The sequence below is a fragment of the Arachis hypogaea genome, chromosome 11, assembly GCF_003086295.3.
Source record: "Arachis hypogaea cultivar Tifrunner chromosome 11, arahy.Tifrunner.gnm2.J5K5, whole genome shotgun sequence".
Classification (NCBI taxonomy): Eukaryota; Viridiplantae; Streptophyta; class Magnoliopsida; order Fabales; family Fabaceae; genus Arachis; species Arachis hypogaea.
The window spans coordinates 64,040,028-64,112,116 of NC_092046.1; the positions used below are offsets into that span (position 1 = coordinate 64,040,028).

The 72,089-nt window shown below is 35.3% G+C and overlaps 2 protein-coding genes and 1 non-coding gene across 3 annotated transcripts; 2 read left to right on the forward strand and 1 right to left on the reverse strand.

Moving 5' to 3' along the window:
* The first annotated feature begins 38,041 nt into the window (after positions 1 to 38,041).
* On the forward strand, positions 38,042 to 38,671 carry LOC112721426 (uncharacterized). Its single transcript, XM_025772491.1, has one exon. The coding sequence runs from the start codon at positions 38,042 to 38,044 to the stop codon at positions 38,669 to 38,671; it is 630 nt and encodes a 209-aa protein (XP_025628276.1).
* Positions 38,672 to 40,421: 1,750 nt separating this feature from the next.
* LOC112721427 (uncharacterized) lies at positions 40,422 to 42,430 on the forward strand. Its single transcript, XM_025772492.1, has 6 exons — positions 40,422 to 40,524; positions 40,622 to 40,752; positions 40,858 to 41,089; positions 41,984 to 41,996; positions 42,189 to 42,240; positions 42,350 to 42,430. Exons 1-6 carry the CDS (start codon positions 40,422 to 40,424, stop codon positions 42,428 to 42,430), a joined length of 612 nt encoding a protein of 203 aa, XP_025628277.1.
* A 7,459-nt stretch (positions 42,431 to 49,889) lies between these two features.
* On the reverse strand, positions 49,890 to 49,997 carry LOC112725227 (small nucleolar RNA R71). The gene has a single exon (XR_003164349.1). It is a non-coding gene; the product is annotated as a small nucleolar RNA R71 (small nucleolar RNA).
* Positions 49,998 to 72,089: the final 22,092 nt, after the last annotated feature.

The following is a 72,089-nucleotide window of genomic DNA, read 5'->3' on the forward strand; positions in this document are numbered from 1 at the left end:
GAACTTAAACTTCTCACCTAACTTATGACCTCTTATACAATATTTAAGCTACCCTAACTACCCATTCTTTCACTTTTAACATACTCATGCATTTTCTTTTCATTTCTCAACACTTGTGCATTGATCTTTATTGAACTTTACTTTGGGGCATTTTGTCCCCTTTTTATTTCTTTCTCTTTTTTTTTTCTTTTCTTGCTTTTCTATTTTTTTTCTTTTCTTTTGTTTTTCTCATCATTTTTTTCCGTTTTATATTTTTTTCAATGCATAAGGTCTACACATTTAATCAATACATGAGCATGTACCCAATTCCCAACATTTACAACGAAAATACAAAAATACCCTTTTTCTCAACCAATGTCCCAAAATTTCCCACACTTGAATGTTACACACACTAGCCTAAGCTAATCAAAGATCCAAATTAAGGACTTTTATTATTTTCCGCTTTAAGGCTTGTAATGTGCTAAATTAAGAACAAAGTGGGTTAAACGTAGGCTCAAATTTGGCTAACAAAGGAAGATATGAGGTAAGGCTATTTGGGTAAGTGAGTTAATTGAAATGATGGCCTCAATCATATAAATGCATGAATACAAGAAATAATGGACATATAGAATTAAACAAATCAAAGATCACAATCGTAGGAGGAGAACAATTGCACACAAGAAGGGAAAATAAGTGGTTATAAGATATAACCACACCATTAGGCTCAAAACTCGGTTGCTTGTGTTCTTATCTCAAATTCTAATTCCATGTTCCAAAATACATCCTCCAAACAAGCTAAGCATCAAAAGATTTTCAAATTTCAAAATTGGTAGGGTCGCCCTAAAAATTCTAGTTTTCTAGGGGAGAAGTCATTGCTCTAACCAAGTGGATTTATTAAGAGATACTAATATGCAAAAGATGCCAAAAATGAAAGACCTAGTATGCAATCTACTCTAGTTAAGAAAAGAGGTTCAAGAAATTTATTCGGGTGTTACCTATGAAGACCGGTTGGCCGACCGACCTCCCCACACTTAGAAGTTGGCACGGTCCTCTATGCCTTGAGTGAGACGTAATGGGTGATCGACTTCCGAGTGTCCATCCACTTCTTCATCGTCGCTTTCTTCATTATCGGTGCCGGTGGACATGGAAATTTCCGGTTCTTCCATAGGTGGTGCTAGACAACTTAGAAGCTTCTTGACAAAAGCGTAACGGCATTGGTTACGCCGCTCATAACGGTCAAGCTTCTTGTGGAGTTCCTCTATGCGTTGCATGGATGACTTTGGTGGTGCGGATGAGGTAGAGGGGATGCTCATGGGGACGGATAAGTGTGGCTCTTCGGTGTCCGCCGGAGGGTAAAGGTATCTCCCGTTTGGAACAACATCTCCATCCGCCGAGATCATGGCCCTTCTATCCTTGGTCTCTCGGGAAACATCGGCTGCTGCGACTAGGTCGGTCACTAGAGCGGGAAAGGGTAGATTTCTCTTAGCATGGATGTGGCCCATGGATTGGCAAATGAGACGGGGAATGTGCACCGGTCTCTCGGTGAGGACACACCAAACCAACAAGGCTAACTCGGCAGTGATAGATGAGCCATGGGTGCTTGAGAGCCCATAGTGGGCTAGAATTCGGGCCCATGCTTGAGCCTCCCTGGTGAAAAAATGTGCGTCAATGCCCTTGGGCCGAGGCCTCATCCTTCCTCGAATCCAGAATGATTTGGGTATGGCAATGACCTTAAGGATAGCATCCCAATCAAATGCATATTCGCACCGTGCCGACAAAATCTCTTGATAAGCATCAACCCCTTCCGCTAACGGTCCGGTCTTAAGCACATGTTGAATGGCCTCCTCTGTGACGGGAACTTGCCTTCGACGCACCAAGTCGTGTCCTAAGGGACTAACGTTTCGATGGTTTCATATAATGATTATACACAATGCTGAAATGAGCTCGAGTTTATTTGAAGGGATACCAAGGCCAAAAGAAAAAGCGAATAATTCGAATGGTATTCGCTAGAAATCAAGAGGATACATTGTGATGCGGTCAAACGAGATGGTAAAAAATAAGAAAATACACCCGGAAGAGAATTAGAGTGCCCCTCAAGAAAAGAATTCCAAATTAAGGATCTTTGGTGGGAATAGTAAGGAATATTAAATCAAAATATGTCTTTGTTGATTTTTAAGAAAATCACAAGTTTGTGAATGAAGGCGGTTTATCTCAACAGTAATCTCCCTCACACTTGAGTTAGGTCGAAACGGGTTTAGGCTCATGTTAAGGAGTACGAGTTTCGTGCAATAATACATGCAAACAAAGGTTTGGATTATGAAATGTTCAAACTAACTATCAAAAAGGATCACAGAATAAAGTACTTCAATGCGGATTACAAAAGGAAGACAGATCGGGTCACATGCATTTATTGATAATCCCTCTCGTATTAGGTCTCCTATTGCCATCTTTCTCCTGCAGCATATAATTGGTGCTTCACATGGGAAAATGCTTGGTCCTAAGCCTAATGTTCAATCTGATATTCCTAGTTCTAAATCCTTACCCCCATCATAAGCTACCAAATAGAGTCGAGTTACAACATCCTACAACGTAATTAAAACTCAGTTATCAATTTTATCGTTACCTCAAATTGGAGATCCTTACCCCCGTCGTTGAAACCGGCCTGCACCCTGGTTCTTTCTGTAGGGACAACGTATAGAGATATGCCCTGGCAATCCATGCACGACATTTCCGAATGGTATCTTCCACATCTCGGGCATCTTAACTCCTCCTGTTGAGCCCACGCCTGCTTACCTCCCCCTCTCGCCTGGTGATACTGGTCATGATTAGTCTCTCCGATATGTCCTTGACCTTGGGATTGTTGAAGGGCATGTCTACCCCTCTTGAAGTTCTGGCCTCTTGGTGGAAAATACTCCCACAACCTCTACTACTAGTACCGCCACGAACATCTTTCAACAAAGTCATCTTCTTGGGATAATCTTCAACAGTTCTTGCCTTGTTTACCAATTTAGAGAATCTCCGAATCTCTAATGGAGGCACAGCAGTCATATGTTTTCCCTCAGACCTCCTTGGTACCTTATGCACTTCCAACCCTCATAGGACTCAGGGGCTCGTTGACATAACCTTGAGAACCTACAGAGCTTCTCGAACTTCCTCGTACACTCAGCCACAGATATTGGACCTTGCTTCAGCTGCATAAACTCTAACTCTCTATCCTTACTCACTGACTCAGGAAAATATTTCTTGTAGAAAGTAGTCCGAAACAGCCCCTACGAAATATCCATATTCTGTAGCTGCAGACATCGACATTCTCCTTACCACCAATGCTGAGCTTCTCCCACTAATTGATATGTCGTAAACTCCACGAACTAATTATCTGGGACATGCTAAGTTTACATTGCACGCTCCACAGCTTTAGACCAGTTGCCTGCTTTGGAAGGATTTGTTATTTCTTTGAAAATTGGGGGATTAACTTTCAAGAAAGCGGCTAGTGCCATTGGGACACCACCCGAATTGATTTTGGTCCCTTTTCCATTCCCATTTCCAGCTGGTCATACTATCCTTTCCATAGCTTGAGTCGTGGCAGTAGCATTCGCTTGCATAGAGTTAGCCAAGTTAGTCATCGCCGCCATAAACTCGGCATGGTCGTTAGTGGGTTGGTTATCGTCATTGTTTCTCCGTGTACGTGACTGACCTCATCCGCGAGTTGTCATTCAGGATCCTGTCTACACTAAACAATTGATATCAAGGTGATCAATCTCAATATCTCAAGCTTGTTGCTTCAATTATCCCAAAAAGACACTCTCAAACAAGCATGCTATACATATCAAGCAGATAACATAAATAGTACGAAAGAAAAAATAACTCATAGTATGCAATGAAGCACAATCGGTCCATCCCTCAGGCTCACGAAGATGAACCACTCTGATACCACTAAATGTAACACCCTATCCCCCAAAGCCTTACCTCTTGCCATAAAGTGAAGTATAACAAAGTGCTACGACAGTTCTAAAACTCATATGATAGTATATATAGAAGGAAATAGTAACACGAGAAGCCCGATGAAGAAATATAACTCAAAACGTAGAAAATAGAAATACAAAAGCACGAAGCTTTACACACAATAACTAAAAGCTTAAAAGATACGATACACGAGATAAAGATATGAGACCACAAAGTATATATATCATAGCCAAAAGTATAATAGCCATAGCCGGCGGAGTTTAGGCCAACTAGTTAATACATATATAACAGAATTTTTCAAATAAAACGGCATCATCCTAACCCTCAAAATAAGCCTCTAAGGCAACAAAGTACAATAAAAAAAGTGAGAGTATCTACATCAAAATAATCCAAAATACAAAATAAGATAACAAGAGATCTTCCACTCTGTCACCATCCCGCAACTCACTAAGGTAGGTTACGACCTGCGTATGAAAAATAACAAAAACATATTGTATGAGAATCAGAGGTTCTCAGTATGCTAACAATGCCCAATATATAAGATATAAGGTATCGGGTCACCAAAGACAATCCTAGAACTTTACATCAAGCATAAGATTCAACTTAGAAACAAATTAATAAAATCCTCAAAAGGTTCTCTATCTTAGGGATTGTCTATTCTAAAATTTACACCGCTGTCCCGCAGCCTTCGCCAGCCTATCCTCCATGCGATTCTATCGCCACCGCCAATCGAGCCTCCTAAATCTCAGTAGAAAGCACAAGTAATTATAAACAAGTAATACACAGGTAATATTCATATATAGCAAGTAAATCAGGAAGCAAGTAAGCATGTTATATATTTAGGTAAAGGATACAAGTAGGCAAACCAAGTAAACATATAAAAGATGCACATGATGAATGCCTGTCCTATTGGCACATCCCCATGGGAATGTCGCCTTTTGGTCACGAATAAAAATGGGTACCCCTAGGAATATAGTGCCCGGCTCACTCTCCCAGGGATATAGTGCCCAGCTCAATCTTGTGACTCGAAAGGATACGAGCAGGATACTCTGTCACAGACCTCACATCTCAACGTAAGCGGGACTAACTACCGCCCTTACGCCGGCGCCGCGACCTGGACAAGCGGGATTTAACCGATAGTGACTCATCAATATCAGTATAAATAGTATATAATGCACCTCAGTGATCACTGCTCAAAGCCCAAGTTCATTATTACTCATCTCATCATAACCAATAATTTCCATTTCAAGTCTCTAACTCATCATCAGTTCTTAGTATCTTGTCATCTCAACACTCTGCCAAACCACTCAAGTCATTCCAACCACATGACTTTCCAAGTCTAAGTCTCCGTCTTCTAAACTCACTAACAAAAAATACCGATTTAAATCAACTAACTCATCTTCACTAATCTTAGAGTCTAATTACTAGCTAAGAGCCTTAAATAGAAGTTAAAGAAGTTTAGAAAGTTAGAGAACCATAAAAATGAAGAAAAACAAGTTTTTAGCAAAACAGGGGGTCTCACGTACACAAGACCCCTGTCCGCGTACGCATGTTGGTAAAAATGGGTGGTCGCATACGCAACACCTCCCCTGCCTACGCGAGAGTCCCAACCCGAAGGGAATACCCGCGTCGCGTGTTAAAATTTCACGTACACTGATAAACCCCAATTTTGTGGTTTATATTGTGTAGAATTTGGGGGTTTTTGTCAATATTTTTTACACTTATCCACAAGAATTGCAAGGTTTTGTGTTCCCTTCCTAATATTGCTCCATGATGGAAAACATGCTTTTTTTGCCTTAAAATTGCTATATTTTGATCCTCTTTTATTACCATTCGATGCCGTGACATGTTTGTTGAGTGATTTCAGAATTTATAGGGCAAGAATGGCTTAGAAGAGAGAAAGAAAGCATGCACAAGAGGAAGGAACATGAAGATTTGGATTTTGGGAACTTCAGCATGGGCGCGCACGCGCACCTCGCGCGCACGCGTGGATGAGGACAGCTGGAAGCGGCGCGCAAAGATGGATGCATCCGTGCAGATTAGGAAAATCCACACCGGCGCACAAGCGTACATGGCGCACGCGCATGGATCACAAAATCAATCGGCGCGCACGCACGCATGGCGCGCACGCGCGACAAGCTGCACGTGACCTCATTAAAGGAAATCGTGCCTGGCGATTTTTGAGGCTCAAGAGGCCCAAATTCAAGCTGGTTCTGCATGGAAAAGACCCAAGGATGCTAGGGAAAAAATGGGGATCAATCATTTTACACTTAGACACAATTTTTAGCTAGTTTTTAGTTTTTGTTCTTCTAGGGAGAGAAACCCTTGTTCCTCTCTAGATCTAATTTGAATTGATCTTTCCTTGTTGAATTCTGAATTGGATCTTGTTAATTACTAGTTTTGATTGCTTAATTTGAATTCCTTAGCATAATTTTGTTTAGATCTTGTGTTAGATTTATGTTTTCTTGTCAATTGTTATTTTATACCCATTTCATGAATCTTGTGAATCTTGAATTTCTAATGTTACATTGATGATTTTCATGGTTAATTGTGTTGTTTGAGTGATTGTATGTTGACAATTATTAGTGGGTACTTACTAATTTCAATTTAATTGCACTTTGAATATGTCTTTTAGTAATGCTTACCATGTGTTTGATGAAATGTTTCGCTTAATTATGGAGTAGTTTTCTCTACTCTTGGCATAAGCTAGGGGAGTTGAGTGACCTTGAGTCATTGGGTCTCATTGGATTGGTGATTTGAGAACCCTTGGTGATCAACTTGATACCCATTGACACTAACCCACTACTAATCTAATTAGTAGATAGGTTGGGACTTATGGGTTGATGTGATCAAACCTATTCAACGTACTTCAAGCCTAGAAGTAGGAAATACGTACTTAAGGCTTTTGAGAAGTAGACTTAATGGGTTGGTACCTCATAATGATCAATATTCGGTATGTAGACAAGGATGGTAATCTCAATTCCCATGCTTAGCCAAGAGTTGCTTTTATCATTCATATTTGAAAACCCAAAAATTCTAATTGCTTTGTCTCAGTTATAGTTATTTGTTTAGTTTTAGAGTAGAATTATATTGGATGTTATCTTATTAGTTTGGAATTGCTCACTTCTTGCTTTAGTTATTTGAATTAGTTTCTGCATTTCAATATTACTTGCTTATTAAGATTCCTAGTTTAATTTCTTGCTCATGACTTGCAACTCCAGAATTCTAACTAATGTTGATGTACATGTTTTCTCATTCCTTGTGAGACGACCCGAGGTTTGAATACTTCGGTTACTTTATTGGGGTTGAACTTGTGACAACCAATTCTTTCTAAATCTGATTCGCGGATTATTTGTCGGTCGAGGACTATACTTGCAACGCGAAAAATCTTGTGAAATTCCTTGTCGACAGTATCCGTGACATCATACACATGCCTCAAAATCACATTCTCGCATACGCATGCTAGGGTCCGCGTACGCGTGCCTTAACAGACTTAGAAAATTTTAAAAGCTCCAGAATTTTAGATTTTTGCACCGAATTTTAAACACGCATAACTTTTTTGTTTTAAAATATTTTCCATCCGTTCTTCAAATATTTTAAAACTCTCAGATCCAACTTTCATTTAAATCATATTTCATCCAAAATGGGGGTTTGGAGGCCATGTTATGTATCACCAAAGTTTATCAAAAATAAGGTTTTACAAAATTCAGTAAAGTTCTCTAGTTTTCAAAACTTTAAAACCAAACCAATTCAAAACATTCACAAAACAGCTCAGCTATCCATAATAAACACTTCTAAACCACTTATCAACCATATAGCTATCAAACCATCCAATCCTCACAAATTTCCTTAAGATATAATCAATATAATCATCATAAAACATCATCACTACAAATCAAATCCATAACAATCCTTATTCCTCAATTCAATCATCAACAAAACTCACCACCACCACCATTTGTTATCAACTTCAACCACAATAAACAATAACCATTATCATCATCAACATTCATCATCAAACATCAACAATCATTATTATAATTCATCAAAATCATCACAATCATCAAAATCATCATACATCATTAACAATTCAAACTTATCCTAATGTCCACTAGCCTAAGTTTCACGAAATATTACATATTACATAGAGAAAACCGAAACCATACCTCATCCGATTTCCACACAACTCAAAACACCCAAAACTTGATTCCAACAAGCTTTCACAAAGTTTCAACTACCAACACTAATCTAAGAGCCAACACCACTTCCAATAATTACCAAATATCAAGCTATACACATATAATATACAAAAATTAATACCTAGTGCTCTCAATATACCAAACCATAAAGGTTTTGAGAATTCTCACCTTACCCAATGGTATTAGAGGTACAAACCAACAATAATCTATTATTAGATGGAACCTAATCAACCAAAATCACAAAAACCTATTCAACACTAAATCTAAAATTTTGAAATTACTTAGGGCAGAGAAAGGGGGTTTGAAACGTGAATTTTTACCAGCAATACTTAGGTAGAAATAACGGGCTCGACAAGAGCTTTACGTGGCCTCAAACAGAACGCGAATCGGAGCACCGTAACTCAAGTTATGATCAATTGAAGAGAAGAGTGAATAGTATTTTTTTTCCTTCCTCTCTCTTAATTCCCAGCTGCTAGGTTTAGTGAAATGTGGAGTTATGAGCTGAATTGGCCTCACTTATGGTCTTATATATGTTGGGCTTGAGCCCAACTTGGGTCCGGTCTAATCCATTGAATTAAGACTCCTAAATTTTTGACCTATTCTAAGCGACTTAATTGATTATTTGATTTATTTTAAATGAAAATTTAGCTTCCAGTTCTTACAAAACAAAGTGAAAAAAAATACATTATTGTAACCACAAATATATTTTCTAAAATAGTTTCCTTAGTGTCTAGGAAGATTTTGAGCAATTCCTGAGGAGCATTTACTCGGGGAAGAGAGACTTTTCCCCCATTATAGCACATTCGAATATTTCATGGTGAAATAAACATGCGCTACAGTAATGACATGTCCTTGTGATTGGTAGCAAAGTTCGAAGTATTGTTGCATCCTTTTAAAAATTTTGACTACAATTGTGGAATGCTCGAACATTTTGTCTAATTCCTATACTTGTATTAAATTTATATATATTTGGTTACATTCATAATGGAAAACAGAAAATGATAAATTTTGTAACGACTAAAAAGATAGTACTTTGTTGATTATAAAAACAAAGAATGACTTGCATTATAGTGATCATAAAAAGGAGATAAGTAACTATCAAATATTTAAATAAAGTTTGAAAATATATTTTTTTAACTTTGTTACACTTTATAATATTGTGATGTTGTTTGACTTTTTTTTTTCAGATTTTGTTATAGTATTTAACAACCTTAATTATAGAATATTTTATTTTATTCTTTATAATGATTCTTTTATTCGTTAAATAAATGTTTTATTCCTTTAATTATAAGAAAATTATTTATTGTGTATTAAAATAGTTTTATTCTTTTTTCTAATATTTAAAATCTTTTATTCACAAATGTTATAACTAAGTTAAAACCACATACAATCTATAACATCATTAGATTATTTTAAATATTTATTATTTTATTGTGACATTATATGTTTTTATTTATATCTTAACATTATGTCTGTTATGGACTATTTTTTTTTAGATGAAATAGTCAATATAATATAGTTTGAGTCTAAAATATATAAAAGTCATTTTAAGAATACTATCTTTGTATATCATAATTTTTTTGTATAAAGTTCTCAGTTTCATCTATCATTTTATATAATTTTTTATTTAATTATCTTATATAAGTTATGACAATTTTTGCTTTTGCCCGAATTTTTTAGTTTTTATGTTTTGTTTCATAATTTTAAATGTTTAGAACTTTAGATATTATTGATCGAAGTAATAAGGTGCATGGCGATAATATTGGTTCGTATTTTATTTATTCTCTTACTTCGAATAATTTTTATTTTGTATGCTTTCACTAGATTTATCATTTTAATTTTTACTATTCATTTTATTACCTGAAATATATTTTATTTAATTTTTTATTTTGTCATTTTTTTGTGAATTATACCAAAATGATTCTTTAAATATAAAGTATTTTAAATTAACTATATTTTTATTTTCGTTAAAGTTTACATATTTTTTATTTTAATTTTGTAAATAAATATTTTAAGTATCATTTTGGTTTTTATAAATTTTTTTTTTGTATATAGATTTTAAATGTTTTTTGTTAGGCACTGCCACTCTTTTTTATATTGGTTCTTGCAATTATTTTAAATAAATATATTTTTTTAGATCAATTATGTTCACACATAATGTCTATTATGAATACATTAATATGTTAACAGATAAAATAGTAATTTTTTTTAAATTTATTTATCTATTAAAAATGCATCACGATACCAAACTTAAAGAAAAAAGTAGAATATTGATCAGTTGTATTATCTTTACGTCTACTGCTTTAATCAGATCTATTTCCATCAATTTCTGGTGGTATTTAAAAAGAACACATTAAAAATTTATTTTGAGTTATTAAAAAAAAAAATAGTAATCAGAGTATACTAAGAATACATACTATGCTAGCAGAATAATATAATAATAATTTAAATGGTAAGGATTCTTTAACGTTTTTGTATTAAAAGGTTTCTTATCATAATTTAGCACATTGAAAGAATATGTAATATTTTATATTTGAACAGTTATAAATAATTATAAAATTATTGTGTACAAAAAAAATTAATTAAAAATTTTATAAAAAATAATTAATTTTATTTTATATTCTGCTTATATGGTATTATAATTAATTTTATTTTTAAAATATTTAAATTATTAGCATTACTAAGACAATATTTTCAAAAATATCATTGTTTTTATTTTGTATGACATTTAAATTACATATACATTATAGGTACTAAGAGATTATTAAAAGGGTAGCATGTTAATAATAATCTAAATGTAGTAAATTAATTAATATAACTTTTGATCATAATTAACAACATTATAGAATTGTTCAATGTGTTAATTTTATACATTATCAGTAATAACTGAAAGTTTACTTTATAGGAAATAAAACATACAAAATTAAATTGATTGAAAGTAATAAAATACGTAAAATATCTATTAATATTGTAATTATTTAAACTCTGAGTAACTAAAAAATAGATAGTGGCACGTAATAAATATCAATACATGATGGTTATTCTGAGTTCTTGTAAAAAGATGCCATTTGAAAAATGATTTAAGTATAATCGTATAAATTTGTTAAGTGAAAAAATTATTTATAATTTATAATATTATATATATTTATTAAAAGTATTTGAACATTTTTTGTGTATTAAACAAAACGTTAAAAAAATTTTACAATATTAAAAAAAATATATAAAATTTAAAATTCTAGAATGTTACTTGGACAACAGTTATTATAAGTATTTGAATAATAAAATCATATTATTGGAATGAAAATGATGTATTTTAAATTCTTTAAAGATTAAATAATTATTTTTTAGTGTATAATTATTCTTTAAAGATAAATAATTCATAAATATTAAAAATAGTAAATTAATTGGTTTAAATTTATGTGGTGAAAAATTGGCACTTCTAATATATAACATTGTAAGAGGAAAAGTAAAAAAAAAAAAAAAAGCCAGAATTATCAACTAAATTTTATTGTTACAAAATGAGGAAATTTTAATAACAAATATATTATTAAACATATATCTAATATAATTTTTTTTTATAATGACACCGTGAGAAAATTTTATATTTTTATAATATTATATTCGAAAATCATTAAATTACTCCATAATTGACATTATAAGTGTTTAAAGTATATTAAGATAATATAATAATATCTATAATAATATTATTTAGAACAATAATTGAAGGTTTATTGAATTAAAATTTAAGAAAAAATAGATTATTAATTGAATAAATATACAGTATTCCTACCCATATTATCACTATTCGGTCTGTTACTTAGACCAGCTCTGCTGTTATCATGAGTATAATATTTAGAAAATTTATTATTTGCATACAAATAATGTATTTTGAAAACTTAAGAGTACATTCAGTAGATAAATTATAGATAAATGGTACTAAGAGTTAGGGGTGGCAAAGCAGGCCAGCCCGCCCCAACCCGCTCGCTCCGCCTAGGTCCGTCCCAAAAATGGGGCGGACCGACCCGCTCTGCCAACTAAGATGTGTTCAAAATGCTAGCCCGCCCCACTTTATGGCGGATTAGCGGGTCGGCGGACTAACCCACTTGACTCTTTTTTTTTTTTTGAAAAATAAAATTCATTAAAATTATCCAAAAAATAATAATTAAAAAATCAATACAAATAAAAAATAGTCAAATTATAATATAATTTTTTTCACTATATTTTTTTTTATTTTTAACTTCAATAAAATTGTTCAAAATAATATTTGTCAATAGAATCATCTTTATTTTAAAAAATATGTCACGTAATTTGAACAAATATACGAAATTATAAAATAAAATAAACAAAGTTAATAACTAAAAGAAGAATAAAAATAAAAACAAAAAAAGTGTTTGAAAATTCTATAATTATTAATTTTATAACCGTAATCACTCTTTTATTTAATAAAAAAAAGAAAAATAAAAATTTTCGGCCCAGCGGACCGGCCCGCCCGCCCCGCCAAAATCCGTCAATTTGGCGGTGCGGGTTTGGCGGATTTTTTTAATTTGGCGGACTCCAAATCCTAGTCCAACCAGCGTTTTTTAGCGGGTTTAGCGGGTGGCCCAACGGGTTCAATCCGTTTTGCTACCCTTACTAAGAGTACATTAGTATAGATATTTTGTAGAAATAATTCAAATTAAATAATAAACTAACAACATAAATTTATTAATTGGAAGTATAACTTAGTGACACAGAGTATTGATGAGCCGCGATTATGGATATATTTGTTATATCTTTTAATTGGGTTGTGATATTAGTTGGACCACTTGATGTATCAATTTATTTTTCTCGTCTAATACTCTCTCGGTAACGGGTACGCCTTCTGGCCAGGTGTTGCTGACTCTGTTCTTCGCTCATGTTTTGTCTTCGTCACTTAGCATAGTCTTGCCAAGTCTGTCTATGACTTTCACGTGAATCTTTTATTGATATGTTGTCACTGTGATTAACCAAAACAACCATATAAGCATAGTTTTACACTTTTATTTAAGGACAGAAAGAAAATTATATTACATTTTATATTTTTACGTTACATTTAAGTGAAGTGAGAATGAATGCAAGAGAAGATGGATAAAAAAAGAAGAAAATTTTTCTATTATGTAGTAACAGTAATATGAGATGAGAGATAATAAAAAAAAAAAAAAGAGATAACTATAGAAGTTCCGTGAATGTGAATGTCTGAGATAACAGAGAACGTGAATGTGTGTGATAAGAGAGAAGATAAAGTAGTAAAAATTTTTTAAGGTGAAATAACTGACATATAATAGGATAAATTATTAAAAAGAACAAAATTAAAAAAGAATTTTGGACAATAAAATAGACTTTATTATTATTATTATTATTATTATTATTATTATTATTAAAGTAAATTCAAAGGAACAATATAATAGAAAAACAACTTGAATTTATCCACGCGGTCAGGTAAATGAAAACATGACACAAATTAAGAAGAGGTGGATGGCGTTTTGTAAAGATGGATTATTTTTTTGAATATGACATATCTAAAATTATTTAATTATATACAAAATTTGTTTGCTTATATCTAAAATTATACAAATAAAATTTAAAATTTAAAAATTAAATTAAATTTTTTCATATCTTATTCAATAAAAACACATTTAATATATCTAATCTTATTTTTAGTTAAATTTTTTTATTATTTATTTGAACATTAGCATTTATTCATTTTTTTTTATTGTTTAATATTTTGACTAATTTTTTAAATTAGTTAATTCTATAACACATCTAAAATAATACAATCGCACACCAAATACTTTTTGAGCACATCCAAAAATCATATAAATAAAATTTAAAATTCAAGAATATGTCATATCTCATTTTATTATAGTTTAATTACTTTATTAGTTTCTATAATTTTACCAAATTTTCAATTAGGTCTCTATACTTTTTTTTTAATTAGTTCCTACACTATTTTTAATTTTATAATTAGGTTCTTTCTAGTTAAAAAATATTAGAGTTAACTGAATATTTTTTCGCAAATTGAAGGTATTCTTAACTGGCTAAAAACCTAACAAGATCTTTGATCACATATATTTTGAAAGAAATATTATGTTAATTTTAATGTTTTAGACATGAAAAAGACCTAATTACAAAATTAAAAATAGTGTAGGGACTCAATTGAAAAAAAAATAGAGACTTAATTGAAAATTTGGTAAAACTATAAGAATCAATAAATTAGTTAAACCTTTTATCATTAGTTGATATTTTTTATTACTTGTTTGAACATGAGCATTTATTCATTCTAATTTATTTAATTTTTTGATTGTTTGGTACTTCCATATCTTATTTATTTATATATACTAGCGGCTTAACAGGCACTGCTCAGCCACTTTTTCTATTAGATTTAAAGTTGATTTATGTAATAACTTTTTAAATTTTAAATTCGAATAATATAAAAATAATAATATAGAGTAGTCAATGATAATATGAAAATGATAAATTAAAATAAATATATATTACCTATCTATAAAAAAATGACAATATGAAAATAATTAGAATTAAAATAAACATACATCACCTATCTATAAATAACATAATCCATAAAATAAGTATCACAATAGTATTTTATCTTCTTCTATCTAACTCAAAGTAAAAAAAATAAATATAAAAACACAATTGTTTACAAAAGATGAACTATATTCAAAAGTCATATATATTTATTTTTGTTTAGATACTTTTTTTAGTAGTAAGCCAAAATACAGATCTGTATTTAATTTGAAGAATCTTTCATATGCCTACAAATAGTGCAAAGAAGAAAAATAATTATGTCTTTTTTTTAAAATTATAGATCAAACTATAAGTAAAAACGTTAATATAAACCTAAAGTAATTTCTGAATTTGTATCGAGTAAAAATTTTACGCAATTCCTCATACATCTCTTTATCAATAAATTCTTAAGCATTGAAGAACTTCAAAATTTAGAAATTAATAAATATATCATATGCCAATACTAATTTCATTATATTTGAATGACAATTTAACAAAAAAAATAATGAAACCTGTAAAATTGAAATTTCTTATTTGTCGTTGAATTTTCTACACATTCACAACAAAAGAAGCTATTAGACTCTCCGTAGAGTATTCAAATATTTTTTATCCGATATTACCTCTATTTTGTGCAATTTCTTAATTTAAGGATAGGTACCTGCAATGTTATTCTTGACTAACATGAGTTAGTTTTGCTTTTGTGAGTTTGTTTTTGGAAAAAAAAAGTTTAATTTACTATCATTGGTATAAAATTATTTTTTGTAACTTTATTAACATGGAAAACATAATATCCGTTGCAATCTCAAAGCAGCCATTTAACATTTTAGGTATAAACTTTTTCTCTTTATATAATAGAAGAAGATAGAAAGGGATAGATAATAGGCAATATCTATAACATTCTGATTACGGTGATTGCATTACCTTGTATTTTTTTGGAGCAGTATTTCTTTTTTTTTCTTATCTTCTAGAATTGAGTCTTGTCCGTTTTAACTGTACCTCTCCAACAAATAGAATAAATTTCAAGAGAATGAACCTGTTAGATAATATATGATTATGATTACTAACATAAAAATAGAAGTATGTATATTTAATGCAATTTTTACAGTAATTAATTAAAAAAATTATTTTATTGTCTATTGGTTCGATTGATGCAATTGATTGCTCATCTTTTCATGCACTCCAGAGACTTTAAAATCCTTCTTCCTGTAATTGATATTTGTTAATATATTTATAGTATATTTCAGTTAATGATAATTAGTACGTACCTATTGAGTAAAACAGATGTTCAAGTTCCTTGTCTTTATCTCCTGGCATATATTGATGAGCTCCTTTGAAATCAATTAATCTATTAAAAAAATATAAGTCATTAGTCGTCAATAAATTGAATTTTTCACACAAAAATATATATATCAATGAAAAAATTTTAATAATTAAAATTATATGAAGACTGAATTATACCAAGAAGTAACTACACACATTTACTAAGAACATAAATTACATGTGGTGAAAGTAATAAAATTTCTTTGAAAACCACATTTTTGGTAAATTCTCTATTTGTTCCATCTATTTTTTTTTCTTTGACTAAAATTTTTGTAGTTGACTGAGAAACACTTCGAGACAGAGTAACATATAATTGCACATGGCTAAATATATATTTAGGGAGATAGATCCCTACTTTAGGAATGGTCTGTCTTTGTGATTTATTTATTGTTATTACAAAACTCAACCTTATAGGAAATTGCTTCCTAATAAGTATAAAGGGCAATCCTGAATTCTCTGTTATTTTGTGTTTTATCCGAGGCAAGTAAGCTCTTTTTTCACAGTGATGGCCGGTTAAAATTTCTACATCCAACATATTTTAAAAAGTTTCACGACATAGTAACCTTGTACCTTTACATAAGCTGGCCTTAGGATCTATGTTTCTCAATAACATCAAAGGTGCACCTTTTTTTACCTTCAACACATAAGGTGGCTACCCGCCTGTAAAAATTGAGTTAAGGTATTCTTGTTAATATAAATTATTACCATCTCCTTCTACCTCATCAAATGATACTAAATTTCGTTCTTCTCCTAAAAATTGGTTGATAATTATATCATTAAGCTGTTGTACATCATAATTTTTGGCGTCAATATTGCCCTTTTCTACCATGTAAGAAGCGTCCCACCCATGAGATTGTAAATTTGAAAATGTTTCTTCTATTAAATTGTGTAATGATGTTTCACTTTCCCACAGAATTGTCATATTTTCTTGTATTCATACAAAGTCTTCACGTATGGTGGTGCAGAATATACAATCCACAAACTAACCGGCAAGTGCACCGTGTCATACCAAGTAATACCTCAGGTGAGTGAGGGTCGATCCCACGAGGATTGATGGATCAAGCAACAATGATTGAGTGATTTGCTTAGTCAGGCAAGCAGAAAAGATTGTTTGAGAGTTTAATAGCATTAAATAGTAAATTCAGAGAATTAGAAAGCAAGTAATAAATGGGTTGTGAAATATATATGAGAAAACAGTTAAGGCTTCAGAGATGTTTATCTTCCGAATTAACTTTTCTTACCAACTATTTCAATCATGCAAGATTCAATTCATGGCAAACTATATATGACTAAACCCTAATTCCTTAGCTCAATATGCTCAAGAGAGAGGATTCTGTTTACTGTATAAGTCAACACTGGATTACTAGTCAACACTACCTTCATTCTTGGGGAGAAACCTTCAGTGGGAATCTTTTTGTTTCTCTATCCTTTGGGTACTTTCTTCTTGGGAACTTCCTCCTTGGTGGATGATTCATTCCCAAACCAAACTTAGGTTTGATGTCAGGGAAAATTTTGTTTATTTTCACTAAAGGAGGTTTGAGTTGCAGATCCTGTTGTGCATCATCAGGGGGTTTTTAAAAGTTTGGATCAATAAACTCAGTCTGCATGCACTTCTCCTCTTCACCTGATGAATGCATATTTTTTAAGACATGAAAGACCAGTTACTCATCATGCATTGTAAGTACCAATTTACCCAGTTCTACATCAATTAGAGCTCTTTCCGTGGTTAGGGATGGTCTTCCTAGGATTATAGAGGCATTTTCATCCTCTCCCATGTCAAGAATCACAAAATCTGCTGGAGGAAGAACTTACCCACCTTGACCAAGATGTTCTCCAATATTCCATGTGCATGCTTTAAAGATTTATCTGTCATTTGTAATGCTATCCTTGTTGGTTGTTCCTCTTTGATTTGTAGCTTCTTCATCACAGACAAGAGCATTAAATTGATGCTTGCTCCCAGATCACATAAGACTTTCTCAAAGGTTGTGTTTCCAATGGTACATGGTATTTGAAAGCTCCCTGGATCAGTCATTTTTCTTGGCAAATTACTCTGGATTATGTCATTACATTCCTTGGTCAAGACTACTGTCTCATCTCCCTTTAAAGGCTTCTTCTTTGATAACAACTCCTTCATGAATTTAACATAGAGAGCCATTTGCTCCAAAACTTCAGCAAAAGGAATATTAATTTGTAACTTTCTAAAAACTTTTAAGAACTTTGAAAACTGCTTATCCTTGGTCTCCTTTTGAAGTCTCAGAGGATATGGCATCTTACGCTTATACTCAGGAGCCTTAGGTAATGTCGGATGTGTGTCAAGAGTGACTGGAAAAGGATTGTCTGCACGCCTCGGAGGGGCATGTTCCTCCTCCTCCTTTTTCTCCTCCGGAGCTTCTTTTTCAACCAGCTCCTCAGTAACTTGTGCTTCCATACTTGCCACTTGTTCCCTTATCAAGGAGATAGCCTTACACTCCTCTCTTGGTTTTGGAGTTGTGTTACTAGAAAGGGAATTGGTGGACTCTGATCAATTTTAGCAACTTTTATGACTATTTGACCCATCTGAACCTCCAAGTTCCTAAGTGAAGCTCTAGTTTCCTGTATAAAACTTGCAACTAGCGATTCCAAGTCAGTGGTCTTCTGAGGCTGAGAAGTTTCTTGCTGAGGTTGTTGTGGATGAGATTACTGAAACTAGTGGTTATTGAAATTATTCTGATTAAAACTGCCCTGAGAATTATTAAAATTTTGTGGCCTCTGAGGTTTCTCTCTCCACCCAAAGTTTGGGTGATTTCTCCACCCTTGATTAAAGGTCTTGGCATATGGATCATAGTTGGAGTTTCTAGGAGCATTCCCCATAAAGTTGGCCTATTCAGGATAAAATTGAGTATATTCATAATTCTCACATTGAGTGAAGCCACCATTCATGTCATATGGAGCCTCTTGAGGGGCATTCTGAGCATTAACAGCTGAAACTTGCATCCCACTCAAATGTTGAGTGATGAGATTCATTTGTTGAGACAAAAGCTTCTTTTGAGCAAGAAGAGCATTTACGACTTCTAATTCCATGACTCCTTTCTTCACAGAGGACCTCTCAGAAGAATATAAATATTGGTTGTTAGAAACCATCTCAATCAACTCCAAGGCCTCTTCAGTGGTTTTCTTCATATGAAGGGATCCTCCTGCAGAGTTATCCAAGGAGATCTTAGCAGATTGAGAAATCCCATCATAGAAGATCTATAACTAACTCTAATCCAGAAAAGTGCCTGGAGGACACTTTCTGAGCATAGCTTTATATCTCTCCCAAGCCTCATGGAGAGATTCACCTTCTTGTTGTCTAAAGGTTTGGACATCTATCCTCAGCTTAGTTAGCTTCTGAGGAGGGAAAAACTTGGTTAGAAACTTATCAACCAATTTTTCCTATGTGTCCAAGCTTTTCTTGGGTTGCGTGTCAAGCCACTGCTTGGCTTTGTTCTTCACAGCAAATGGGAAGAGCAACAACCGGTAAACTTCAGGCTGGACTCTATTGGTCTTCACTATATCACAAATTTGCAGGAAATTGGCGATAAACAAGTTAGGATCTTCCTGCAGGAGTCCATGAAATTGATAGTTTTGCTGCACCAGAGTGATGAATTGAGGCTTTAACTCAAAGTTGTTGGCTCTTATAGCAGGTACAACAATACTATTCCCATAGAAATTGGGCTTAGGAGCAGTGTAGGATCCAAACCTAGGTTATGCATTGCCATTTGGAGGATTATTGTTAGGGGGATCCATGGTGAGCTCTTCAATCTCTTCATCAAAATTCTCCTTGAGATTTTCAGCAATTTTATAGGCTCTTGCCTATTACAGATGCCGTCTCAAGGTCCTCTCAGGTTCAGGATCAAAATCTATAAAAGGTTCCATGTTCTTGTTCTTGCTCATAAACAGAAAACAAGAAAAGTAGAAATCTCTACGTCAGAGTGCAAAGAATTTCCAGTGAGGCAACCTGAGTACAAGAAATAATATAAAGCAAACTAAATAAATAAAACAAAAAAAAATTCAAAAATTATAAGCAAAATTGGAACAGAATTTTGAAATTTTTAAGACATATAAACAAGAAAATTAAAATAAAATAACTATGGGACACCAAACTTAATTTCAGAAATGAAGTAAAAATAATTGAAGTAAAATTCGAAAATTAAAGCCAAAAATTAAATAAAATTAAAGCTAAAACGCCTAATCTAAGCAATCAAATTAAACAACTAGTAGTTGTCAATCCCCGGCAACGGCGCCAAAAACTTGGTGCAGAATTTACAATCCACAAACTAACTGACAAGTGCACCAGGTCGTACCAAGTAATACCTCAAGTGAGTGAGGGTTGATTCCACGAAGATTGATGGATCAAGCAACAATGATTGAGTGATTTGTGTAGTCAGGCAAGCAGAAAAGAGTGTTTCAGAGTTCAATAGCATTAAACAGTAAATTCAGAGAATTAGAAAGCAAGTAGTAAACGGGTTGTGAAATATATATGAGAAAACAGTTAAGGTTTTAGAGATGTTTATCTTTCGGAGTAACTTTTCTTACCAACTATTTTAATCATGAAAGATTCAATTCATGGCAAACTATATATGACTAAACCCTAATTTCTTAGTAATTTATTCTCCTCTATCCTAGTTAACCGCCAATTCTTTGGTCATTTATTTCAATTAGAGGTTTAAGTCCAATTCTAGTTTATTAGCCACAAAAATCCTAATTACCCAAAGCTAACAGGATTATATATCACATATCCCAATTAGTTCATATAATTAGCAATTTAGAAGGAATTTACTTTCAAGTTGTATTCAGTTGAGAGACCTCTTCCAAAGGTCACAAGAACGCATCTAGAATAAGGGTCATACTTCTGTTCCACCCAGATTCATAAAATTAAGTACGAAAGTAATCCTTAAAACTAAATCAATATATTAATTAAAATAGAAAATCAATAATTTCAATCTATAGAAATAAACAGAGCTCCTAACCTTAACAATGGAGGTTTAGTTACTCATGGAGAAAATAAACCCTAGCAAAGAGAAAGTGCGAAAGTGCGAAAGAGAGAAGTCTAAAGAGAAGAGAGCCCCAAGGGCTAATTTTTTTTCTTTTATATCTAATCCTAATTAATATAAAATATATTTTCTAAAACTAAATAATATATTTTCTTATTTGTAAATAAAATAAAGTTTCAATCAAAATAAAATAAAATCTTTGTTGCTGGCTCAAAGATGTGTGGGGACCATTGTATTCCTTAAGGCTGGCGCCTAACTTGGCTCAGCCAAGTTAGGCGCCACTATACCCATATGCTTTGGCGTGCTTGTGCTTCACCTGGCGCCTAACTTGCATAATCCCAAGTTAGGCGCCACCATGCCCGTATGGAATTTGCATGCTTGTCTTCATCCAGCGCCTAACTTGGATAATCCCAAGTTAGGTGTCACCAAGGCCATGCTTCCAGGAGAAAAAGGGTATACTATTATATATCATTGGAAAGCTGTTGAAGTTAGCTTTCCAATGCCACTAGAACGGCATCAATTAGACCTCTATAGCTCGAGTTATGTCCGTTGGAGTGCAAGGATGTCAGGGTTGACAGCATCATCCACTTTCTTCCTTTTCTTCTACACAAACCCTGTCAAATCCATCCAAATGCTATCTGAAATAAACCAAATTGCACACAACTCAAAGTAACATTCATAGTGGCTCAAAAATACTCATATCTTGATTAAACTTACAAATTCAAATACAAATTCACTAGGAAAAGATAGAAAAGATGCTCACGCATCATATGGTAGGCTCAATTCCATCACCAATGCGCATAAGATACTTAGCAAAAACATGATCATTAGAAGTTTGCATATTTTGTCACAAATGAAGAATTTGAGTGGAAGCCCAGCTGAAATCATTTGTGACTTACTACCTTTCGGTACGACAGGTAGTACTTGGCAGAAATCTCCTCCTATCACCATCACTTTACCTCCAAATGGAATATCATTTGCTAATATGTCTCTCAAAGTACGGTCTAATGATTGCACCAATTCTTTATTTGCCATCGGTGCTTCATCCCAAATTATTGCCATTGTTTGTCTAATCAGCTTTGCAAGATCTGATTGTTTGCTTATGTTGCAAAGGGAGGATGGTTCTGCATTAATTGGGATATTAAACCTAGAATGAGTTGTTCGACCCCCAGGCAATAATGTTACAACTATTCTTGATGATGCAGTTACTAAGATAACATGACCTTTATTTCTCAATTATGCAATTATAGCTCTGTAAAGAAATATTTTGCTTGCTCCTTTCGGCCCATCAACAAAGAACACTCGACTTTCTCTTCGATCAATTGTATTCATAATGCACTTGAAAGCTTTAGATTGGTCATTGTTCAATCTTCAGGTCTTTCCGGGGTACTTTGATGGACAGTTCTTGTTGGATAACTCTTCGTAAAGCACATGGTAATCGTAAAACAGAAGCCTCAACCAAATATGCACAGATGCTATTTCACTCTTTAACAATCTTCAGTGTTGAGTAGATTGCTTGAAGGACGAATATTGGACCCCATTCACTGTTAGCAAGTCATCCCAACTGGTTGGTCTTCTAACATTCGATAACATAATACGCAAATAGAAATTTTCTCCTTCTGAAGGTGATACAGTATAAATTCGACCGATGGGTCTCCTGTGTGTCTTGTGCCGATGCCATTCCTTTTCCTTGTTGTGCCAAGTATAATACTCTAGAATTTTCTTATACAAAAGATACCTAGATTGTTGGTCCTCCTCTCAATTTAGGGCAAAGAATTCAGTTAGCATTATTCTAGAGAAATAATCATTGTTAAGTATTTTAGGAATGGTTTGGTGATCATAGAAGCTCACTTGATGTTGATTTGGCAAATAAATTTGTAACCTTTCCATAGATGGATACATTCGGTAATGGTTAAATTTAAATATTCTCCAACATGTTTTTGGAGCAGCAATTCATCTTGCATCAACAAACTGTTGGACCTCGTCAATATGAGAAACTTTGTAAACTTCCATTGCAACTCGGTTTGGACCCTTGTAACAATACTTGTAGAGATATTTTATACTCTTGATGCTACTATATATCTCAACATTAATATGGCAATCATATTTAGTAGTGGCCAAGGGTTGTACGGAACTACCCATCTATTGTCAACTGTGACATTTTGGTTAATCGGTACTGGAGTGTCAAATCGTCGCTTATATTGCAGATACAAGTTGTCACCTCTTCATGTCCCTACTGCGAACTCTTTTGGGTAGTTGCGTTTACATTGGCCAATTTTCATGTAGGGTGAAGATTGATCAAGTGTTCTGGAAGGACCATGGATTATATATTTTAGTACTGCATCATGTAGGTGTGGTTCTACTTCTTTAGATGGTATCTCTGCACGTACTAAACTATCATAATGCTCCGGGTCAATTAACTTGTCATTATTTTCTAAGATTAGCAACATATATACATGTGGCAATCCTCTTTTTTGAAACTCAGTGACATAAATATAACTCTTCAGCTTTTCCAAGACACCCTTAGTAATTACATCCTTTCAATTGTTCAAATTTGGCTCAAAAGATTCTAGTTGTTAGATCTGGACGATCCTGTGGAGTTTGAACTGGGTTGAGTTCTGAAGTTATTTCAACGCAAGATGGATTGCATGTCATTGTGAGAAAAATATCTGGCTTGCCTTCTTTAAGAACAATAGCCATTCCATCTTCGTATCGTTGGGTCATGTCTCGACGACTACCAATGAATGACGATGGTAATATCATTCTTTTTCTTCCAACATTTTCTAAAGACAAATATAGAGAGAAATATTGTTAGTTTCAATAATTATTTTGGATAATTCTTAATGATTTATGAAGTAGCCATTAGATCCAACAATATTTATTTGCATTGGTTTTTCCTGTGTGCAAGGCATCTTGTAAGCCTTAGTATAGTTCAGCCCATAATTTCTTCTGTCTAGTTCGAACCCATCTTAACTTTTCCGTTTCAATTTTTACATAGTTATCTATAACATTTTGTTATAGAAGTCTCCCTACTTGCAATATAGTGGAATGATCATCGGGGGCGGATCTACAAATTTGTAAGATTTTGGAAGAAAAAGTTAGATACATTGAACAATTTTTTGGCAGAATTTTCAGAAGTCTATACTGCGTAGGAAATGGGATTTGTACCTGGAGCATATAGCTATAATATGTTTGACATGATACTTTGTCCCCACTTTGACTTTGAGTATTGATATCCCATCCATATGTTCCAAATGGAAAAAGAAGAGGATATTGTAGTGGATCGTAATAGCCAACGAATTCCTGAATACTTCTCAAGCTACCAGGATAAGTTTGCACCTTAATATCTCGTCCATGAATCATTATTTCAACATCATCACCAACAATTATAGCTACTTCCTGTGAGGCAGTTGGAAGACTATATTGTGGCTAATTAGCAGGTCGCTCTCTAATGACCAAACTACGCTCATGTACATCAGACCGTTGTGCAAGCTGATGAAACACATGGAAAAAAGGATTATACCAGTGTAGCAATTGTTGTAACTTGAGAACCAATATTTTATGTAGTTGTGTGATCTCCAGCATCCTATTCTGCAACTCCTGCTCAATATCATATATGTATAGTTGCAAAAAACGTGGTCGTGTGCCCTGATCTGGATAAAATCCTCCTATACTGTGATATATTGAGCCTTGAGCACGAAATATATATATACCACGACCTGTTATAGCCAGTTGTTCGTCTATGTGCACACCACATGAAGTGAAGCAAAATACATTATTGTAACCACGAATAAGTTTTCTAAAATGGATTCCTTCTGTAGAGGTGTCTAGAAAGTTTTCGAGCAATTCCTGATGAGTATTTACTCAGGGAAGAGAGACTTTTCCCCCCATTACAGCACATTTCAAATGTTTCATGGTAAAATAGACTTGGCTACAATAATGACATGTCCTTGGAATTGGTAGCAGAGTTCGAAGTATTGTTGCATCCTCTTGAAAATTTTGAACACAATTGTGGAATGCTCAAATTGTCTAATTTCTGTACTCAAACTAAATTTATATATATTTGGTTACATTCATAATGGAAAACAGAAAATGATAAATTTTGTAATGACTAAAAAAATAGTACTTTGTTGATTATAAAAACAATGAATGACTTCCATTATAGTGATCATAAAAAAGAGATAAGTAACTATCAAATATTTAAATGATGTTTGAATTTTTTTTAATTTTGTTACACTTTATAATATTGTGATCTTGTTTGACTTTATTTTTTTCAGATTTTGTTATTCAGAAGTATTTAACAACCTTAATTATAAAATATTTTATTTTATTCTTTATAAAGAATTTTTTATTCGTTAAATAAATCATTTTATTCTTTTAATTATAAGAAAATATTATTTATTGTGTATTAAAATAGTTTTATTCTTTTTTCTAATAAAACTTTTTTGTTTAAAATTTTTTATTCATAACTGTTATAACCAAGTTAAAACCACATATGATCTATAACAACATTAGATTATTTTAAATGTTTATTATTTTATTTTGACATTGTATGTTTTTGTTTATATGTTAACATTGTGTTTGTTATGTACTATTTTGTTTAGATGAAATAGTCAATACAATATAGTTTGAGTTTGAAATACATAAAAATTATTTTAAGAATGCTATCTTTGTATATCATAATTTTTTTTATAAAGTTCTCAGTTTCATCTATTGTTTTAGAGTATTTTTTTATTTAATTATCTTATATATGTTATGACAATTTTTGCTTTCGCCTGAATTTTTTAGTTTGTATATTTTGTTTCATGTTTTTAAATGTTTAAATATTAATGGTCGAAGTAATACAATGCATGACGATAATATTGGTTCGTATTTTATTTATTCTCTTACTTCGAATAATTTTTATTTTGTATGCTTTTGCCTAGATTTATCATTTTAATTTTTACTATTCATTTTCGACGACTTTTTGTCGATAAAATGAAAAAAGATGATTAAGAAAAAAATATTAAAATCGATGACAATGTCGTCTATTATTTTGACAATCTTTTAATACCTTACTACTATCGTCACATTACCGACGAAATAGGGGTTGAAAATTTTTTTCTTTAAAATCGACGGACTGATTGTCTATTTTAATAATTAAAATATCGATAGTTTTTGTCGTCGATAAATTTAGACGATAGAGATCTCTTTTTAAAATTGAATGAACGGTATAGATTTATTATATAAAATAGACGGATATGATGTTGATTTTTATTTTAACTGAAATCGACCAAATAGCCGTCGATTTTTATTAAGAAAAAACTACTCCGGCGTTTGCTTCCCGCGTCCCTGCTCGTTTCACTCATTTTCCCAAAATTTAACCCTAAATCTTCAGAGAATCAGAGCCTAGAGTGATGCTTTTTCTTCTCCTCCAAGACTCGAGAATAGAGACCAGAACGGAGTCACGGTCACGGAGAGAGGCAGAGAGCAGAGCTTCGTCTTCTCCGACTCCTAAGAAAACCCGTCGTCCTCTGCCTGAGAGTAGAGCTTCTCCTTCTCCTCTGCCGAGCCCGCCATTGATGGTGCGGGTTCAGCTCAAGATTTTTCAATTCTGCATTTGGGATTCACATTTCAATCTCAATTTGAATTTAGATCTGAAATCCAAAAATAAGAAGAAGACGAATTTTCAGTTGACAACTTAAAATGGTTTTCATTGTGGTAATTGGTTTTGATTTGAGGAAGTTGAATTGTATGGTTGATTACAATTGGTGCAAGTGTTGTTCTAGTTTCAATTTTGAGAATTGAAGATTCTGTTCTGTATTTAGAATTGCAAATTTGTAATTTTTTTTGTTCCATTTTAGTCCAGCTTTGCAGTTTTAGGATGTGATTCTATTCATTTTTGGAGAACTTATAACTAGAGTTTGCATAGTTGTAAGTGACAGATTGGCAGATGGATCTGATAAAAATTCTAGAGATATCTACATGATAATATGAGACATTGAAATTTTTTTGTTAGATCTCACTTCTATTTTATAGCATGTTTATAATGCACTTACTGAGGATATAGTTTACTAATTGATGTTTTAGACTCACTTTGATTTGTTATTTGAAGACGGCTTTGATGCAAGCTTGTAGATATGGTCATTGGGAAGTCGTTCAGACCCTTCTGCTCTTCAGATGCAATGTGAGTCTGGCTATATTTCCCTCTCTTTCTCGATCACTCGGTTATATCATAACTGTTTTCTCCACTACTTAGCATTTAATTCTTCTGGAAACCATAGATCATAGGGATGGTTATTGGAAGTTGAAACTAAGTACTGCTAAGTGGACATGAATTCCTGGTTATTGGAAGTTGAAACTAAGTGCTGATAAGTGGACATAGTTTACTAATTGCATTTTTCCTATAAAATAAATATGGAATGATAATATTAGAATGTGTCTTTTGCATGACTTTAGTCTAGAGTGCTCGTGTGAGGAAATGTAACACCCGAACTTTCGACACGTCATGACCAATGTCAATTGTTTAGGTGTTACTTGTCGTAAATGACCTACTTGGCTCTAGACTTGGATTTTAATATAAGCCTTTACCGGTCTAATCATGAATAAACTATTTATAATCAAACTTAGTTGTCAAATATAGCACCGAACTTGACTATAATCAAACTCAATAAATATTTATAATCAAACTCAGTAGTCATTTATAATCACATAAACATAAGTTAAGTTTGAGGATACATGCCAAGTATCAAAATAATGAGTACTACACCAAGTTATATTTATAGAGACAAAATTAAAGAAAAATAATCCCAACCCTCACATGGGTTTCCTAAACTAGAACCGATATACTAAGATGTCCTACCCCTCTAAAAGTACTACAAAAGCGAGGAAAAAGTAATACTAAGATCACCAAAAAGAGTAAAAAGTCAGCTAGGTCGATCCTCGAAATGGTCTTCAGCTAGAGTGAATATGTACGACATGCCGGGGTTGAAACGTGGGCGATGTACCGAAACCCGAAACTCAACGGACTTATCTGCCGAACCCATCTGGGGAGGGGGAAAAAGAAAGGAAAGAAGGGTGAGAACCTAGAGTTCTCAGCAAGGTAAAAGGGGAACCTAGGCTCTTTGTCTCTAAGTTGTCGGGAATCAGAAAGAAAAGGGAAACAAACACAGAGACTTAAGGCACACACATGCATATAACAAGTAGATAGCATAGACAAAAAGGAAATAGCAGTAAATAATTCACAAGAAGTACATATGCACAAACAAGATGATGCATGCCTGTTCCTAGTGCAGGCCATGAGCTCATGCGTCGGTTGTCTACCGCAACCCGACGTTACTTGGAGTGAATCTCAGATATGGTTCCTTTACTGTGTCAATTAGACACCTTGGCATCACGGTTACCCGTGTCAATTAGGCCTCATTATAATAACAGTTTAATGTGTATCACAGTAAGGAACAATGCTATCAATTAGGCGAACATTCCCGCATTAGCAATATCAGGCTATCCGTTAGGCGGGCACTTTCACATTAGCAATTCGGCACAAGGCCCATTCAATATAATTCTTAACTTTATTTCATTCCTTGTTTCTCATTTGTCTTTCTTCACTTTATCTCTCAATATCATTGTCTTTAACTTTAACCTTTCTTAGGGGCAACTTACATTTCTTTTCATTTCCTAAGTTTGTCTAATCTAAAACCATATTGGTAAGGTAACTCTAGAGATCTTAATCTTTAATTTAGGTTAGGTTTTACTGAATTTGGATTAGAATTGAATTTTATACAAGCTTTAAAATTCTGCTATTGCATTTACAAAATTTCGGAAAAACAAACAGCAGCCATGTTTTTTATAAATTCCATAATAATTTCAATTTTAATTTGTTGCTTCTAAATTTTGGTGAGATTACAGTCAACATCCCTAAGTTTCAGAATCCACAAGTTTCAGGTTCATATCACTTCATAAACCAGTTCAGAGTTTCCAGCAAACAATCGACCTTCCAGGTGACTTATCTAAGTCTACAAAATAGATATGAACATGAAACTTGTACTCACTTAAAATAGACTGATAGATCTTTAAAATCCTTTTGAAATCAACTCAAAATTCTGTTTAAATTAAAAGTTATAGCGTCTGAAAGTTGGTACTGCAGAACTAGAAAACCAGAACAATCTGCAGCAACCACTAAACTTCAAAAATTCATATCTTCCAAACCGCTTGGCCAAATTTCCTGAAATTTTTATGGAATATTCAAGACATACAGAAGTTTTATAGAAAAATAATTTTATATAAAAATTAGGTCTGGACGGCTCCTAGAAAATCGTTCTTCTGCCAATTATGCAGATTTTGCAAAAATTCTGCACAATGTATTTCCAACAACCTCATGTACCAAATCTCATATTCAAGCCTAGAATTCATCTAAAATCATAATTTTATCTTTCTTTTGACTAACTAAAGTTGCTAGCATGGTCAGCACAGCTCTAAAACTTTATACTCATTAATTTACCCCTTTTTACAAACGCATATTCATAATTCTAATTCACTTTTCTGCATTTCATCATAACAGAAAATTAATAAATACTTCTCATCAATCAAACACATGGTAAACCATCCATCATCACCAGTACACATAGCTACAAACAAGATATTCTATATATATCATCCCTTACCTCTCTCCGAGAATTTCACAAACCAAAGTCTGTCCTTTGCTATATTAAATCAGAAAACCCTAACAAACATAATTAAAAAAATTTGTCAATTCACATGGCTAATTGGCCGAGTTGCATGTGGAGCAAGAAAAAGTTCTTACTCTTGTGATGGGTTGAATTTGATTGGTTTGGTAATCAATTAAAAGAATTGAAGCTCATATGGGTAGAATCTTTAATTTAGGGAAAAGCAACAGAACACAAAGTTACTGGTTCTTACCCAACAAGAAAAACACTAAGAAAACCATAAAGGGAAAGAGGTAAGGTTCCTTCTTTGGCTTCGGGTAGCAGCTCTCTTGATGGCCCTTCTCTTTCTTCTTGGTGGTGACGCACACAGATGATGATGATTTCTGCTGGGTCTTCCTCTTCCTCCTTCTTAGCCACTACTCTTGCTTCCTTTCTTCTCTTCATGTGGTTTTCAGGAAAATTGAGAGACTTGGCTCATCTATATATATATATACAGAAGGTGGGAAGAGGTGAGCTGGTGTGGCAAGGCTTCGTGGCCTCTTCCTCTTGCAACACCATATCACAACATTGATTACATGAAGAGGTAACCATAGTTTCCTTTGAAACACGTTCAATGGTGAGAGGAGAAGAGAAGATGAGTTTAATCAGAGTTTCTTTGGGTCCGGTTTATTTAAGAGAAGCATGGTTTGGTTGAACCGGAAAAGGGAAACCAATCCAGTTTAAGGGTTTGGGTTATCAATCTAATATGGTTCAATGATTCATTCATTAATCCTCTTCAAGAACAACCAAAGAGATTATTAAAATCTTCTGGGAGTACTTGTTCCATAAAATAATTGAATCGGAAAAAGGTTCGTCGCTTGGAAGTACTAAAAGAAAAGTTTTGTGCTACGTGTTCTAATTCTAATTCGTTATATATATATATATATATATATATATATATATATATATATATATATATATATATATATATATATATATATATTATAAAGCTATGCATGTTAGCTGATGACAGGTCATCTTAGCCTAGTTTCACTAGTCTTTTTCCTTTGTTTTCAATAGGTTTTATGCACTTTTTTGAGCAATAAGTAAGCCATTTGGGTGGAATTTCATGTTTCCTTAGATTCAATCAACCATGGATGAATTGATGCATTTTCATGAGTTTTGTGCCATAATTTCTTGAATTTCAAGAAGAAGAAGAACTCTCATGATTATAGCATAGCTTTGATGCAATTGTTGATTGATGATAGGTGGAAAGAGGCTTGAAAGAAGGTTGAAGAAAAGGGGACAGCAAGGGGCAAGGAAAAAGGACTCACGTTTGAGCTAAAGTTTGCCTCAAACTTGAACTCAAACGTGAGGAAGATTGCATTTTCACCCTGGAGGCACACCAAGTTTGCGCCAACGTTTGCCTCAAACTTGAGGTCAAATGTTGACTTGAAGATTTTTCACCCATAAGAAGCAACGTTTGCGCCAACGTTTGCCTCAAACTTGAGGTCAAACGTTGGCGCCACAAGAACAAGCAAAAGCACCCCTGGAGCTTGGCAACGTTTGCGCCAACGTTTGCCTCAAACTTGAGGTCAAACGTTGGCACCATATTAGCAAGAAAGAGCACTCTGTTTAAAGCCTTGGAAAAGCCAACGTTTGTGCCAACGTTTGCCTTAAACGTTGGGCCAAACGTTGGCCAAAAGAAATGCATGGGAGGAGCCACGTTTGAGCTCATGTTTGACCTCAAACGTTGAGCCAAACGTGGATGGCAGCAAATGGGGTTCTGCATGATGTTTAGTACGAAGACGTTTGAGTCAACGTTTGCCTCAAACGTTGACTCAAACGTGAATGGTTCATGGCCCGGTTCACAAGTGGGTTTCTTCCCAACACCAAGAGCAATCAACAAAGGCTATTATCAACCCAATTCCATCAAGGCCAAGGCCCAAACTCAAGGCTCTAAGACCATTAGAAGAAAGTGTATAAATAGAAGTTAGTTTGATTTAGGAGGGACGTCAACTTTTACTTTTGAATTTACACCTCTTGGAGGATTTTACTTACTGTAACTTGGATCTGGAAGGAGAATTGAATTCTCTTCCTCTTTCGTTTTCTAATTTTCTTTACTGCAATTCTTGCTTGAGTCTTGGGTGTTGAGAATTGAGGAAATTCTGTCTCAATCTCACCTTGAGATCTCTTTTTGTTTCTTTCACTGCACTATTGGAGAATTGAGATTTGAATTCAAGTTTTCTTACTATTTTGATCTTTAATTTGTTGCAATTGATTTCTGAATTGGATCAAGGAAGGTAGTGAGATCTAGACTTGGTTTTCTAGTCTCTTGACCCCTGAGATCTGAAATTTCCTTTTAATTCTTCTGTTGAACGCTTCTTCAAGCCAATTTACATTTTCTGTTTGAGATCTACTGCAATTAAATTCATCTTTTACTTCCCTGCTTGTTGCAATTTACTTTTTCTTGTTTAATTTCTGCAAATCCAATTCCCAATTCCTTTTATAATTCAAGCAATTTACATTTCTTGCACTTTAAGATTCAGTCATTTACATTTCTTGCAATTTAAGTTTCTGCAATTTATATTTTTTGCACTTTAAGATTCAGCCTCTTTAATTTCTCTGCACTTTAAATTCTTGTCAATTATCCCGCTCCCTTTAAATTTCATGCAATTTAGCTTTTGTTGGATACAAATCACTCAACTCAACTCTTGTTCGCTTGACTAAATCAACCACTAAACTAAAATTGCTCAATCCTTCAATCCCTGTGGGATCGACCTCACTCACGTGAGTTATTATTACTTGATACAACCCGGTATACTTGCCGGTTAGATTTGTATGTTTGGAATTCGTTTTCCAAATTTACACATCATTAGCGAACATTGTACAGAATTATAAATCGCAGGCCTCATGGGGTAGGGTGGTTACAGGAAACATATTAGGTATAAAATTCAGTGACAATGTTGGAATTGCTCTCTACTTTCTAATGTGTATATAATCATTTATACTGATGTTTAGTTGAGGTCATCCCGGCCCTAGAGCTATCTCCATTGTGCATGCCATGTTCTAATTTTATATTCAGTAAGATATATATTTGTTGAACAGTATGATTCTAAAGCAATGGCCTGTATTTATGATTTGAGCAACATGAAAATTCTTAGGAGGCATGGCTAACACTTTCATTATGATCAATTGATCATTAATACACAGGAGAATAGTTAATGTAGCTCATGTTGAGGATTTTGAATCCATTGCCGATGCTGCTAAACGTGCAACATGTGAAAAGCGAGCACTTGATTTAGCTAAGATTATTCTCAAAGAAAGGAGAAAATTTGAAGGCATTATTGAAATTGTATCAGCAATTCGGCAATATGAATCCTGATTCATGGTTTTCCATATCGATACCTCATCATGTACCACGTTTTCCTCCTATACACTACTCGAGATTTTGGTGTTCTGCTATATTTAACACTTTCACTGTCAACATTATGTATCAAAAATATAAATTTTCTGCTTGAGTCTACTAATTACAGTTTTATGGTACATGTTACTTCTACTGATCTTCTGAAGCAAATAAATCAACCAGAGTTGAGGCTAGCAGCAGCAAGGACGTTTTGTTAACACAACTTTGTTCAGCTCAATTGTTACTTATTATAAGTCTAATTTAGTTATTTATCTTGTCTTGAGTCTTTATGTTAGAGGATTATTTATTATTTTGATAAGTTTGTAAACTCATTATCTAATATTTAGTATAAATTTTATTTTTATATTTAAAAGTTTATTTGTCTTATTATCTAATATTCTATATAAATTTTATTTCTATATTTAAAAGTTTATTTGCATTAATTGTTTACTATTTTTCAAATAGAAAAAATAATTAAAAAAATATGGCTATTAAAATCAGCGACAACATTGTCGCTTTTTAAATTTAAAATAGACAAAAAAACAAAATATGGACAAAGAATTTGTCAGTATCTAAAAATTAAATCGACGACACCTGTGCAATTTTAATAAATCAAATATCGACGGCAACGTTGTCGATTTTATTAAGCTGGTAAATCATATTATAGACGAAAATATTGTCAATTTTATTAAATCAAATATCGACAGAAATGAAGTCGATTTTATATAATAATATCGACGGCAGCATTGTCGATTTTATTAAGCTGGTAAATCATATTATAGATGAAAATATTGTCGATTTTATTAAAGCAAATATCGACATAAATGACGTCGATTTTATATAATAATATCGACGGCAACGTTGTCGATTTTAGCAAGAAGGTAAAATTCTTATACTCATATTATAAATGGAAAGACCGTCGATTTCAATAAATTATTATCGATGGCTACCCAAGCCGTCGATTTTATTAGAATTTTGAAAAATTGACAAGCTTAATAGCGTCCATCTCCGCTGTCTATTTTGCCGTCGATTTTTAATATTATCGACGGCTTAGCCGTTGATTTGGCTGTCGATTTTAATGATATTTCTGGTAGTGTGTAAGAACCGTAACTAATCAACCGGTTAATTAAGTAACTAATTACCCAAAGTAGATTCCAAAAATTTAGAGAGAGAATTTGAGGATTTAAAGGTGATTTTTGGACTCAGTGGGTCTTTCTGAGTCAGAAAATGTGCTTTCTGTGAAAAACCGTGAACCGGAAGTTGAATCGGTTGAACCGGTTCAAGTCTGCCCGGTACCGCACGAGAAAAAGTAAAAACCATCAAAAACCTTAAAAAAATATTAGAAATGGAAAACCGGGTGTTAATTTTAAAGGTTTGGCCTGAAGTTAGACCAAACGGGCTAAAAACGCTAACCGGTTGGACCGAGCCCAAGTTGGACCCAAGCCCAACATATATAAGGTTCATTTAATGAACCCAAACAGCCAAACCACACAAACAAACACACACACCCAGCTGAAAGAGAAGGGGAAGAAGAGAAACCCTTGAGCACTATTCATCATCTTCTTCTCAAGCTCATATCTTGAGCTACAGAGCTCCGATCGCTGCACTGTTTGCGGCTACGCGTTCCTTGTGAAGAGCTCTACAAAACCCATACAAGAAACTGGGGAGGTAACCACGAAATCTTTTCTATTCTTCTCTCTAAAATTTTGAGTTTTAGGGTTTATGATTAAGTAAGATTTGTGATTTTTGGGTGTTTAGGTTCGCTCTAATCCTTGCTTAGCATTGGGTTTTGGATACCAAAACTATTGGAGCTTGTTGGAAATTGTTGGAGTTACATTGAAAGCTTGGATTATGGTTGGGAGCTTATTTGCGCTAAATTGGAGTTTTGGTGCATATAGGGAATCGGCCAAGGTATGGTTTCGGTTTCCTCTATGTAGTATATAATATTCATGGACACTTAGGCTAGTGACCTATAGGATATGTTTGAAATAAAATGATTGTTGATATGTTGAATGTTGATGTATAATGGTTATTGATGAGTTTATGAATGTTGGGTTCAATTATAATGATTTACAATGATATGATGATATTGAATGATTGTAGGGATTGGAAGTTGGTTTATTATGATATTTGTAGTGTTAAGATTGATGAAAGGGTAAGTCTAAATGTGGTTTGATCTTAAGTGTTAAATAGTTGATGTTGAAGTTGAGAGTAATGAAATAAGAAGGAGAATGTGGTAAGGTTGGTGTATTAGAGAGAGAAATTCCAACTTCTCTCTAGGGTTTACCCTCTCAAATTTGGAATTCTCTTGTTGAATTCGGTGAGATCTATTGTCAATTCACTTCTACTTTGCTTCCAATTGTAAATCTAGATTCTCATACTCTCAAAAAAGTTCTTATTGTTCAAGTTAATTGTGGATCTTAGCTTTTGGATGTTGTTACTTCTATTTCCATTGATACATTGAGGTAATTCAAGTTCTTAGCCTTCAATTGTTTGATTGTTGTTAATCTCTTGTAGTGGACACCTTTGAATTCAATTTCATTCTTAATTTTACAATGTCTCTCATCATTGCTCTCCAAGTGTTTGAGAAAATGCCAACTTTAACTATGGAGTAGACTTTTCTTACTTGGCTTAGAAGTTGAGATATTGGAGACACTTGAATTGTTAATATCTTTTGTTGATTATCAATTGAAAATTGCTAATTGATTTGCATGTCACTAAAGCTAGACTTCTCTAGGGTTGGGCTAGGACTTGTGAATCCAAATTGATTACTTTCACTTGAATTTTCTTCATACTATAGGTTAACTAAGTGAAGCAATAACTAATTGTAATAAAAAATTAATAGAAATAATGATGATAGGGAGTCCAATCCTCACTTCTAGCCAAGGCTTTTATATCACTTGATTTTCGTTCACATTACTATCTTGTTCCTTTCTAATATGAAACTCCAAACACCAATACACTCCCTAACCAACAATGTGAATCTTGGAGCACTCCTAGGGAGAACGACTCGGGACTCATACTCTCGGTTATTGAATTTAGATTGTTTGATGTGGAATTACGTGTCAGTTTAAACTATACTACGATTGGAATTCTTGATAAATTCTATACCGGCATAAAATCATTCATCACCCACCTAGGTGAGTTGTCTGGTTAGTGACAGGAGCGGAGGATCCGGACATCTTTTTGAGTCTTTTGGTTTATTTTATATATGTCTCTCAAGTTGGTATTTTGGTTTTGCCTAGAGGCTTGTATTTGAGAGAACAAAATTGTACAATTTATTTTTACTGTCTGGTTCTTTTTGGTCTGTATATGGCTAGCCGGCTTAAACTCCTCGAGTCGTGGCTAGATTCTTATGATGTTACACTATTATATTTTGATACACCTTATTTATATCTTGTGCTTTAAGTTAGGAGCTTCGTTAGCACATTTTGCGCTTTTGAAATTCTGACTTTGAGCTATATTCTTCATCGGGCTTCTAGATTACACTATTCTTTCTATATATATATATATATTATGTATGAGCTTAGAACTGTCGTAATCTCTAATTAACTTTTGCTTTACGACGTGAGGTAAAGCTTAGGCTAATTAGGGTGTTACATTTAGTGGTATCAGAGTGGTTCGTCCTCGTGAGCCTGAGGGATGGACTGATTGTGCTTCATTGCATACTCTGTGTGTCTTTTCTTTGATGCTATTAGGTTATCTGTTTGATATTGCATAGCATGCTTGTTTGTGAGTGCCTGTTTGGGATAATTGAAGCACTAGGCTTTTGATATTAAGACTGATCACCTTGATATCAATTGTTTGGTGTAGACAGAAACCCTAATGGCCACTTGCGGACGAGATCGAGCACGTTCACGCGAGAGTAGGAATGAGCAACCGGCGGATAACCATGCCGAATTCATGGCGGCCATGGAAAACCTTGCGAATACTATGGAGGCTAATGCTGCTGCGACTCTGCAAGCTGTGCAGAAGTTAGGCCAACTGGTTGGGAACGGAAATGGCAATGGGAATGGCGAAGGGAATGCCAATGATAATGCTGAGGGAAACGGCGATAACACGAGTGGTGTTCCGATGACCTTATCGACGTTCCTCAAGGTTCATCCGCCAACTTTCTGAGGGTCAACTAATCCTACCGAAGCGGACAACTGGTTCCAGGCTATGGAGCATGCTTTATAGGCGCAGCATGTTCCCATCAATCAATATGTCGAGTTTACCGCTTATCAGCTAGCGAGAGAGGCCCAGCCCTGGTGGCAAGCAGAGTGTCGCTTGCTACAGCTTCAGAACGCCAACATTCCATGGGAGGTGTTCCAAACGGCCTTTTATAAGAAGTACTTCCTTGGGTCTGCAAGGGAAGCAAAGGAGATGGAACTGATGCAGTTGAAGCAAGGTTCTCTATCTGTGGCGGACTACACCAGCAAGTTTAAGGAACTCTGTAGGTTTTCTAGGGTATGTTATGGTGCATCAGAGACTTATGAGAGTTGGAAGTGTATTAAATACCAAAGCAGGTTGAAGGATAGCATTATGACTGCTGTGACTCTTATGGAGATCCGTGTCTTCTCCGACTTGGTGAATAAGGCAAGAGTGATGGAGGAGTATGCCAAGACTGTGGCGGTGTCCAAGGACACTTATGGAAGGGGATCTAATTTGGGGCGTGGCAAGTATTTTCATCTGAGAGGACAAAGCTTTAAGAGAGGAGGATATGTGCCTCAAGGGCTAGGAGGCTTCAGAAAGAACACCCATGATCAGATTCAGCGTGGCAAAGGGAGAGGAAATCATAGTAAAAGTTCTTCGGATTTAGCTTGTGATCGTTGTGGACATTTTCATCTATATGACTCTTGCAAGATTGATATAGGTGGGTGCTTCAACTGTGGCTTGCCTGGTTATTTTGCGAGGGATTGCACACGTGGGAAGAACCCAAGTGCGGGTCAGAGTCAGCACCAGGGGTGAGTTTTTACTGTGAATTCCAAGGATGCTTCCAAGGCAGATCCGTTGATGAGAGGTATATGTTTAATTGGTGATAAGACTTTAGTTGCATTGAATGATACTGGAGCATCGCATTTGTTTATTTTGTTTGCTAAGGTTGAGAAATTAGGCTTGAAAGTGTCAGAGTTACCGTTTGATCTGCATGTACATACTCCGCATCAGATAGTTATGACTAGGTCAGGGTGTAGACAAGTAGGTTTCAAGCTTGAGGGTAGAGACTTTGTGCATGACTTGATTTGTTTACCAATGATTGGATTGGAGATGATTTTTGGGTTTGATTGGTTGTCGAAGAATCAGGTTTTGTTGGATTGCTTTGAGCGGTCAATTTGGTTTATGCTGGAAGGAAAAAATAGAGCGGTGGTAGCTACCGGGTATTACCTGAACTCTGTAATGGTGCATTATAGTAGGAAAGAGTGTCAGGGGTATATTCTATTTGCTGCTAATGCGTTGGGTGATGCCCAGAACTTAGATCAGATACCGGTGGTTAAAGACTTTCTGGAAGTATTCCCGGAAGATATCCCTGAGTTCCCACCTCAAAAAGAGATTGAATTTGCGATTGAATTGGTGCCGAGAGCTGGACCAGTGTCAATTGCGCCGTATAGAATGGCTCCGATAGAGCTGGCAGAATTAAAGACTTAGTTGGAAGAGCTTCTGAACAAGAGGTTCATTCGACCGAGTGTATCACCGTGGGGAGCGCCAGTTTTATTGGTAAAGAAGAAAGATGGAGGAATGCGATTGTGCATGGATTACCGACATTTAAATAAAGTGACTGTAAAGAATAAGTACCCGTTGCCAAGGATAGATGACTTGATGGATCAGTTGCAAGGAGCTGGAATGTTTTTTAAGATAGATTTGAGATCCGGTTATCATCAGATCAGAGTGAAGGAGGACGATATTCCTAAGACCTAATTTAGGACGCGCTATGGACACTACGAGTTTGCGGTGATGTCCTTTGGGTTAATGAATGCACCTGCTATTTTCATGGATTACATGAACAGAGTCTTTCGTCCCTTTTTGGACAAATTCTTGGTGGTTTTCATAGACGATATCTTAGTTTATTCTAAGACGGTGAAAGAGCATGAGGAACACTTGAGGATTATGTTGCAAATCTTAAAGGAGCGGAAGTTGTACGCTAAGTTGTTGAAGTGTAAATTTTGGAAGGAGGAAGTGAAGTTCTTGGGTCACTGAAGGGTTTGGGTTGCGTGTTAATGCAACACCAGAATGTGGTGGCTTACGCACCACGTCAGCTGAGACCGCATGAGGTAAATTACCCAACTCATGACTTGGAATTAGCGGCAATTGTGTTTGCATTGAAGATTTGGAGACACCACTTCTACGTAGTAAAGTTTAGCGTCTTTTCTGATCATAAGAGTCTCAAGTACATCTTCGATCAGAAAGAGCTTAACATGCGTCAGAGGAGATGGATGGAGTTGCTTAAAGACTACGATTTTGAGCTGAGTTATCATCCCGGAAAGGCGAATGTGGTAGCAGACGCATGAGTCGGAAATCTTTAACAATTGCTTGGATGAGAATCAAGGAGGAGGAGTTAGTGGATAAGTTTGTAGACCTTAAGCTGGATATTGGTGAAGTTGCCAGAAGGGCTTGTTTAAATCAGCTGCAGATTTCAAGTACGTTTTAGACAGAAATTCAGAGAGCTCAGCAAGATGAGCATAAGCTTCAGCAATTGTTTCAACCAGTTGGTGAGAAGAGGCGTGAAGAATTCACTAAGGATGGTGAAGGATTATGGAGATACAAGGGAAGGATTTGCATACCGGATGTTGGGAGTTTGAGGCGAGACTTGTTGTTGGAAGCTCACAATAGTGGGTTTTCCATTCATCCCGGAAGCAAGAAGATGTATTATGATTTGAAGAGGATGTTCTGGTGGCCGGGGATGAAGGGTGATGTAGCAACAGTGGTATCCAAGTGTTTAATGTGTCAGAAAGTGAAGATAGAGCATCAGAAGCCGTCGAGAATGTTACAGCCACTCGAGATTCCTCAGCGGAAGTGGGAAAGAATTACAATGGATTTTGTGACCGGTTTACCGAAGACTAGGTCGGGATTTGATGCAGTTTGGGTGATCATGGATCGCTTAACCAAATTCGCTCATTTTCTGCCTATCCGAGTAAACTGTTCTATGGAGGAGTTAGCAAGATTGTATATAAAGAATATAGTAAGGTTGCATGGTGTGCCGTTGAGCATAGTGTTGGACCGAGATCCCCGATTCACTTCAAGGTTTTTGGGATCTTTTCAAAGAGCTTTCAGTACGAAGCTATGTCTCAGTACTGCCTATCATCCACAGACGGATGGACAGTGAGAAAGGACTATTCAGACATTAGAAGATATACTGAGAGCATGTGTTTTGGATCAACCCGGAAGTTGGGATCGTTACATGCCATTGGTAGAGTTTGCGTATAACAACAGCTTTCATGCGAGCATTGGATGGCTCCGTATGAAGCCTTGTATGGACAGAAGTGCCAATCTCCACTTTGTTGGTATGAATCTGGTAAAGTAAGTGTATTGGGTCCAGATTTGATAGCGGAGACTACTGAGAACATTAAGAAGATTCGTGCAAGGATTCTAACTTCTCAGAGTCGACAGAAGAGTTTTGCAGATTAGAGAAGGAAACCATTAGAATTCGAAGTGGGAGAACACGTATTCCACAAGGTTACACCGACAACTGGGATCAAAAGAGCAATCAAGACCAAGAATTTGAATCCGATGTATAAGGACCGTTTGAGGTTTTAAGGCGATTCGGGCCGGTGGCGTATCAAGTTGCTTTGCCACCTCATCTGTCTAACCTGCATGACATATTCCATGTCTCACAGCTTCGCAAGTACACGCCGGATGCAGCCCATGTGTTGGAGCCTGAGTCGGTTGAGTTGAGGGAAAACTTAACCTTCCAAGTAATGCCAGTGAGGATTGACGACTCTAGTACAAAGAAGCTACGAGGAAAAGAAGTTCAGTTGGTTAAGGTTGCTTGGAAGAGAGCAGGAGTTGAAGAGCATACTTGGGAATTGGAGTCCGAGATGCGAAAGGATTATCCCAAGCTTTTCTCAGGTAATTGAAATTTTGAGGGCAAAATTTCTTATTTGGTGGGAAGAATGTAAGAACCGCAACTAATCAACTGGTTAATTAAGTGATTAATTGACCAAAGTAGATTCCAAAAAGTTAGAGTGAGAATTTGAGGATTTAAAGGTGATTTTTGGACTCAGTGGGTCTTTCTGAGTCAGAAAATATGCTTTCTGTGAAAAACCGTGAACTGGCAGTTGAACTGATTGAACCGGTTCAAGTCTGCCCGGTACCGCACAAGAAAAAGTGAAAACCGTCAAAAACCTTAAAAAAATATTAGAAATGGAAAATCGGGTGTTAATTTTAAAGGTTTGGCCCGAAGTTGGACCAAACGGGCTAAAAACGCTAACGGGTTAGACCGGGCCCAAGTTGGGCCTAAGCCCAATATATATAAGGTTCATTTAATGAACCCAAACAGCCAAACCACACTAACAAACACACACACCCAGCTGAAAGAGAAGGGGAAGAAGAGAATCCCTTGAGCATTATTCATCATCTTCTTTCCAAGCTCATATCTTGAGCTACATAGCTCCGATCGCCGCACCGTTTGCAGCTACACATTCTTTGTGAAGAGCTCTACAAAATTTCGAGTTTTAGGGTTTGTGAATAAGTAAGATTTGTGATTTTTGGGTATTTAGGTTTGCTCTAATCCTTGCTTAGTATTGGGTTTTGGCTACCAAAACTGTTGAACAAGGTAAGAGACTTTGAACTCTAATGAGATTTTGATTTATGTTGAGCTCTAGGTTGATTTGTGGTGAATTATATGAATATAGCTTGATTATTGTGAGTTTGGAGCTTGTTGGAACTTGTGGGAGTTACATTTAAAGCTTGGATTATGGTTGGGGGCTTGTTTGTGCTAAATTGGAGTTTTGGTACATATAGGTAATCGGCCAAGGTATGGTTTCGGTTTCCTCTATGTAGTATATAATATTCATGGACACTTAGGCTAGTGACCTATAGGATAGGTTTGAAATAAAATGATTGTTGATATGTTGAATGTTGATGTATGATGGTTATTGATGAGTTGATGAATGTTGGGTTCAATTATGATGATTTCCAATGATATGATGATGTTGAATGATTCTAGGGATTGGAAGTTGGTTTATTATGATATTTGTAGTGTTAAGATTGATGAAAGGGTAAGTCTGAATGTGGTTTGATCTTAAGTGTAAAATAGTTGATGATGAAGTTGAGAGTAATGAAATAAGAAGAAGAATGTGATAAGGTTGGTGTATTATGATACAACAGGTTAATTTTGATGAAAGGTGGAGTTTTGAATGGTTTGGTATGGTTTGGAGTGTGTATGGTAAGAAATTGTGGGAATTGTGAAGTTTGGTAAAATTGGATTTTTGGTGACCTTTGTTCGATCATAACTTATGCCTCAGTTTTCAAAATTTGATGTCATTTGTTTAGAATTAAAGATCTTTGTAAACCCTTTAAATTGATATAAAGTTTGTAAAATTTGGAATTTTGTAGAGGAAGTTATGATCATTCAAAGTTGGTGTTAAAAATTTGAAATTCTGCTAAGTTGCAGAATTTTATGATTTCTGATATGTGCGTACGCACACCCCTGTGCGGACGCACAACCCTGCAAAAATTTTGATCTGTGAGGACGCACACACCTGTGTTCACACACAGGCAGGGAAATGCGTTCTGTTTGCAGCACTAGCACAGCTTGTGCACGCACATATCTAAGGATGAATTGCAACCTGTGCATCCGCACACCCCTGTGTGCACGCACACGTTGGGAAGTCCAGTCTGTTGGGGGTGCTGGCACAGGTTGTGCGAGTGAATAGATTTTGTAAGTTTTGACACCTGTGCGTACGCACACCCCTGTGCGTACGCACACATTTTAAAACTCTCTGGAGCGTGCGCACGCACACCCTTGTGCGACCGCACACGCCCTGTTTCTCAAATTTTACTTTTTTTTCAACTATTCCACCTTCCTAACAAGGTTGTAAGTCTCTCTAACACCATTTTAGGACTCTTGGGCCTAGTTTTGGATATTTAAAATATGGGAAAGAATCTAAGGGTTTTAAATGATATTATTTGGAAAAATTAGAAAACGGAGGATTAGGTTTCGGGTGTACTGAAGATGGTTCGACGTTATGTGAAGGATGATTGATATATGCGATGAGGAATGATGAACTGTTGATGTATGGAAACTGAAATATGAATGGACAGTGGTTGAGATGAGTCGAGGACTTTGAATGAGATGATGGATCCATGTACACTAAAAATGTTTTCTGAAAACCACTGAAGTATTGATTTGTACTGAGATTATGAGACGCTATGCACCCGGCAGGGACGGTGGTTGGATCCCGCCTGTCGAGGTAGCGGCGGCGGCGTAAGGGCGGTGGTTCGTCCCGCTTGCGTTGAGATGTGAGGTCTGTGGCAAGAGTATCCCGCTCGCATCCCATCGGATCAATAGAGCGTGCAGGCGCCGGTACCTGGACAGTGATCCGAACACTATATCTCGGGGGTTCCCATATGAGGATTCCGAAGGGCAACGTCTCCATGGAGATGTGTCAGGTTGGCTGTTGAACCAATAATGTGATATCACAGCCAATAGGGCAGGCATTCATCATATGCATTTTTATCTGTTTGTATGCTTTGACTACTTGTAATGGCTTGCCTATTTGTATAACATGCCTAATTGCTATTCGAATTATTTGCTTTATATGCTTCTACTTGTGATTTCCTTGCATTGTAAATACTTGTGTTTTCTACTGGGATTGAGGAGGCTCGGAAGGCGGTGGCGATGGGATCTGGTACACGAAATCGTGATCACACACTTCTTCACACAACTCCGTGCATCTGACCAGCAAGTGCACTGGGTCGTCCAAGTAATACCTTACGTGAGTAAGGGTCGATCCCACAGAGATTGTCGGCTTGAAGCAAGCTATGGTCATCCTTGTAAATCTCAGTCAAGCAGATTCAAATGGTTATGGGATTTTGATAATTGAAATATAATTAAAACAAAAAATAAGATAGAAGCACTTATGTAATTCATTGATGGGATTTCAGATAAGCGTATGAAGATGCTTTGTTCCTTCTGAACCTCTGCTTTCCTGTTGCCTTCATCCAATCATTCATACTCCCTTCCATGGCAAGCTGTATGTTGGGGGATTATCGTTGTCAATGGCTACCGTCCGTCCTCTCAGTAAAATGGTCCAAATGCGCTGTCACCGCACGGCTAATCATCTGTCGGTTCTCACTCATGTTGGAATAGGATCCATTGATCCTTTTGCGTCTGTCACTACGCCCAACACTCGCGAGTTTGAAGCTTGTCACAGTCATCCCATCCCAGATCCTACTCGGAATACCACAGATAAGGTTTAGACTTTTTGGATCTCAAGAATGGCTGCCAATAATTCTAGCCTATACCACGAAGGTTCTAATCTTAAATTAGAAATCCAAGAGATATGCACTCAAGCTATTGCAGATAGAACGGATGTGGTTGTCAGGCACGCGTTCATAGGTGAGAATGATGATGAGTGTCACAGATCATCACATTCATCATGTTGAAGTGCGAGTGAATATCTTGGAATAAGAATAAGCTTGAATTGAATAGAAAACAGTAGTACTTTGCATTAATTCATGAGGAACAGCAGAGCTCCACACCTTAATCTATGTGGTGTAAAACTCCACCGTTGAAAATACATAAGTGAAAATAGGGTAGACATGGCCGAGTGGCCAGCCTCCCATGGAGGTCTCAGAACATAAAAGTTACATAATGTGTTCCAGAGATGATCTGAAGATCAAAAGATGATCCAAAGATGAAAATACAATAGTGAAAGGTCCTATTTATAATAAACTAGTAGCCTAGGGTTCACAGAAATAAGTAATTAATGCAGAAATCCACTTCCGGGCCCACTTGGTGTGTGCTTGGGCTGATCATTGAAGCTTTCACATGTAGAGACTTTTTTTGGAGTTAAACGCCAGTTTTGGTGCCAGTTTGGGCGTTTAACTCCAGCTTTTATGCCAGTTCTGGCGTTTAACGCCAGAATAGGGTAGAAAGTTGGCGTTTAAACGCCAGTTTGCGTTATCAAAACTCTGACAAAGTATGGACTATTATATATTGCTGGAAAGCCCAGGATGTCTACTTTCCAACGCAATTGAGAGCATGCCAATTGGGCTTCTATAGCTCCAGAAAATCCATTTCGAGTGTAGGAAGGTCAGAATCCAACAGCATCTGCAGTCCTTTTTTAGCCTCTGAATCAGAATTTTGCTCAGGTCCCTCAATTTCAGCCAGAAAATACCTAAAATCACAGAAAAATACAAAAAGTCATAGTAAAGTCCAGAAATGTGATTTTTATTTAAAAACTAATAAAAATATAATAAAAAGTAACTAAAACATACTGAAAACTATGTAAAAACAATGCCAAAAAGCGTATAAATTATCCGCTCATCAGGATCGCACGGAGGATCGGTCGGTGAAGGCTGTGGGATAGCGGTGTTAGCTAGAATAGAAATTTCCTAAGATAGATTACCCGGTTTATTTATGTTAAGGTTTATATAATCATGCTTTACTGTTTTAGTATGCCTTAAGTTTGAATCTTGTGATGGATATTGATGAGCGGATAATTTATACGCTTTTTGGCATTGTTTTTAGTATGTTTTTAGTAGGATCTAGTTACTTTTAGGGATGTTTTCATTAGTTTTTATGTTAAATTCACATTTCTGGACTTTACTATGAGTTTGTGTGTTTTTCTGTGATTTCAGGTATTTTCTGGCTGAAATTGAGGGACTTGAGCAGAAATCAGATTCAGAGGTTGAAGAAGGACTGCTGATGCTGTTGGATTCTGACCTCCCTGCACTCAAAGTGAATTTTCTGGAGCTACAGAACTCGAAATGGCGTGCTTCCAATTGCGTTGTAAAGTAGACATCCAGGGCTTTCCAGCAATATATAATAGTCCATACTTTGGCCAAGAATAGACGACGTAAACTGGCGTTCAACGCCAGCTTTCTACCCAAATCTGGCATCCAGCGCCAGAAAAGGAGCCAAAACCAGAGCTGAACGCCCAAACTGGCACAGAAACTGGCGTTCAACTCCACAAATGGCCTCTGCACGTGCAACACTCAGGCTCAGCCCAAACACACACCAAGTGGGCCCCAGAAGTGGATTTATGCATCAATTACTTACTCATGTAAACCATAGTAGCTAGTTTATTATAAATAGGACCTTTTACTATTGTATTAGGCATCTTTGGTCTCAGTTTTATTTCATTATTCATCTTAGGAGACTATTGATCTCGTTTAGGGGGCTGGCCATCTCGGCCATGCCTGGACCTTTCACTTATGTATTTTCAACGGTAGAGTTTCTACACTCCATAGATTAAGGTGTGGAGCTCTGCTGTTCCTCAAAGATTAATGCAAAGTACTACTGTTTTCTATTCAATTCTTCTTATTTCTCTTCTAAGATGTTCATTCGCGCTTAACTGTGATGAAGGTGATGATCTGTGACATTCATCACCTTCCTCAACCCACGAACGTGTGCCTGACAACCACCTCCGTTCTATATCCGATTGAATGAGTGTCTCTTAGATTCTTTAATCAGAATCTCCGTGGCGTAAGCTAGAATGATGGCGGCATTCAAGAGAATCCAGAAAGTCTAAACCTTGTCTGTGGTATTCCGAGTAGGATTCAATGATTGAATGACTGTGACGAGCTCCTAACTCGCGATTGCAGGGCGTTAGTGACAGACGCAAAAGGATAGTAAATCCTATTCCAGCATGATCGAGAACCGACAGATGAATAGCCGTGCCGTGACAGGGTGCGTGAGCATATTATTCACTGAGAGGATAAGATGAAGCCATTGGCAAGGGTGATGCCTCCAGACGATTAGCCGTGCCGTGACAGGGCATTGGATCATTTTCCCGAGAGATGACCGAAAGTAGCCATTGACAGTGGTGATGTATCATATAAAGCCATGGAAAGGAGTAAGACTGATTGGATGAAGATAGCAGGAAAGCAGAAGTTCAGAGGAACGATAAGCATCTCCATTCTCTTATCTGAAATTCCTATCAATGATTTACATAATTGCCTCTATCCCTATTTTATTATTCATTATTCGAAAACCATATCACTGTTTTATATCTACCTGACTGAGATTTACAAGGTGACCATAGCTTGCTTCATACCAACAATCTCCGTGGGATTCGACCCTTACTCACGTAAGGTATTACTTGGACGACCCAGTGCACTTGCTGGTTAGTTGTACGGAGTTGTGTCCACACATAGAGCCACAATGAGGATTCAATACAATTATATATTGTTAATCTCACACAAGTACAAAGAACATGGAGATCACAATTTCGTGCACCAAGTTTTTGGCGCCGTTGCCGGGGATTGTTCGAGTTTGGACAACTGACGGCTCATCTTGTTGCTCAGATTAGGTAATTTTCTTTTCGTTTTGTTTTCAAAAATCTTTCAAAAATATTTTCAAAAATCTCTCATCTGTTTTCGAAAAAAATAAAAATGTTTTCAAAAATTTTATTCAAGATTTTTAAGAATGAATTCTAGTGTTTCATGAAGCATGTGAAGCCTGGCTGGCTGTAAAGCCATGTCTAAATTCTTTTGGACTGAGGCTTCCAAACCATCAGAGGTAAGTTACATACTTGATAAATGATGAGCAACAATTTGTTATCAAGAGCAATATACTCTGGTGTTACATGCTAAAGCTTGGTTGGCCATTGGCCATGTCTAGTGTTTTGGACTGGAGCTTTCATTGAAAGCTTGGCTGGCTAGTGAGCCATGTCTAATTCCTAGACTGAAGCTTTAGACTAAGAATGCAAGATTCCTGGAATTCATATTAAAAATTTTGGAATCCTTATTTTTTCTTTTTCATATAATTTTCGAAAAAAATCCAAAAAAAAAATTTAGAAAATCAAAAAAATCAAAAATATTTTTCTGTTTCTTGTTTGAGTCTTGAGTCATATCATAAGTTTGGTGTCACTTGCATATGCATCTTGCATTTTTCGAAAATATCATGCATTCATAGTGTTCTTCATGATCTTCAAGTTGTTCTTGGTAAGTCTTCTTGTTTGATCTTGATGATTTTTTTGTTGTGTCTTTTCATGTTTTTCATATGCATTCTTGAATTCTTAGTGCGTAAGCATTAAAGAATTCTAAGTTTGGTGTCTTGCATGTTTTTTTGCATTAAAAATTTTTCAAAATTGTGTCTATGATGTTCATCTTGACATTCATAGTGTTCTTGGTGTTCATCTTGACATTCATAGCATTCTTGCATGCATCACATGTTTTGATCTAAAACTTTCATGCATTGCATCATTTTAGTGTTTTTCTCTTGCATCATAAAAAAATTCAAAAATAAAAAAAAATATCTTTCCCTTTTTCTCTCATCAAATTCGAAAATTTGGGTTGACTTTTTCAAAAAATTTTAAAATCAAGTTGTTTCTTATGAGTCAAACCAAATTTTCAATTTGAAAATCTTATCTTTTTCAAAATCTTTTTCAAAAATCAAATCTTTTTCAAAATTTTTAGTTATTTTCGAAAATTCCAAAAATATTTTTCAAAAATATTTTTCTTATTTTTATACCAAATTTTCGAAAATAACATAATCAATTAATGTTTTGATTCAAAAATTTGAAGTTTGTTACTTGCTTGTTAAGAAAGATTCAAACTTTAAATTCTAGAATCATATCTTGTGATTTCTTATGAATCAAGTCATTAATTGTGATTTTAAAAATCAAATCTTTTTCAAAACTAATGTTATCATATCTTTTCAAAAATATCTTCTCATCTTATCTTTTTCAAAAATATCTTTTCAAAATATCTTTTCTAACTTCCTAACCTCTTACCTTTTCAAAATTTGTTTCAACTAACTAACTAACTTTTTGTTTGTTTCTTAACTTTTTCAAAACCACCTAACTAACTCTCTTTCTCTCATTTTTCGAAAATATCTTCCCCCTTTTTCAAAATTTCTTTTTAATTAACTATTATTTTAAATTTTAAATTTTAATTTTCGAAAAAAAATACTAACAATTTTCAAAAACCATTTTTCGAAAATCACTAACTCTTTTTCAAAATAATTTTCGAAAATTATCCCTCCCCCATCTTATTCTATTTATTCATTCATTAACTAACATCTCTTCCTCACATCATCACCAAATTCGAACCCCCTATTCTATCTGTGTTAGAATTTCTTCTTCTTTTCTTCTACTAACAATAAGGAACCTCTTTACTGTGACATAGAGGATTCCTCTTCTTTTCTTTTTCTCTTCTCTTTCTTATGAGCAGGGACAGAGAAAAAGGCATTCTTGTTGAAGCTGATCCAGAACTTGAAAGGACTCTGAAGAGAAAATTAAGAGAAGCTAAATTACAACAATCCAGAGACAACTTGATTGAAAATTTCGAACAAGTAAAGGAGATGGCAGCCGAACCCAACAACAATGCAAGGAGAATGCTTGGTGACTTCACTGCACCTAATTCCAATTTACATGGAAGAAGCATCTCCATTCCTGCCATTGGAGCAAACAACTTTGAGCTGAAACCTCAATTAGTTTCTCTGATGCAGCAGAACTGCAAGTTTCATGGACTTCCATCTGAAGATCCTTTTCAGTTCTTAACTGAATTCTTGCAGATATGTGATACTGTTAAGACTAATGGAGTAGATCCTGAAGTCTACAGGCTCATGCTTTTCCCTTTTGCTATAAGAGACAGAGCTAGATTATGGTTGGATTCTCAACCCAAAGACAGCCTGAACTCTTGGGATAAGCTGGTCACGGCTTTCTTAGCCAAGTACTTTCCTCCTCAAAAGCTGAGCAAGCTTAGAGCTGATGTTCAAACCTTCAGGCAGAAAGAAGGTGAATCCCTCTATGAAGCTTGGGAAAGATACAAACAGTTGACCAAAAAGTGTCCTTCTGACATGCTTTCAGAATGGACCATCCTGGATATATTCTATGATGGTTTATCTGAGTTATCAAAGATGTCACTGGACACTTCTGCAGGTGGATCCATTCACCTAAAGAAAACGCCTGCAGAAGCTCAAGAACTCATTGACATGGTTGCTAATAACCAGTTCATGTACACTTCTGAAAGGAATCCTGTGAGTAATGGGACGCCTATGAAGAAGGGAGTTCTTGAAGTTGATACTCTGAATGCCATATTGGCTCAGAATAAAATATTGACTCAGCAAGTCAATATGATTTCTCAGAGTCTGCATGGAATGCAAGCTGCATCCAACAGTACTCAAGAGGCATCTTCTAAAGAAGAAGCCTATGATCCTGAGAACCCTGCAATAGCAGAGGTAAATTACTTAGGTGAACCTTATGGAAACACCTATAACTCAACATGGAGAAATCATCCAAATTTTTCATGGAAGGATCAAAAGCCCCAACAAGGCTTTAATAATGGTGGAAGAAACAGGTTTAGCAATAGCAAGCCTTTTCCATCATCCACTCAGCAACAGACAGAGAACTCTGAACAAAATGCTTCTAATTTAGCAAATCTAGTCTCTGATCTATCTAAGGCCACTGTAAGTTTCATGAATGAAACAAGGTCTTCCATTAGAAATTTGGAAGCACAAGTGGGCCAGCTGAGTAAAAGGATCACTGAAATCCCTCCTAATACTCTCCCAAGCAATACAGAAGAGAATCCAAAAGGAGAGTGCAAGGCCATTGACATAAGCGCCATGGCCGAACCTGTGAGGAGAGGAGAGGACGTGAATCCCAAGGAGGAAGACCTCCTGGGACGTCCAGTGATCAATAAGGAGCTTCCCTCTGAGGAACCAAAGGACTCTGAGGCTCATCTAGAGACCATAGAGATTCCATTGAACCTCCTTATACCCTTCATGAGCTCTGATGAGTATTCCTCTTCTGAAGAGAATGAGGATGTTACTGAAGAGCAAACTGCCAAGTTTCTTGGTGCAATCATGAAGCTGAATGCCAAGTTATTTGGCATTGATACTTGGGAAGTTGAACCTCCCTTGTTCATCAATGAACTAAGTGATCTGGATCAACTGACATTGCCTCAGAAGAGACAGGATCCCGGAAAGTTCATAATACCCTGCACCATAGGCACCATGATCTTTAAAGCTCTGTGTGACCTTGGTTCAGGGATAAATCTCATGCCCCTCTCTGTAATAGAGAAACTGGGAATCTATGGGGTGCAAGCTGCTAAAATCTCACTAGAGATGGCAGACAGCTCAAGAAAACAGGCTTATGGACAAGTAGAAGATGTATTAGTAAAGGTTGAGGGCCTTTACATACCTACTGATTTCATAGTCCTGGATACTGGAAAGGAAGAGGATGAATCCATCATCCTAGGAAGACCTTTCCTGGCCACAGCAAGAGCTGTGATTGATGTTGACAGAGGTGAAATAGTCCTTCAATGGAATGAGAACTCCCTTGTGTTTAAAACTCAAGGATCTCCCTCTGCAACCATGAAGAGGAAGCATGAAAAGCTTCTCTCAAAGCAGAGTCAACCAGAGCCCCCACAGTCAAACTCTAAGTTTGGTGTTGGGAGGCCACAACCAAACTCTAAGTTTGGTGTTGAACTCCCATATCCAAACTCTAATTTTGGTGTTGGAGAGTCTCAACAAAGCTCTGCACATCTGTGAGGCTCCATGAGAGCCCACTGCCAAGCTACTGACATTAAAGAAGCGCTTGTTGGGAGGCAACCCAATGTTTAATTATCTAACTCTATTATTTTTGTTTTTCATATTTTCTTAGGTTAATGATCATGTGGAGTCACAAAATAAATATAAAAATTGAAAACGGAATCAAAAATAGCAGAAGAAAAATCACACCCTGGAGGAGCATCTGTCTGGTGTTCAGCGCCAGAACAGAGCATGGTTCTGGCGCTGAACGCCCAAAATGGGCAGCTTCTGGGCGCTGAACGCCAGAACAGGCATGGTTCTGGCGTTCAACGCCAGAAATGGCACACAAATGGGCGTTGAACGCCCAAAATGGCCACCAACCTGGCGCTGAACGCCCAGAGTTGTGTACAAAGGCATTTTTACATGCCTAATGAGTGCAGGGATGTAAATCCTTGACACCTCAGGATCTGTGGACCCCACAGGATCCACTCAGGATCTGTGGACCCCACAGGATCCCCACCTACCTCCACTCACTTCTTCTCACCACTCTCTTTCACACAACCCCATAAACACTCTTCCCTAAAAACCCCTCACCAATCACCTCAATCTCTCTTCCCCATTAAACCTTCACCACTCACATCCACCCACTCTTCCCAATAAAAATACCTCATAAACTCCATCTACCTTCAAAATTCAAAAACAATTTCCCACCCAAACCCACCCATATGGCCGAACCTTAACCCCCCCTCCATTCCCTATATAAAGACCTCCATTCTTCATCAAATTCACACAACACACCCCTCTACACTCCTCTTGGCCGAAACCACATCTCCCTCTCCCTCTCCATATTTCTTCTTCTTCTTCTATTCTTTTGTTTATTGCTCGAGGGCGAGCAATATTCTAAGTTTGGTGTGGTAAAAGCATAGCTTTTTTGTTTTTCCATTACCATTGATGGCATCTAAGACCGGAGAATCCTCTAGAAGAGGGAAAGGGAAGACAAAAGCTTCCACATCCGAGTCATGGGAGATGGAAAGGTTCATCTCCAAAGCCCATCAAGACCACTTCTATGATGTTGTGGCCAAGAAGAAGGTGATCCCTGAGGTCCCTTTTAAACTCAAAAGAAATGAGTATCCGGAGATCCGACATGAAATTCAAAGAAGAGGTTGGGAAGTTCTAACAAATCCCATCCAACAAGTCGGCATCCTAATGGTTCAAGAGTTCTATGCAAATGCATGGATCACCAAGAACCATGATCAAAGTAAGAACCCGGATCCAAAGAACTATGTTACAATGGTTCGGGGGAAATACTTAGATTTTAGTCCGGAGAATGTGAGGTTGGCGTTCAACTTGCCATACATGGAAGAGAACGCACGCCCCTACACAAGGAGAGTCAACTTTGATCAAAGGTTGGACCAAGTCCTTATAGACATATGTGTAGAAGGAGCTCAATGGAAGATTGACTCCAAAGGCAAGCCGGTTCAACTAAGAAGATTGGACCTCAAGCCTATAGCTAGAGGATGGTTGGAGTTTATTCAATGCTCAATCATTCCCAGTAGCAACCGGTCTGAAGTTACTATAGACCGGGCCATCATGATCCATAGCATCATGATTGGAGAAGAGGTGGAAGTTCATGAGATTATACCTCAAGAACTCTACAAGGTGGCTGACAAGTCCTCCACCATGGCAAGGTTAGCCTTTCCTCACCTCATTTGCCACCTATGCAATTCAGCTGGGATTGACATAGAGGGAGATATCCTCATTAAAGAGGACAAGCCCATCACTAAGAAAAAGATGGAGCAAGCAAGAGAGCCCAGTCATGGAGCTCAAGAGGCGCAAGAAGCTCATTTCCATGAGATTCCGGAGATGCCTCAAATGCACTTTCCTCCACAAAACTATTGGGAGCAAATCAACACCTCCCTAGGAGAATTGAGTTCCAATATGGGACAACTAAGGGTGGAACATCAAGAGCACTCCATCATGCTTCATGAGATAAGAGAAGATTAAAAAGCAATGAGGGAGGAGCAACAAAGACAAGGAAGAGACATAGAAGAGCTCAAGGACATCATTGGTTCCTCAAGGAGGAAACGCCACCATCACTAAGGTGGATTCATTCCTTGTTCTTATTTCTTCTATTTTTCGTTTTCTATGTTATGTGCTTGTCTATGTTTGTGTCTTCATTACATGATCATTAGTAGTTAGTAACTTTGTCTTAAAGTTATGAATGTCCTATGAATCCATCACCTCTCTTAAATAAAAACTGTTTTAATTCAAAAGAACAAGAAGTACATGAGTTTCGAATTCATCCTTGAACTTAGCTTAATTATATTGATGTGGTGACAATGCTTCTTGTTTTCTGAATGAATGTTTGAACAGTGCATATGTCTTTTGAAGTTGTTGTTTAAGAATGTTAAATATGTTGGTTCTTGAAAGAATGATGACTAGGAGACATGTTATTTGATAATCTGAAAAATCATAAAAATGATTCTTGAAGCAAGAAAAAGCAGCAAAGAGCAAAGCTTGCAGAAAAAAAGAAAAAAAAGAAAAAAAAAAGAGAGAAAAAAATAGGCGAAAAAAAAAATAGAAAGAAAAAGAAAAGGCAAGCAGAAAAAGCCAATAACCCTTAAAACCAAAAGGCAAGGGCAAATAAAAAGGATCCCAAGGCTTTGAGCATCAGTGGATAGGAGGGCCTAAAGGAATAAAATCCTGGTCTAAGCGGCTAAACCAAGCTGTCCCTAACCATGTGCTTGTGGCGTGTAGGTGTCAAGTGAAAACTTGAGACTGAGCGGTTAAAGTCAAGGTCCAAAGCAAAAGAAGAGTGTGCTTAAGAACCCTGGACACCTCTAATTGGGGACTTTAGCAAAGCTGAGTCACAATCTAAAAAGGTTCACCCAATTATGTGTCTGTGGCATTTATGTATCCGGTGGTAATACTGGAAAACAAAGTGCTTAGGGCCACGGCCAAGACTCATAAAGAAGCTGTGTTCAAAAATCATCATACTGAACTAGGAGAGTCAATAACACTATTCGAAATCTGAAATTCCTATAGATGCCAATCATTCTGAACCTCAATGGATAAAGTGAGATGCCAAAACTATTCAAGAGGCAAAAAGCTATAAGTCCCGCTCATATGATTGCAGCTATGTTTCATTGATAGTTTGGAATTTATAATATATTCTCTTCTTTCTATCCTATTTGATTTTCAGTTGCTTGGGGACAAGCAACAATTTAAGTTTGGTGTTGTGATGAGCGGATAATTTATACGCTTTTTGGCATTGTTTTTAGTATGTTTTTAGTAGGATCTAGTTACTTTTAGGGATGTTTTCATTAGTTTTTATGTTAAATTCACATTTCTGGACTTTACTATGAGTTTGTGTGTTTTTCTGTGATTTCAGGTATTTTCTGGCTGAAATTGAGGGACTTGAGCAGAAATCAGATTCAGAGGTTGAAGAAGGACTGCTGATGCTGTTGGATTCTGACCTCCCTGCACTCAAAGTGGATTTTCTGGAGCTACAGAACTCGAAATGGCGCGCTTCCAATTGCGTTGAAAAGTAGACATCCAGGGCTTTCCAGAAATATATAATAGTCCATACTTTGGCCAAGAATAGATGACGTAAACTGGCGTTCAACGCCAGCTTTCTACCCAAATCTGGCGTCCAGCGCCAGAAAAGGAGCCAAAACCAGAGCTGAACGCCCAAACTGGCACAGAAACTGGCGTTCAACTCCACAAATGGCCTCTGCACGTGCAACACTCAGGCTCAGCCCAAACACACACCAAGTGGGCCCCAGAAGTGGATTTATGCATCAATTACTTACTCATGTAAACCATAGTAGCTAGTTTATTATAAATAGGACCTTTTACTATTGTATTAGGCATCTTTGGTCTCAGTTTTATTTCATTATTCATCTTAGGAGACTATTGATCTCGTTTAGGGGGCTGGCCATCTCGGCCATGCCTGGACCTTTCACTTATGTATTTTCAACGGTAGAGTTTCTACACTCCATAGATTAAGGTGTGGAGCTCTGCTGTTCCTCAAAGATTAATGCAAAGTACTACTGTTTTCTATTCAATTCTTCTTATTTCTCTTCTAAGATGTTCATTCGCGCTTAACTGTGATGAAGGTGATGATCTGTGACATTCATTACCTTCCTCAACCCACGAACGTGTGCCTGACAACCACCTCCGTTCTATATCCGATTGAATGAGTGTCTCTTAGATTCTTTAATCAGAATCTCCGTGGCGTAAGCTAGAATGATGGCGGCATTCAAGAGAATCCGGAAAGTCTAAACCTTGTCTGTGGTATTCCGAGTAGGATTCAATGATTGAATGACTGTGACGAGCTCCTAACTCGCGATTGCAGGGCGTTAGTGACAGACGCAAAAGGATAGTAAATCCTATTCCAGCATGATCGAGAACCGACAGATGAATAGCCGTGCCGTGATAGGGTGCGTGAGCATATTATTCACTGAGAGGATAAGATGAAGCCATTGGCAAGGGTGATGCCTCCAGACGATTAGCCGTGCCGTGACAGGGCATTGGATCATTTTCCCGAGAGATGACCGAAAGTAGCCATTGACAGTGGTGATGTATCACATAAAGCCAGCCATGGAAAGGAGTAAGACTGATTGGATGAAGATAGCAGGAAAGCAGAAGTTCAGAGGAACGATAAGCATCTCCATTCTCTTATCTGAAATTCCTATCAATGATTTACATAATTGCCTCTATCCCTATTTTATTATTCATTATTCGAAAACCATATCACTATTTTATATCTACCTGACTGAGATTTACAAGGTGACCATAGCTTGCTTCATACCAACAATCTCCGTGGGATTCGACCCTTACTCACGTAAGGTATTACTTGGACGACCCAGTGCACTTGCTGGTTAGTTGTATGGAGTTGTGTCCACACATAGAGCCACAATGAGGATTCAATACAATTATATATTGTTAATCTCACACAAGTACAAAGAACATGGAGATCACAATTTCGTGCACCAGATATGGAGCTTAGGGTTGCCTTTGGCGTCCCGGAGTCTTATATCCTACATCACTGGGCACTGTTACCATACTGAGAACCTCCAGTTCTCATACCATATTTTTGTTATATTTTTCAGATGCAGGTCGCAACCCACCTAGGTGAGTTGTCTGGTTGGTGATAAGAGCGAAGGATCCGGACATCTTTTTGAGTCTTTTGGTTTATTTTATATATGTCTCTCACTTTTGTATTTTGGTTTTATCTAGAGGCTTTTATTTGAGAGAACAAAATTTTATAATCTATTTTTACTGTCTGGTTCTTTTTGGTATGTATATAACTAGCCGGTTTAAACTCCATGAGTCGTGGCTAGATTCTTATGATGTTACACTATTATATTTTGATACACCTTATCTATATATTGTGCTTTAAGTTAGGAGCTTCGTTAGCACGTTTTGCGCTTTTGAAATTTTGACTTTGAGCTATATCCTTCATCGGGCTTCTAGCTTATACTATTCTTTCTATATATATATTATGTATGAGTTTAGAACTGTCGTAATCTCTGATTAACTTTTGCTTTACGAGCGAGGTAAAGCTTATACTAATTAGGGTGTTACATAGTGAATATATTTTATTTATTTATTTTATTTTGTCATTTTTTGTGAATTATACCAAAATGATTCTTTAATTATAAAGTATTTTTGAATTAACTATATTTTCATTTTCGTTAAAGTTTACATATTTTCATTTTAAATTGTAAATAAATATTTTAAGTATCATTTTGATTTTTATAAATTTTTTTGTGTATAGATTTTAGATTTTTTTTTGTTAGGCACTACCATTCTTTTTCATATTGGTTCTTGTAATGATTTTAAATAAAAATATTTATTAAGATCAATTATACTCACATGTAATGTCTACTTTAAATACATTAATATGCTAACATATAATGATAAAATAATAAGTTTTTTAAAAATAAATTTATCTATTAAAAATGCATCACGATACTAAATTTAAAGAAAAAAAGGTAAAATACTGACCAGTTATATTATCTTCATATCTACTACTTTGATCAGATCTATTTCTATGAATTCTTATTGGTATTTAAAAAGAATACATTAAAAGTTCATTTTGAGTTAATAAGATAAAAAAAATTAGTAATCAAAGTGTAATAAGAGTACATACCTTGCTAACAGAATAATATAATAATAATTTAAATGGTAAAGATTCTTTAATGCTTTGTATTAAAAGATTTTTTATCATAATTTAGCACAGTGAAAGAATGTACAATATTTTATATTTGAACAGTTATAAGTAATTATAAGATTATTGTGTACAAAAATAATTTAATTAAATATTTTATAAAAAATAACTAATTTTACTTTGTATTCTGCTTACATGATATATAATTTTTAGTTTATTTTTTCGGAATATTTAAATGATTAGCATTACTAAGACAATATTTTCAAAAATAAATCATTGTTTTTATTTTGTATGACTAATATTTAAATTACACATACATTACAGGTACTAAGAGATTATTAAAATGATAGCATGTTAATAATAATTTAAATGTAGTAAATTAACCAATATAACTTTTGATCATAATTAACAACATTATAAGATTGTTCAATGTGTTAATTTTGTACATTATCAGTCGTAAATGAAAGTTTACTTTATAGGAAAGAAAACATACAAAATTAAATTGATTGAAAGCAATAGAATACGTAGAGTATCTATTAATATTGTCATTATCTAAACTCTGAATAACTAAAAAAATAGATAGTGGCACATAAAATATAAATACATGATAGGTATTCTGAGTTCCTGTAAAAAGATACCATTTGAAAAATGATTCAAGTGCAACTGTGTAAATTTATTAAGTGAAAAATTGTCATTTATAATTTACAATATTATATATATTTATTAAAAATATTTGAACAGTTTTTGTGTATTAAACAAAACGTTAAAAAAATCATAGAATATTAAAAAAGATATGAAATTTAAAATTCTAGAATGTTACTTGAACCACTGTTATTATAAGCATCTGAATGATAAAAATTATATTATTAGAACGAAAATAATGTATTTTAAATCTTTTAAAGATTAAATAATTATTTTTTAGTATATAATTATTCTTTAGAGATAAAAAATTTATAAATATTAAAATTAAATTAAAATGGTAACATAATAATTATGTTAAAAATAGTAAATTAATCAATTTTTAGTGAAAAAATTACCACTTCGAATATATAATATTGTAGGAGAAAAAATAAAAAAAAACAAAATTATCAACTAAATTTTATTGTTATAGAATGAGGAAATTTGATAAAAAAATATATTATTAAACATATATCTAATATAATTTTCTTATAATGATATAGTGAGAAAATTTTATATTCTTATAATATTATATTTGAAAATCATTAAATTGCTCAATAATTGACATTATAAGTATTTAAAGTACATTAAGATAATATAATAATATCTATGATAATATTATTTAGGACAATAATTGAAAGTTTATTGAATTAAAATTTAAGAAAAAATAGATTATTAATTAAATAAAATATACAGGATTCTTACTCATATTATTATCATTCAGTCTATTACTTGGATCAGCTCCGCTATTATTATGAGTATCTGAATATTTAGAAAATTTATTATTGGCATGAAAATAATATATTTTGAAAACTTAAGAGTACATTCAGTAGATAAATTACAGATTAATGGTATTAAGAGTACATTAGCATAGATATATTGTCGAAATAATTCAAATTAAATGATAAACTAACAACATAAATTTGTTAATTGGAAGTATAACTTAGAGTAACTAACACAGAGTATTGTGAGTGGCGATTATGGGTATATTTATGATATCTTCTGATGGCATTGTCATATTAGTTGGAGCACTCGATGTATCAATTTGTTTTCCTCGTTTAATACTCTCTCGATAACTGGCACGCCTTCTAGTCAGGTGTTGCTGCCTCTATTCTTCGCTCATGTTTTGTCTTTGTCGCCTGGCATAATCTTGCCAAGTTGGTCGACGACTTCTACGTGAATCTTCCATTGATATGTTATCACTATAATTAACCAAAACAAAATCATATAAGCATAGTTTTACACTTTTGTTTAATGACGGAAAGCAAATTATATTAGTTTTTACGTTTTTACGTTATATTTAAGTGAAGTGAGAAGGATGCAAGAGAAGATGAGGTGAGAATGGAGGTTTGTGAATGTGAATTATTTAGGTTTTTAAGTTTTTATGTTTTTACGGAAAGTTTTTCTATTATGCAGTAACAGTAATCTGAGGTGAGATAGTAAGGGAGGAAAGGGATAATTATAGAAGTTTTATGAATGTATGAGATAAGAGTGAACGTGAATGTATGTGATAAGAGAGAAGATGAGGTAATGAAAATTTTTTAACGTGAAATAACTGACATATAGTTGGGTAGATTATTAAAAAGGACCAAATTGAAAATGAATTTTGGACACTAAAACAGGTTTTGTCATTATATATTGTTATAGATTTTAAATATCTTTATTTGTTGAAATATTCTTTAACTTTAATTGATTATAATTTTTCTTTTCTTAATATTATCCCCACCATAATTTTATTTGCTATCGTAGACATCAACATGACGTTTGAGCTAGACTTAAACACGCAGCCATCATTAGAAGAAATTGACTCATTTGATGCTCATATTGATACGTACAATATAAATATTTGTAGCGATTCAAGCAACTCTATTATAGAACCTGAGTGCGCGACTGAAGTAGTTGACATTTTTCTTATAATTTTTTTAATGTATTCTTCCGTTTTTTTTCACCAGCTTTTTATTTTAAACGTCTAATCATGAAAAATAGTTCTTGCATCCTAATTATAAGTTATTATTTAATATATTAATGTGAACACATCCAAATATCCTCATGATGGCACTATATGTATGTGTGTATGTATATATGTATGTACGTATGTATGTATTCTTTTGTCATTCTTCTATCACAACTCTTATCGTTATATTTTGTTTTTCTAGATCATGTGATTCATCCGACCATTTTCGATGAGGAGATTCTAAAAGTGTGGATGCTATATGAAATCCTCGAAGAAGTACACCAATTTTACTACAAGTATGCTAATAAAGTGGGATTAGAGCCTCGTATAAGGAACACTAACTTGGACAAATACGGAAGGACACCAATTAATCAATTCATACAATTCAATAGAGATACGTACCAAACAAAGAAGAATCCATCAACCCAAAGATCAAACATGGTGTCATCTGTACATTGTAAAGCTCGCATTTATATGAAGCTTGATATAGAGTTTCGACAATGGAGACTGTCAAAGGTAGAATTAGCTCATACGCATTAGTGTGATCCCAATTTGTCATGGATGTTTAAGAAAAATACAGAACTCTCCATACACATTAAGGATGTCATCAAGCGCATTTGTGGAGAAGGATGTTAGGAATTATTTATCTGGTAAACTCCAAATCTATGGGATGAAACTAATGCGCAAAAGATGAGTTGGACTATTTTACAAGGATGAAAGAGCAGAACCCGAATTTCTTTTATGAAATTATTGTCTATAGTGAAAATAGTCTCAAGCATGTGTGTTTGGACGAATGCTCGATCAAGAGCTGCTTACGAGTATTTTGGTGATGTGGTGTCATTTGACATCACATACAGGATCTTGGTTTATTTCTGTAAGGATTTATAATTTACAAACACACTGATTCCCATGTGTTGGTTTCTTATAGATTTGAGATTACAGTTGCAGCATTTGTAGGCATGAATCACTAACTTACCTATCTTGAAGATCTTTGTTGTCACTGAACACTCCATCTCGAGAAGAGACAACGTTAGTTTTTGCCGAGGATGTTGGGATTGGGTTCTTTTTATGACACGAATCTCCATCACTTGTGTCAGTCTCGGTTAGAAATTCTTCTTCATCTGACCCCTCAACAATTTATCTTGCCTTTTTCTTATTCGTCCCCTAGTTTGAGGCCTAATATGTCCAACCCTTCATTTATTAGGCATTCTCTTCTATGGTTCATTGACGTTGCCTTTTTTTCTCTCAGATTTTCACAACTCTTCAATCTTTCGAATTAGGCCCTATCAACATTATTCACAACTCTCAAGCAAAGGTCTACAACAAAAAAATTAATTACATTTACGTATGCATCTATACCAATTTTTGGACTTGTTCTTCCTTTATTACTTGTTTAAGCATAGCAACAGTCTACTCCTTCATCAATAGTTCAAGGTCGTCAGTGTAGTCCCTAAGTTCCCCATGTTTATTGGTATGCAAGTAAAGTATCTGCCACAAAACACATCAGCAATCAAATCTACCTTTTAAGCGAATCAAGACATAACAAGTGATATGACTCAATTTACCAAGAGAGCGAACATGCATCCATTAATGGTCCTTATGCCATCTTCCTTATATTTTCTTATCTCTCCTTAACACAATCATAGATGTGTCTGCTCCAAAAAAAATCGCATTGGATTAAGCACGTCTATTACAACTAGAATGAATGATATCGTAATGTACTTATTACTAGTAGCAAATAGGAAGGTCTTCATGACAAACATTATAAAATAGCGCCGGAACTCCTCTTTTTCTGCATCGATTGTGACTGAGCATCCAATTACATGGGTCTTAACTTCTTTCTGGGTTCTACCTTCAAAAGTATCTATGATTTGACGATGTTTTTTTGGATCCAACTTTGGAAAGCTATCACCTGTAAAATGGAAGCACAAGAGTGAGATAAGTACTACTAGAGAAATAAAAACAACTATCACTATCCTTACCATACACCGTATAAGGAAACATATGTGCAATTTATATTACAATTATATATTTTCAGTATACATTTTATAAGGAGTCCCAATGCTCGACTTATCAAGCATACAATTAACTGGTATATCTCTGGTCTCAACTTTCATATGCATTTGATCCTTGTTATATGTCTGCGCCAAGGCAACTATCAAATCTTGGTTCATGGACCATCTTGGGATGGGCCTCAGGCATCCAAAATCCATGTCCTTGACCTCTTGATAGTTGATCAGATCTTTATGTATCAGATGCTCCATCATATTTGCGATACCAGTTGGAGAGCATTAGTATCAAGTGTTTTCTGAAAAATTCATACACTGGTTAGTTTAGTCACTCGCTAACCCCAAGAATTTGTGAATTGTAAAACAAACTATCTTTTTAGGACTCTCTGATTTTTTCGGCCTTCCAACTTTATTTTTAATATTTTTATCCTTGGGTTCATCAAACTTGTCCATAAAAATCGCGTTATCAGCTGTTTTTTCTTACCAGCACAAGTACCTTTTTTTATTGGCATTATGGTTGTAAAGTGCATATTGGATACATCAAAAATTAGATTTAAGTACACATCACAATTATAAGAATGTATGATAATTATTTTATTAACACATCCAAAACTCATATGAGGAATTCAAAACATATTAAAGATTAATTTATAATTTTACGCATCCAACATTACAAGATTTGCAGATAACTCACTCCAAACCATTCATGAAACAAATAAAAAATTCATATTAAGAATGTACAAAAACAAAAATCTTGTACGAAAATGTATAGAAGCACAAACACATCCAAAATTAAATAAATAAAAACACATCCAAAATTAGGTATTGGCACATCCAAATTATGCATATATTAAAAAAATAGAATCTTTTACCAGAAGAGGTGGGAAAGACGAAAAGTGCGTTACTCAAACGAGTTTTCGATGCAGAGGAGCGTGACGAAGAGGAAGACCGTAGACCGCTCTGATGAAGTTGATAGAGGAGCATGAGACAAGGAAAGAGCACGGCACGTGGGAGGAGCACGATGACTGATGGAAGTTTTCCAAAACTCGACACGTGCATCGAATCGTATCAAACAATACCACAATGAATGGGTTATCATTTCCACAAGGATTAATAGACTAAGCAACAATGATTAATCAATTATTCTAATTAGACAAACCAAAACTTTGAGTAGGAGAATCAAACGTTGAATAGAGGCAAAATAAATAGCAAAATAGTGAATGAAAACAATGATGATGAGAATGTTAAGGTTTCACAGATATTCACTCTCTAGGAAAACAATCCTTGTGTTTATTTATTTAGAGGCATGCAGAGATCAATTCACGACAAATCATTAATAATCAAATTCCAATTCCTTGACAATTCAATTTTTCTTTAATTACTTAATTTCTAATTCCTTAGTCAATTAATTAAGAAAATGGGTTAAGCACAATTCTGATTTATATTCACATAAAATTCAAGAGTGATTCTAGGTTGAATTATATGTCACTTATCCAAACTAGTACTAAACCAATTGAAAATCATGAGAGTTATAAAGACGCACACTTTTTAAAATACTATTCCCAGTTAGATTAAAAAGTAATGACAAAGATCTTTCAAGCCAATTCCAATATTAAATTTTCTAAAGTAATACTAGAATCTAAAATGGAGTTAGAATATTTTTCAATAATTCTAATATTTAGGAATGAAGAACGAAAACTCAATCATGAAATAGATCAAAGCATAAACCTTAAATAAAATAAAACACTTAGATTAATAATCCATAAAAAATGAATAGAGTTCCTAACCTTAACAGAGGAGATTAGTTGCTCATGATAGTGAGAAAACAAAAACAGAGATGAAAAGTAAGGTGTAAAATGTGATAAAGTCCTTGGATGAATTCTTTAGACTTTTTATATTCTATCCTAAACCTATCTTTCAAATTCAAACAAAATCAAATTGAATATAATATAATCAAATCAAATCTTTTCCTAATTAATCTTAAATTAAAAGTAATATTCTTATTCTATGTGAAATTCAAAACTTGGTGTGTTACTTTATTGAAATCATGGGCTTGCAACTTGATCTTGGGCTTGGTATGAAACTTGGACAATTAGTGTGGCACTTGGATGAAGTGGTATTGTACTTGGATGATCACTGGAAGTTGGCGTGTAGCACGCCATAGTGGTGTGTGGCACTTGAGGACTTGGAGGTGGAATGGAGGTCCATGGATGTTGGCTTCTTGGCGTGGCACGCCACTGGTGTGACCTTGGAGCCCATCATAGGTGTGTGGTGGTGCGGATTTTGAGAATATCCACAACTAAATCGGCAAATGTACCGGGTTATCCAAGTAATACCTCAGGTGAGTGAGGGTCGATCTCATGAGGACTGATGGACTGAGCAACAATAGTCAACTGATTGGTTTAGTTAGGCAGGCAGAAAAGTTGGTTTGGTGATTTGAAATAGCATTAAATAGTGATTCAAGAGTAAAGAAAGCAATTAAGAGAATTAGTGAGGAATCAATGGGATGAAACACTTAAGGTATTAGAGATGTTTACTTTTTCGAATCAAGTTTTCTTACCAACTATTTTAATCATGTAAGATTCATTTCATGGCAAACTGTAATTGACTAAACCCCAATCTCTTAGTGATTTAGTCTCCTCTAACCTTCATCAACCATCGATCTCTTGGTCACTTGATTCCGATTAGAGGGTTAAGTTCAAATCTAGTTTATGGCCACAAAAATCCTAATTATCCAAAGCTAAACGGATTATATGTCACGTATCTAGATTAGTTCAAGTAATTAGCAATTTAGGAGGAATTTACTTTCAAGCTGTGTTCAGGTGAGGGACCTCTTCCAAGGGTTACAAGAGCGCATCTAGAATAAGGGTCATACTTTCGTTCCACCCAGATTTATAAAATGAACAACGAAAGTAATCCTTGAAACTGAATCAATACATTCATTAAAATAGAAAAGCAATAGTCTTAATCCATAGAAATAAACAGAGCTCCTAACCTTAACCAAGGAGGTTTGGTGGCTCATGACTTACAGAGAAAACAAGGGTTCTGAAAAGTAAAATGTGCGGAAGTGAGAAGATTCCCCCTTAAGGGTGAATCTTTTTCCCTTTATATCTAACCTAATTTTGATTTGAAACTAAAATAAAATATTAAATCCTATAACTAAAAGATATTATATGTAAATAAAAATTACAAAAATAAAAGATAAGATAAATAATAAAAGCTAAATCTACTTGAAGATACTCCTTGATGAGCTTCAAATCTGGATTGCCTAGCACTAAACGCTAGCTGGGCGTTTAGCGCCCAGAGGGATAGCTCCAAATCTTCTCCTTTTTATACAAAACTCTGCCAACTTACTCCGAATTTTACCTGAAATCATAAAAACACTAAAACAACTCAAAGTAGCATCCAAAGAGGATTTTTGCACTAAAATATAATAAAACTTAATAAATTATAACTAAAAATGACTAGAAAATAAGGAAAAAGGATACGAGATGCTCACGCATCATGTGGCACGCCATTTTCAAGTGATTCCCTGGACGTACATGTCGCAAGTGTGTAGCAAACCACCTTGGCGTGTGTCGTGTGGCATGCCATCTTCAGTATGTTCCCTGGGAGGTGCATGGTTGTTAGCTGATGAGCCCATATTTTACGATATATTTTGGTTTGATTTGAGTGGATTTCATCACATAAACCCACATTTATTCACCTAAATAGCATACTTTTGAGATTTCTTCCGAAATTGTACTTGAAAGTGAAAACATGCTCTTTTATGCTTAATTTGGTCAATTTTAATTCACTTTAATCCCATTTGGTGCCTTGATATATTTGTTAAGTGATTTCAGGTTTTCAAGGCAAGTTTGGGTTGAAGAAATGAAGAAAGAGCATCAAAAAGGGGAGAAATCATGAAGAAAATGAGATTTGAAAGCTGCTGCAAAGATGCGTACGCACAGTGATGTGTGCGTACGCACAACGGTGACTTCGTGCAAGGATGCGTACGCACAGTAGGTCGTGCGTACGCACGCATGCATGCACATGAAATCATTAATGCAAATCGCTGCGGGTGATTTTTGGGCCTCCAAAACCCAGTCCAACTAATTTTCTGAAGCTATTTAATTCCAAAGTGAAGAGGAATGAAGGAGGGGGCAATTAGGTTTAGTTTTTATGATGTTTTCTCTTAGTTTCTAGAGAGAAAAGCTCCCCCTCACTCTAGAATTAGGATTTTTAGCTTAGTTTTCTTTTCATTTTAGCACTTTAATTCTTATTTTAGTGTAGTTTCATTTATGTTTTTATACTTTCTTGTCTTTATCTTCTTCATTTCTTTTGTTATTTTCTCTTTTATGTTAATTTTCATGTTATGAACACTCTTGTATTTCTTTAATTTCAATTAATGCAATTTATGTTTTCATGTCATTTATTGCTTCCTTTAATTGTTATTGTTATTTTCTTGCTTTTGGTAGTTAGGAATTTATTTTATTGCAATTTAATATTATTTTATTTTCATGCACACCAAGTGTTTGATCAAATGCTTGGCTTAGTTTTTACTTAGTTTTTCTTATCTCTTGGCTTGAATTTGATGACTTTGGTGACCCTTGAGTCATTGATATCCATTATTGTTGGATATATTAGAGTAGTTAGTTGATTTGGTCTCCCTTGACTCTATGTGACCCCTTAGTGTTGACATAGGACTTAGGGATTGAAATTAACTATGCCTATTTGACTTATCTTCGATGTAAGGTTGACTAACTAGGATTAACTCTTCATAATCATCATATGTTTGTGGTCAATGGCTAGGATAGGTAGCCTTAGTTCTCAATTACTTGCCAAAAGGTTTCTTGATTTTGAAGTTTTATTGCTTTGACCTTTAATTCCTTGCATGTTTATTTTATTGCTTTGATGTTTAATTTCTTGCATGTTTAGTTTTCACACTCTTGGTTGAGAAATTGGATGTTTGGGTGGAATTAAGTTGTGGATGTCCATTCCACATTGTATGAGAATGGTTAATTGGTTTGGTTTCCATTGACACTAGTCTTTCACTAAGTAATTAGTGAGTTGACTAGAACTTATGGATTGAGATCAATTACACCTTTTTACTAATTCTCAAGGAGGATTGATTGATTTGGATTGCTTCCACACAATTTCCATGTTTGTGGTCCATAACTAGGATAGGAAACCTAAATTCCCCAATTCTTGCCAAGAAATTTGGCGCCATTGCTGGGGAGTTGCAATGGTGTAAAGTTAGTGGCTATTGTAAATATGTTAATATGTAAATAGCTTGCTTTTTGGTTGTCTTTGTTAATGGTTAGGATTAGGATCCTAGAGGACATTGGACATTCAAGCAATTGGTGGGGAAGTCAAGCACAAGCCACCATAGCAAGGGCTCTCCCAATTGTCTAACTTAAAGACATTAAATAAAAGTGCTTGGTAACATTATTCAAACTCTTCTCCTTTTGTATATATTTTGGTTTATTGCATGTTTGCTTGTTTTGGTTAGCTTAGAATTAATTTAATTTTGAGTTAGTTATGTTCATTTTGGTTTGGATCATGAATTTATGGGTTCTTGCATGTTTTAGTGTTGAGTTTTGGTTGAACTAAGGTTTGGTGCCTTAGAATTTTGAAGAAAATTTTTTGGGAAAAACAGGGCATGTGCATGCGCACACCCTTGTGCGCACGCACACAACAACGAAAATTCATCTTCTGTGCGGACGCACCCAGCTGTGCGTACGCACACAAGCCTTTATGCCCTCTGTCCACAGTGCCAGCACGCCTTGTACACGCGCATTTCCCAGTTCTCTGCGACCTGTGCGGATGCACAGACGTGTGCGTCCGCACGCCAACTTGCTTCCCTTCTGGTAGGAGCGTTGGCACAGCCTGTGGGTATGAACCCCTGCCCTCTTATGCTTCTGTGCGCGCGCACGGACCTGTGTGTGCACGCACACATGATCCTTTCCTCTTTTTTAAAAAAAAAAAGCCTGTGCATGCGCACATCAGCGTGCCCACGCACAACCCTCAACAACCCCTCTGCTCGCAGCACGCGCACCTCTTGTGCGTGGGAACACCACCCCCTCCTTTCCCCTTCTGTGCGCCCGCACACGCCTTTGTGCGTACTTAAATGGTTGCTTGTCCTCAAACAACCAAAACTAATATAAGCTTAGGATGTGAATTTGCATGAGAATGAGAGTTCGATTAAGCCCATGTCTCCTCTTATAGTGGGGTTTACACTGTAATCCTGAACAGTTTTGACATCTCACTTTATCCATTGAGGTTCAGAATGATTGGCATCCATAGGAACTCAGAATTCAGATAGTGTTATTGATTCTCCTAGTTCAGTATGTTGATTCTTGAGCACATCTACTTTATGAGTCTTGGCCGTGACCCTAAGCATTTTATTTTCCAGTATTACCACCGGATACATAAATGCCACAGACACATAACTGGGTGAACCTTTTCAGATTGTGACTCAGCTTTGCTAGAGTCCCCAGTTAGAGGTGCCCAGAGTTCTTAAGCACACTCTTTTTGCTTTGGATCACAACTTTAACCGCTCAGTCTCAAGCTTTTCACTTGACGCCGTCACGCCACAAGCACATGATTAGGGACAGCTTGATTTAGCCGCTTAGGCCAGTATTTTATTCCTTTGGGCCCTCCTATCCATTAATGCTCAAAGTCTTGGATCCTTTTTGCCCTTTGCTTTTTAGTTTAAAGGGTTATTGGCTTTTTCTGCTTGCTTCTTTTTTTTCTTTATTTTATTTTATTTTTTTCTTTTTTTTTTGCAAGCTTTGTGTTTTTCACTGCTTTTTCTTGCTTCAAGAATCAATTTTATGATTTTTCAGATTATCAATAACATTTCTCTTTTTCATCATTCTTTTAAGAGCCAAAAATTTTAACATTCATAAACTTCACTATAAAAAATATACACTATTCAAGCATTCATTTAGAATCACAGAAAATACCACCACATCTAAGTAAGTGAGACTACTCTAAAAATTAAACTCAAATTCTCATGCACTACATCTGTTTTTCTTTCTTTTTTTATTTCAAGCTTAGTGGGCAATACATGAGACATCTTTTAGAATTAAAGTACTTAACAGAAAAATTAAACTAGAACCTATGAATCTACTAATAAAGGATCATGCAGCAAACAAAGCAAAATAGCAGAAAACCGGAACATACATAATAAAAGCGGGAGGGAATAAAAATGAAAGGAACTCAACCACCTTAGTTATCTGAGCGGTCGTTTTATTCTTCAGGTTGTGCTCCTCAGTGAAGATGATTCGCCTCCATTTTGGTGCCATCGGAATAGACAGAAAATCCTTAAGCGAAGCGTCAACACTAAACTTAAATGTTTGTTTGTCCTCAAGCAAAGAAGAACTGAAAATAAAAAGAGACAGATATTATGAGAAAAGAAAAATAAAAGGATAAAAGAACAAGAGAGAATTAGGATTGGGAGAGAGAGAAAGAAAATTAAAACTAGGCAGCGAAGGTGACGCGTACGCGTCAGTCACACGTACGCGTGGGTCGCAAAATTTTCTTAATGACGCATCAGCGTCAGGCACGCGTTCGCGTGCCCTATGTTTTGCGCGATTCACGTGAAGCCAACCGCGCGCACGCGCAACTCTCTGTTCACTTTATTTTTTTCACGCACACCCATATGACGCGTACGCGTTAGCGACGCTTGCGCGTCGTGTGCTTCTTTTTTTTTTTTTTGGCCTGAGGTGTTCGGTTCCTGTGATAAAATAGCTGCATGATCATAAAATTAGTAAGAACTTAATAAAAATCAAATAAGTAAGAAAACTACTACTAATAAAAATAAAACAAAATAAAGCTAAGAATGAAAAGGAATGATCACACTACGGTGGGTTGTCTCCCACCTAGCACTTTTAGTTAAAGTCCTTAAGTTGGACATGTGGTGAGCTCCTTGTCATGGTGGCTTGTGCTTGTACTGATCCAGGAATCTCCACCAATGTTTGTTAATCCAATGGCCACCGGGATTCCAAACTAGGTGCATAACTCCTTCGAGCAAGTTGAAGCAAGTGACAAGGCCCCAATAGTGTTGATTGTGAGAATGAATTCCAGGGTCCCAAACTTTGCTTTTACACCCGTCTTCTTGTGGATCACCATTGTTCCCACCATGTGGCAATTGATCTGAATTCTCACAGAGACATCCAAACAACCTTCTAGACCCATTCAATTAAGCTCTACACCAATCCTTGCACTTCAATTTGGAGCATGCAACCATATTGAACCTTGCTTGACAACTCTTACCACTAACCATCTTCCTCTCACTCTTAATGCCACAAAGAGCTCTAAGTTGACCATCCGTCTCCAGTAGCCCATATTTAAGTGGGAATGTAAAGGTTAAAGATAGAAATTTTACCCACTTGAATGTTGTATTGGATGGTGATGGCTTTGGGAGAGGTCTTGCAAGCTCCACTCCCTTGTGTTCTTCTTTGAATTCTTCCACTTCTTTACATGCTTCCTCAATTTCAATCTCTTCCTCTTGGTAGCTGTCTTCTAATTCAATCTCTTCTTCATTTCTTACCAAAGGCATGGGAGGTTGTGCATCTTCCTCCTTTGTGGGTGCATCTTCCTCCTTTGTTTTTGCATCTTCCTCTTCTTCCATGTGTGAGGATGAAAAGTTCTCTAGTTCACTGGAGTATGAACTCTTTTGATTGATTTCCTCACTTTCTTCTATAGGATCTTGTATTATATCTCTTGGGAAGGAATTTGCTTGCTCCTCTTCCTGTGATTTGATAATCGACTGCATATGTTTCTCGATATTTTTGACACTTGTCTTTATATCATGTATGCATTCTTTCATGAGAAGCTCAAGATCTGATGGTATTTGAAATGAATAAGGAGATGGTGGCTCTTGATATGAATAAGAAGGAGGTTATGATTCTTGATAAGAGTAAAAAAATGATGGTTCTTGGTATGGATAGGGAGATAATGGCTCTTGATATGGGTAAAAAGATGATGGTTCTTGATATGGATAGAGAGGTGGTGGTTCTTGGTAGTTGGAACATGGAACACTGAAGTTTCTTTGGTTTTGAATTTGCCAACCAAAATTTAGGTAGTTCCCCCATCCACAATAATATGAATCACTACTCGGGTGTGAATAGTAACCCATATTATCTCTCTCCATTATTTTTCCTTAGCACACAACACCAAACAGAATTAAACGCACCATGTGGCAAACAGAAAAGTAAAGAAAAAAGAACAGAATTCTAAAAATTAAAATAAGAAAAATTAAAATAAAACTAACTAGGAAACACCAAACTTAATTTTAGAAATTAAGAAAAATATTAGTGCTATTTATTTATTTATTTAAAAAAAATTTTAAAGACAAAAATAAAATAAAACTAAAAAAATATAGAAAGTAAAAAAATAATGAAAGAAAAATAAAATAAAACGGAAATAAAAAAAATAAAAAATAAAAAAATAAAAATAAAAAGAAAAATAAATAAAAGAAAGAACGACGAGATTTAAATAAGAAAAATTAAAAGGAAGTAAGAAAAAAAAAAGAAAACAGGGGATACGGGGATGGAAACGAACAGGAAGAGAAAAAAATATAAAGGAAACAAAAGAAATAAAAAATAAAATTAATAATAAATAAT

What these genes read in the sequence shown, in the direction of transcription:
- LOC112721427 (XM_025772492.1), top strand. Translation starts at nt 40,422, where the DNA reads ATGCCATTGGTAGAGTTTGCGTATAACAACAGCTTTCATGCGAGCATT. An exon ending in ACCAAGAATTTGAATCCGAT is followed by an intron (nt 40,753 to 40,857) that starts GTATAAGGACCG and finishes CATGTCTCACAG; the next exon opens with CTTCGCAAGTACACGCCGGA. An exon ending in GTGTTAAGATTGATGAAAGG is followed by an intron (nt 42,241 to 42,349) that starts GTAAGTCTGAAT and finishes ATGATACAACAG; the next exon opens with GTTAATTTTGATGAAAGGTG.
- LOC112721426 (XM_025772491.1), top strand. Translation starts at nt 38,042, where the DNA reads ATGAGAGGTATATGTTTAATTGGTGATAAGACTTTAGTTGCATTGAAT.